The following is a 72,089-nucleotide window of genomic DNA, read 5'->3' as shown; positions in this document are numbered from 1 at the left end:
CACATTGTAGTAAAAATCACTCTGTATTGGAGCGGCACAGCAAAACTGTGCAGGTATCTCCTCAACTCTCAACACATTGTTGTAAAAATCACTCTGTATTGGAGCGGCACAGCAAAACTGTGCAGGTATCTCCTCAACTCTCAACACATTGTTGTAAAAATCACTCTGTATTGGAGCGGCACAGCAAAACTGTGCAGGTATCCCCTCAACTCTCAACACATTGTAGTAAAAATCACTCTGTAATGGAGCGGCACAGCAAAACTGTGCAGGTATCCCCTCAACTCTCAACACATTGTAGTAAAAATCACTCTGTATTGGAGCGGCACAGCAAAACTGTGCAGGTATCCCCTCAACTCTCAACACATTGTAGTAAAAATCACTCTGTAATGGAGCGGCACAGCAAAACTGTGCAGGTATCCCCTCAACTCTCAACACATTGTAGTAAAAATCACTCTGTATTGGAGCGGCACAGCAAAACTGTGCAGGTATCCCCTCAACTCTCAACACATTGTAGTAAAAATCACTCTGTAATGGAGCGGCACAGCAAAACTGTGCAGGTATCCCCTCAACTCTCAACACATTGTAGTAAAAATCACTCTGTAATGGAGCGGCACAGCAAAACTGTGCAGGTATCCCCTCAACTCTCAACACATTGTAGTAAAAATCACTCTGTATTGGAGCGGCACAGCAAAACTGTGCAGGTATCCCCTCAACTCTCAACACATTGTAGTAAAAATCACTCTGTATTGGAGCGGCACAGCAAAACTGTGCAGGTATCCCCTCAACTCTCAACACATTGTAGTAAAAATCACTCTGTAATGGAGCGGCACAGCAAAACTGTGCAGGTATCCCCTCAACTCTCAACACATTGTAGTAAAAATCACTCTGTATTGGAGCGCACAGCAAAACTGTGCAGGTATCCCCTCAACTCTCAACACATTGTAGTAAAAATCACTCTGTATTGGAGCGGCACAGCAAAACTGTGCAGGTATCCCCTCAACTCTCAACACATTGTAGTAAAAATCACTCTGTATTGGAGCGGCACAGCAAAACTGTGCAGGTATCCCCTCAACTCTCAACACATTGTAGTAAAAATCACTCTGTATTGGAGCGGCACAGCAAAACTGTGCAGGTATCTCCTCAACTCTCAACACATTGTAGTAAAAATCACTCTGTATTGGAGCGGCACAGCAAAACTGTGCAGGTATCCCCTCAACTCTCAACACATTGTAGTAAAAATCACTCTGTATTGGAGCGGCACAGCAAAACTGTGCAGGTATCCCCTCAACTCTCAACACATTGTAGTAAAAATCACTCTGTATTGGAGCGGCACAGCAAAACTGTGCAGGTATCCCCTCAACTCTCAACACATTGTAGTAAAAATCACTCTGTATTGGAGCGGCACAGCAAAGCTGTGCAGGTATCCCCTCAACTCTCAACACATTGTAGTAAAAATCACTCTGTATTGGAGCGGCACAGCAAAACTGTGCAGGTATCTCCTCAACTCTCAACACATTGTAGTAAAAATCACTCTGTATTGGAGCGGCACAGCAAAACTGTGCAGGTATCCCCTCAACTCTCAACACATTGTAGTAAAAATCACTCTGTATTGGAGCGGCACAGCAAAACTGTGCAGGTATCCCCTCAACTCTCAACACATTGTAGTAAAAATCACTCTGTATTGGAGCGGCACAGCAAAACTGTGCAGGTATCTCCTCAACTCTCAACACATTGTAGTAAAAATCACTCTGTATTGGAGAGGCACAGCAAAACTGTGCAGGTATCCCCTCAACTCTCAACACATTGTAGTAAAAATCACTCTGTATTGGAGCGGCACAGCAAAACTGTGCAGGTATCTCCTCAACTCTCAACACATTGTAGTAAAAATCACTCTGTATTGGAGCGGCACAGCAAAACTGTGCAGGTATCTCCTCAACTCTCAACACATTGTAGTAAAAATCACTCTGTATTGGAGCGGCACAGCAAAACTGTGCAGGTATCCCCTCAACTCTCAACACATTGTAGTAAAAATCACTCTGTATTGGAGCGGCACAGCAAAACTGTGCAGGTATCCCCTCAACTCTCAACACATTGTAGTAAAAATCACTCTGTATTGGAGCGGCACAGCAAAACTGTGCAGGTATCTCCTCAACTCTCAACACATTGTAGTAAAAATCACTCTGTATTGGAGCGGCACAGCAAAACTGTGCAGGTATCCCCTCAACTCTCAACACATTGTAGTAAAAATCACTCTGTAATGGAGCGGCACAGCAAAACTGTGCAGGTATCCCCTCAACTCTCAACACATTGTAGTAAAAATCACTCTGTATTGGAGCGGCACAGCAAAACTGTGCAGGTATCCCCTCAACTCTCAACACATTGTAGTAAAAATCACTCTGTATTGGAGCGGCACAGCAAAACTGTGCAGGTATCCCCTCAACTCTCAACACATTGTAGTAAAAATCACTCTGTAATGGAGCGGCACAGCAAAACTGTGCAGGTATCCCCTCAACTCTCAACACATTGTAGTAAAAATCACTCTGTATTGGAGCGGCACAGCAAAACTGTGCAGGTATCCCCTCAACTCTCAACACATTGTAGTAAAAATCACTCTGTAATGGAGCGGCACAGCAAAACTGTGCAGGTATCCCCTCAACTCTCAACACATTGTAGTAAAAATCACTCTGTATTGGAGCGGCACAGCAAAACTGTGCAGGTATCCCCTCAACTCTCAACACATTGTAGTAAAAATCACTCTGTATTGGAGCGGCACAGCAAAACTGTGCAGGTATCCCCTCAACTCTCAACACATTGTAGTAAAAATCACTCTGTAATGGAGCGGCACAGCAAAACTGTGCAGGTATCCCCTCAACTCTCAACACATTGTAGTAAAAATCACTCTGTATTGGAGCGGCACAGCAATACTGTGCAGGTATCCCCTCAACTCTCAACACATTGTAGTAAAAATCACTCTGTAATGGAGCGGCACAGCAAAACTGTGCAGGTATCCCCTCAACTCTCAACACATTGTAGTAAAAATCACTCTGTATTGGAGCGGCACAGCAATACTGTGCAGGTATCCCCTCAACTCTCAACACATTGTAGTAAAAATCACTCTGTAATGGAGCGGCACAGCAATACTGTGCAGGTATCCCCTCAACTCTCAACACATTGTAATAAAAATCCCTCTGTAATGGAGCGGCACAGCAAAACTGTGCAGGTATCCCCTCAACTCTCAACACATTGTAGTAAAAATCACTCTGTATTGGAGCGGCACAGCAATACTGTGCAGGTATCCCCTCAACTCTCAACACATTGTAGTAAAAATCACTCTGTATTGGAGCGGCACAGCAAAACTGTGCAGGTATCCCCTCAACTCTCAACACATTGTAGTAAAAATCACTCTGTATTGGAGCGGCACAGCAATACTGTGCAGGTATCCCCTCAACTCTCAACACATTGTAGTAAAAATCACTCTGTAATGGAGCGGCACAGCAATACTGTGCAGGTATCCCCTCAACTCTCAACACATTGTAGTAAAAATCACTCTGTATTGGAGCGGCACAGCAAAACTGTGCAGGTATCCCCTCAACTCTCAACACATTGTAGTAAAAATCACTCTGTATTGGAGCGGCACAGCAAAACTGTGCAGGTATCCCCTCAACTCTCAACACATTGTAGTAAAAATCACTCTGTATTGGAGCGGCACAGCAAAACTGTGCAGGTATCCCCTCAACTCTCAACACATTGTAGTAAAAATCACTCTGTATTGGAGCGGCACAGCAAAACTGTGCAGGTATCCCCTCAACTCTCAACACATTGTAGTAAAAATCACTCTGTATTGGAGCGGCACAGCAATACTGTGCAGGTATCCCCTCAACTCTCAACACATTGTAGTAAAAATCACTCTGTAATGGAGCGGCACAGCAATACTGTGCAGGTATCCCCTCAACTCTCAACACATTGTAGTAAAAATCACTCTGTATTGGAGCGGCACAGCAAAACTGTGCAGGTATCCCCTCAACTCTCAACACATTGTAGTAAAAATCACTCTGTATTGGAGCGGCACAGCAAAACTGTGCAGGTATCCCCTCAACTCTCAACACATTGTAGTAAAAATCACTCTGTATTGGAGCGGCACAGCAAAACTGTGCAGGTATCCCCTCAACTCTCAACACATTGTAGTAAAAATCACTCTGTATTGGAGCGGCACAGCAAAACTGTGCAGGTATCCCCTCAACTCTCAACACATTGTTGCCCATTTTACATTCAAATCAAATCAAATTGTATTTGTCACATGCTTCGTAAAACAACAGATTACTTATGGGTCCTTTTCCAACAAATATTTGTTTATCTTTACATTATCTTTACATTAACTGTACATTAACTGTACATTAACTGTACATTATCTTTACGTTTTTGTAAGTCATTTGACACTTTGTTGCAACTCCAGATAGCGTTACGTATTACAGTTATGTACAGTTATGTAATACCATTCAGCTTCATCATATAGAATCTTATTGTTGAACAAGACAAAGACTTTGGGGGTGTCAGTATCCCAGGGTGCCTGGGCATGCTACTGTGGGCTGGTGCTTCTGGGAAAAGTGTTCATCCTCTCACCACATGTAGCTCACTGGCTCTTTGTCTCCTCTGATGTGAGCCTGCCGAGCCCACTGTTTGACGTTTCCATGCCGTTCTTACAACCCCCAGGTTGTCATGGAAATACACTGGGTGGCAGTTGCCACAAAGTTAGAGTGGAGGAAAGGGGAGAGACAAGATGGTGAAAGGGGGGGTCAATTATTCCTGGGCTCTTTTGTGTACTTCTGCGACATCATATTCAAATGTTGATTAAAAGAAGCTGTTGACTGCTTTACTATGGATATTTGTTGACACCAAGCTAAAGAAGGTGTGTCCAGAATATTCAGTGCAGTTCAGAAGTCTAAATGTTTTACTTTATTAGTTTTACAGTACATGGATGTCTTAATGACTGTAAATGTTTAATGTGATTCAGTCGCATTGATAAAATATGTTTGATTTAAGTGTAGTCATGGACTTTGTAAAACAGAGAAACTTGAATGGCCTCACAGTCTCTCTATCCCTGTCCTAGTCTCTCCATCTAAGTAGAGCAGTGTTGACTTTGAAACAAGGCTGCTCTGAGGAAAAACCCACAGTGGCCAGAGAAGGCGACTGAACACGTAGGCGTTTACATAGGGAGCTCAACACAACCAGCTTACAAAGCCTTCAAAAACACAGCATTCGGTACAGTGTAGACCAACAAGCAACATAACATCTATTGTCTGTGTTGGTGTTATGTTTGTACTTGACGTATGTATGAGTGGGTAGATGTGCTTGGGATGTACTGTATTTTCCCACTCCGGACCACAAGACAGACAGATATTTTTCCACCATTTCTAGTGTAATTTAGAACTGTAATAATTATGTCCTTCAGTTTGCGACATCCCAATAACAACATCACTGTTTTCAGACCTTCTCAGGTTCCTAACCTTGTCTGATGTATTGTACAGTATCTGACTAAAATCGATTGGGAAGTTACTGAAATACTGTCAGCAAATCAGTGACACTCTCGTCCCCATATCTACAATGACAGTTATGATCTGACATAGCTAATCAACTACAGTTTGTGTGGATAGGATCAGAATCAGGGTACACAATGTCACGTAAAATGCATCGGAGCCTCCCCCAAAGTCCTAGGCTCTTTCTTTACCATGAACATGCAGCTGTTAGAGAAGCGCTTTTTCAACCACACTTTTCCCTCCTTGCTCCTGATGCGGTTAGTCTGTTGCTCTGGGATCCCCCGGACAATGCTGTGGTGCCTCTTCCACATGATGTGTTCTCCAGCACTGCTTTTATCACTCTGTGAATCATTGCATTGTAGTTGACATACCAGCGTACCAAGGTAGTCATGCCTCCACTGCATCCCACAACTCCTACCTCAGGCCTACTCTGTTAACAAGGCTGTCTCCTACACACCACATTCTCCTCACACTCTCAACATGGTTGTCACGCTGTCACCCTATAGTGCATCTCATCTCAGTACCTTTTCAACAAGCCCTGCAGTTAACCCAAATTATATTAAGAACAATATGGATTGAAGTTGAATAAAGATTGATAAGTGTTGCTCATTCGTTGGTATCAATAAACCATCAATCAATATGTTTTTGAATGGTATATAAAATGTCTTATGCGTACAGAGACATTTCCTTAATTCAGTCAACCAGGGTAGAGATGGTTATCACACCCCTATTTCACCAACACACAAGACAAATCCCTTCTCTACCTCTCACAAACATAGCAATGGGGTTGATTCATAAAATGTAACCACCATGTTAAACTTACTACTTGTTTTGTAAAGCCAAATGACATAATCAATACTCCTCTAAAGATCATGAGTTTCAAGTATTTGCTTGCGTGTCCTTTTCTGACACAGTGAGTTGGAGGAAACATCACAGCTATACCCATTATTTCTGTCAACTCAGTGTATAGAGCGAACAGGTGGTAGTTAAGTTTTATACATCAACCCCTAATGTGTTTTACTGCAGTGAGCCAGCAACACAGGGCTTAGCATTATGCTCTAACTATACTGTTTACACAGACACACACTTAGAACCACATTAAATTGTTCCAAACGCAAACTTGCAAAAGATGCTTACATGTTCTAACCAATGTGTATGGTGTGGGTGAAGGGAGAGGCCGCAGGCTGCTGTTCAGACAGCAGATTAAGGCGAGTGATGCCCAGTTTCGTGCAGCAGCAGCAGGCTTTGTTAATCTGGGTCTGTGGTGTGGCTTTCAGTCTGTGTGTTGGTTGGTGCTCAGGGGAATACTAATGCAGCTCTTTGTCTTCCAGGGCATTAGTGATTAGTGGCTTTTGTGTGGGGTCTTACACTCAAGCACACGTGTGTGTGCTTGGGGGCACACGGGAGGATCCCTCTACTAAAACCAAAAACCGAGAGTGGTCCATACTATTTATTTCATTTCATATACAGTAAATGAATGTGTTCTGGTTGTAAATGTCTATGTATGTTGTTCACTTATGTGCATCTAACAAGAAAGTATGTGTTACATGCAGTATGTTAAACACTGAGTGAACATTAAGAACACCTGCTCTTTCCATGACATAGACTGACCAGGTGAATCCAGTTGAAAGCTACGATCCCTTATTGATGTCACTTGTTAAGACTTTTTTGAGACTTGAGACAATTGAGACATGGATTGAATAGAGCGCATCTCTTATTCAGAGGGGTTGGGTTAAATGCGGAATACACATTTCAGTTGAATGCATTCAGTTGTACGACTGACTAGGTATCCCCATTCAGACCCTTCACTTTTTCCACATTTTGTTACGTTACAGCCTTCTTCTAAAAATGATTAAATTAACATGTTTCCTCATCAATCTACACACAATACCCCATAATGACAAAGCGAAAACAAGTTTTTGGACATTTTTGCACATTTATTCAAAATAAAAAACAGAAATACCTTATTTACATAAGTATTCAGACCCTTTGCTATGAGACTAGAAATGTAGCTCATGTGCATCCTTTTTCCATTGAACAACCTTGAGATGTTTCTACAACTTGATTGGAGTCCGCCTGTGGTAAATTAAATTCATTGTGCATGATTTGGAAAGGCACACACCTGTCTATATAAGGTCCCACAGTTGACAGTGCATGTCAGGGCAAAAACCAAGCCATGAGGTCGAAGGAACTGTCCGTAGAGCTCAGAGACAAGATTGTGTCGAGGCACAGATCTGGGGAAGCGTACCAAAAAAAGTCTGCAGCATTGAAGGTCCCCAAGAACACAGTGGCCTCCATCACTCTTAAATGGAAGAAGTTTGAAGCCATCAAGACTCTTCCTAAAGCTGGCCTTCCGGCTAAACTGACCAATCGGGGGAGAAGGGCCTTAGTCAGGGAGTTGACCAAGAACCCGATGATCAATCTGACAGAGCTCCAGAGTTCCTCTGTGGAGATGGGTGAACTTTCCAGAAGGACAACCATCTCTGCAGCACTCCACCAATCAGGCCTTTGTGGTAGAGTGGCCAGACAGAAGCAACTCCTCAGTAAAAGGCACGTGACCACCTGCTTGGAGTTTGCCAAAAGGCAACTTAAAGACTCTCAGACCATGAGAAACAAGATTCTCTGGTCTGATGAAACCAAGATTGAACTCTTTGGCCTGAATGCCAAGTGTCACATCTGGAGGAAACCAGGCACCATCCATATGGTGAAGCATGGTAGTGGCAGAATCATTCAGTGGGGATGTTTTTCAGCGGCAGGGACTGGGATACTAGTCAGGATCGAGGCAAAGATGAACGGAGCAAAGTACAAAGAGATCCTTGATGAAAACCTGATCCAAAGCACTCAACCTAACCTACGAATGAATGTTTACAAAGTGGGTGCACAGAGGTCAAGAGAGAAATTTGATGTGACAGACAGTGACACATGGTCCGACAGTGACATTCAATACTGCCTTGCACACTCTTGCCTGCATCTAGCTGATAATGGGTGTAATCATTAGTCGAACAGTTGCAAACAAGAGTTTCTATTGGACAAATTCAGGTATGTTTATCCCCGTTTTGTTTCGTTTGCTCCTGTTTAAGAAACGTTTTTCAACAGAATCGGCAGAATGAATACACCCCTGATCACCCTTAAACACAGTTCACAGTAGCCACGTTGTATTCCTTCTCGCGTTTACGTTATGCGTTTCACCTATTCCGTTCTCTTCCCTTCAATGCACAACACAACACATGTTGTGACCAGGCAAAAAAACTTTCCAAGACACACAGCCTACAAACCTTAACCTGGACGACACTGGGCCAATTGTGCACCACCCTATGGGACTCTCAATCACTGCCAGTTGTGATACAGCCTGGAATCCAACCAGGGTCTGTAGTGATGCCTCTAGCGCTGAGATGCAGTGCCTTAGACCGCTGCACCACTCGGGAGCATCTCTGGAGAGACCTGAAAATTGCTGTGCAGCGACGCTCCCCATCCAACCTGACAGAGCTTGAGAGGATATGCGGAGAAGAATTGGAGAAACTCCCCAAAAACAGGTGTGCCAAGCTTGTAGCGTCATACCCAAGAAGACTCGATGCTGTAATCGCTGCCAAAGGTGCTTCAACAAAGTACTGAGTAAAGGGTCTGAATACTTATGTAAATGTATTATTTACGTTTTTTCTAGTTTATAAATTTGCAAACATTTCCAAAAAACTGTTTTTGATTTGTCTTTATGGGGTATTTCTTGGAGATTGATGAGAAAAAACAAACATTTAATACATTTTAGAATAAGGCTGTAGCGTCACAAAGTGTGGAAAAAGTCAAGGGGTCTAAATCCTTCCCGAATGCACTGTATATGTGCCATTCAGAGGGTGAATGGGCAAGACAAAAGATTTAAGTGCCTTTGAACTGGTAGTAGTATGGTACTAGGTGCAAGGTGCGCTCAACAGTTTCCAGTTTTATTGTGTATCAATATTGGTCCATCACACAAAGAACATACAGCCAACTTGACACAACTGTGGGAAGCATTGGAGTCAACATGGGCCAGCATACTTGTGGAACGCTTCGACATATTGTAGAGGCCATTCTCCAGCGAATTGAGGCTGTTCTGAGGGCAAAAGGCAGGGTGCAACTCAAATTTACATTTACATTTACATTTAAGTCATTTAGCAGACGCTCTTATCCAGAGCGACTTACAAATTGGTGCATTCACCTTATGATATCCAGTGGAACAACCACTTTACAATAGTGCATCAAATTTAGGAATGTGTTCTCATTGTTTGGTAAACTCAGTGTATATATACAGAGTAACCTAAATAAAATAGATGATGCTCTATGGTTTACCGTAGAATTGGAAGTCATTCATTATCATCATAGTATTTTTACAAATGTTTAAAAAAAATGTATTTAACCTTATTTATTGTGTTAGTATTTATTTAATTTTTTACTATACTTTATTTTGAAAATATTTTCTCAACTCTATTTCTTGAACTGCATTGTTGGTTAAGGGCTTGTAAGTAAGCATTTCACGGTAAGGTCTACACCTGTTGTATTTGGCGCATGTGACAAATAACTTTGATTCGATTTTTGACCCAATCTAACTTTATTTTCTACCTTTATTTAACTAGGCAAGTCAGTTAAGAACAAATTCTTATTTACAATGACAGCCTAACCCAGCCAAACCCTAACCCGGATGACGCTGGGTCAATTGTGCACCGCCCAATGGGTAGTAAATGACATCTCATTGACTATGTAATGTACTGATATGTACAAAAGTATGTGGACACCCCTTCATATTGGTGGATTCGGCTATTTCAGCCATACCCGTTACTGGCAGGTGCATAAAATCGAGCACACAGCCATGCAATCGCCATAGAAAAATATTGGCAGTACAATGACCTTACTGAAGAACTCAGTGACTTTCAATATGGCACCGTCATAGGATGCCACCTTTTCAACAAGTAATTTTTTCACATTTTTGCCCTGCTCTAACTGCCCCAGTCAACTGTAAGTGCTGTTATTGTGAAGTGGAAACGTTTAGGAGCAACAAGGTGAAGTGGTAAGCCACATAAGCTCACAGAATGGGGCCGCAGAGTGCTGAAGTACGTAGCATGTAAAAATCGTTTGTCCTTGGTTGGAACACTTACTACCGCGTTCCAAACTGCCTCTTGAAGCAACTTCAACACAAGAACTGTTAGTCGGGAGCTTAATGAAATAGGTTTCAACGGCCAAGCAGCCGCACACAAGCCTAAGATCACCATGCGCAATGCCAAGCGTCGGCTGGAGTGGTGTGAAGCTCACCGCCATTGGACTCGAGCATTCTCTGGAGTGATGAATCACGCTTCAGGCAGTCCGACGGACAAAATGAGGTTTGGTGGATGCCAGGAGAACGCTACCTGCCCCAATGCATAGAGCCAACTGTAAAGTTTGGTGGAGGAAGAATAATGATCTGAGGAAGCATTTCATGGTTCAGGCTAGGCTCCTTAGTTCAAGTGAAGGGAAATCTTAACGCTACAGCATACAATGACATTCTAGACAATTCTGTGCTTCCAACTTTGTGGCAACAGTTTGGGAAAGGCCCTTTCTTTTCAGCATGACTATGCCCCCGTGCACAAAGCAAGGTCCATACAGAAATGGTTTGTCGAGATCGGTGTGGAAGAACTTGACTGGCCTGCACAGAGCCCTGACCTCAACCCCATCGAACACCTTTGGGATGAATTGGAAGGCTGACTGCGAGCCAGGCCTAATCGCCCAACATCAGTGCTCCACCTCACTAATGCTCTTGTGGATGGATGGAAGCGAGTCCCCGCAGCAATGTTCCAACATCTAGTGGAAAGTCTTCCCAGAAGAGTGGAGGCTGTTATAGCAGCAAAGCGGGGATCAACTCCATATTAATGCCCATGATTTTGGAATGAGATGTTCGACGAGCAGGAGTCCACATACTCTTGGTCATGTAGCGTACCTTGATGTATACAGTAAATAGCAGAAGCAGTAGCAGGCAATAAGAGTGGTGCAGAAATGCTTGCCACCCTGCTGGTCTTGATGAACTCTCCGTACCAAACACTTGGCACTGCTTGTGTAAGTAGGGTTCTTAAAAAAAATGGCCCGATTTGCATGACAAAGCATGCTACTGATTCAAGGGTGCTGAAGAGTGTGGTGGTGGTGTTGGTGCTAGGGAGGGGGGGCTGGCTGAAGGCAGAGGTTGACTGTTGGACAGAAAGGCAACGGACAGATGCTCCTCACAATGCACAGCAGAGAATTCTCCATAGAGACCAGTCAGGCAGGAGATACTGGAGGCAAAAGCGGCTGAACAGTGGATGAACTGACTAGACTGGACAATGGTCAGAGCACACGCAGGAAATCAGAGTAGTGATCCTCAGTATTTAAGGAGAGTTACAGCAGCCTTAGAGTAGCACTAGGCAGTAAAAGCTGGAGTCGGAGCAGTCTGTTCACTACGAGTCTACAGTAAGCCCAGTTACACAAATAAGGGGACATCACCTGTTGCAGTGTGGGTCTGGGGTAACTTTGATGTGTGTTGTACGGTAAGATAAGTAGCCTATCGCTATTTTATTTGAAGTGGTTCTCTTTCAAATATACACAAAATATAGTATAATATCTATAATACTTCAAATATTGTTTATACAGTATGTTTTTGCACTGTGTTAGTCATTGTATTGTTGAACAGAGGTGTATTGGTCTTTGATATGAATAGAGGCTACAGTATGATCCATTGAAGAAACCTAAGTGTCTCCTGAGAGGCAGAGACCAGTTAGCATTGTGTTTTGTTTCAGCTGTGGAACACTGAGACATAGAGATGACTGGAGCCCTCCTGTCTGGGCTTCTGCTCTGTTGCATAGTGGTAATGTCTATTCCTTTCTTATATATAAAATGAAATTATGTGGAATATGAATCCATTCATTGTTTTCAGCGTTTTACCGTAGAAATTAATGATTTTATTGGTAGGTCTGATACGTTTCATAGGCTAAACACAACTATTCATTTGACTCCATGGTTCTGCTTGTTTCTATACTGAGTTCATTGAATAAGTACATATCAAGGATATTATATGTCTATGCCCTAGCCAACAGAATAAAGCAGAGTAAATGTTTCCTCTATTGTAGGTGCTGTGTGAATGTGAGCCAACACAGCCGGGGCCAGACAAAGGAGAGATGGACTCAGGCGGTGAGTTCTGGAACTGTCAATCACTTTCAATACCATGGCAGCAACTCTTACAACCTGATGTATGATGCTAGAATGTCTTTAGGATATCATGTCATTTCCCTGTTGTTTCCATAGAGATTTGCTTAAAGAGATGATAGAGGTGTTCCTGTAAAGTGTGATCCATGCCTATTTGTGGTTTTGTGGTCATAATGACAGAGGGCAGTCTGGTCCATCAAACATCAGACTGGGTGTTCCAGCTGGTCAACGTATCCCTGGACCTCTCCCAGGCAGAGAGCTTCTGCAGCGGCCAGTTCAGCTCCCTCACCACCCTGGGCCAGCCTGAAGACGAGGAGGGAACCCTGGAGCTCCAGAGGCGGGCAGGCCTGCATGGACCCATGTGGGTCAGGGACCCCAACAGACCAACAAGCAGGCCTCTGGCACTAGCCAAACAGTGTGAGTTTAGCAACTACAGCAGCTATGTCTTGATGCCATATTGCATTTATCTCTTCCACTCTATCAAGTTGTCTATAAATGATGATCGAAACCTTGGCGTTGTGTTGTGATCAAGGCCAGCATAGAGAGTGATGATCTTCTTCTGTCTCTACCTGTTAGACATGCTCTTCCAAGCCCTGAACTTTCCCAGGGATTCTCAGGAGGGCTATGGCCGTGTCAACATGATGTTTCCGGCCCTACCAGCGGTGAGCGTGTGTGTCCGCGTGCAGTGGGACCCCCAGTGGGACCAGGTGTCCACCATGTACTCCTACGCCGCACCTGTCTTCACCAATGAGTTCCAGCTGCGCGGGCAGGTGGACAGAACAGGACGCATACTACTGGCGCTCATTGTCCACGGGCAGCACCTCCCCTACAAGGCCTCCTTCCTCAACGATGGGGCCTGGCACCACCTCTGTGTTACCTGGCGCAAGGCTGACGGCCACTGGGCCATCTATGTGGACGGGGAGAAAGGGGCCATGGGCTCCAGGACTGACACCCCCAGGGACATACATGGAGAGGGCATACTTATCCTGGGGCAGGACCAGGACTCATTTGGAGGGAACTTCACTGAACCCTTCGTAGGGAATATCACAGATCTGAATGTCTGGGACACATCCTTGGAGCAGAGGCAGTTCCGTGCCCTGGACGGCTGCTCGCCTTTGACCCAGCAAGCTATCTTTACCTGGAGTATTGATAATATGACCCGTCATCCAGTGGTAAGAGAGGTGTCAGCCAGTCTGTTCTGTCCAGGTGAGACTGCACCAACACTCACACAACAATGAGAGATCCCTACATAAAATATAGCCATAATCTGATCTTTATTGGATGTGCTTTTTATCAGTGCTTTTGATTCCAGGTTGATATATTTTTTGTTTGGTTTAATTGTCATCTTAGCAGTTGAATCTTGGCCATTTAAATGTACTGTCAGCCATTTTGTTTCACATGCCCTTTGCGGTCTCTTGGTCCTAGTTAGGTAGCCTACTTTCCATTGAAGAAGGATTTGTTCACACACAAAATTCACAATGCATTATTTGGGTGGCCTCCTGCAGATTTAAAATCAGAATGTAGGTATTTTGTTTCTTTCACATAGCTTTTTAATTCTGATATGGTACCTTTATAGAGCTTTCTATTGCAACCCAATTGTCCTTCTTCCAGATCAATCCGTAGCTATTACTAATCCAATACTGAGGCAGTGGTGATTGTTCCCAGTCCCCTGTCAGTTGGTTGTTGAATCGTTCTGGGTGATCTACCTCAAAAGAAGCCAGTTAAACCAGTGGCTGTCTGCCTGAACACATCCAGTATGTCTGTCTGAGAGAGAGTCATGGGGGAGAGGAAACTGGTTAGCGTGGTTCACTGGCTAAAGGCCATGTGGAGGGCAGAGGAGGGGGATTCACGCAAGTATGAGGTCTGTGCTTTACGAAGAGAATGGAGCTCTACTCAATAGTGAAAAGCAACAAAACGTTTAACCGCCAGGAAAAAGAAGGAATTCCATTTCTGTGAGTAACAAGTTGACTGGCTTTTTGTTGGCAGCCATTCTCAGTAAAAATGGCAAACATGGTTAAAATAATTGCAAGGAATTGTCCGTGTTTTTCAAAGGTTGTTGAATATGAACATGAAAATATGATAGTATTTTACTTATACATGTAAATTGCTTTAGATTGAAAACATGTTATGCTACAGCATGCTAAATTAAACCAAGTACTTAGAGGACCATGGAGTAAACAAAGGTGTCACAAAATCAAGAGCTCACTTGACGCAAATAAGTCATTTAAATGTATTTCCATGAACTTTAGTAGAACAATAAACTGATTATGTAGTTACTGGAGCTGTCTCATGCTGTGTGTCTGTGTGTTGTGTTGCAGGGGTCCACAGGCAGAGGGAGATGCAGGGCTGCAGGGCTCTAGAGGGCTGGTCTAGCCAACAGCTACCCTTGTACAGCTCTGCAGACTGCTCCACCACACTCCCCTTCATCTGCAGGACCAGCAGGGGTGAGTCAACCACTACCTAAACCGCCACTACATAGGCCTAGACCATTACTTACATACTGTAACAAACATGGCTATCACAGTACTTACTACATGACTCTTTACTGTACAACAATAACATGTATATATCTGAAATGAATTTAGCGTCACATTAGGGGAAATGACTGAACATGAATCGTTGTGACTCTGTACAAGGTTTGTAACTAAATACCCTAACAAAACATCAGAGAGGAACCATGGACTGTTTGTGACACATGGCTCTCTGTTACAGAGCGCTATGTTAAGATGAAGGGGTTGAGTGAGTTTCAGAGCTCCCATCCCAGTCCCTTCATGAACCACCTCATGCAGCTCTCCAATGGAACACAGGTAAAGACTGATTACTATAAATCACTGGTTGCCTGTCAGGATTAGGACATTTATGATTGATCTCTAACTTATTTAACTTGACACAGCAATTTATCTTTGTTCTGTCAGAAAATGATGTCCAATTTTCTTTGAACTACAGTTTTTGATTTCCTTTACATCCTCTGCTCTTTGTGTGTATTTGCGTGTGTGTGTGTGTGTGTGCATGTGTGTGTGTTCATCAGGGTGTGGAGGGTGTGATTGGGGAGCAGTCAGGGGGCCAGATGAGCTGGGGTCAGGTGTCCAGTCTGCTCAACATGTCCAGGCAGGCCCTGGAAGACACCAAGGAGGGGCTACAGCCTGGAGACATGCTGTCCCTGGTCCAACTGCTGGTGCGGGCTGCAGACGTGCCCACAGACATGGCCACAGAGGGGAACCACAGCCAGGCCACCAACAGCGCTGGGGAGCTCAGCCACACCTTCATCACTGTGGCTGACAGCATCATCAGCCAGGACAACGTCCCCAAGTGGCAGGCCATCAAACAGGTATCAATCAATTATTTAAAGTGATTTACGAAGCCCTGTTTACATCAGGTACCAGAGTGGCAAGCTACAACAATGACTGGGAACAGGAGGCAGAGACAAGGTGTTAAGAACGTAGACATGACTACTGGAGTATGATTTTATCATATCTCCACTAGAGGGCAGTAAGATGTATACTGTGAATGTATACAAATGAATGGTTACGCTTGGCTTAATTAGTTAGTGTACATGTACAGAACACATAAGGCTGAATCTTGATAAAGCTTAATTGCACATACACTAAATGTAATCTTCTCTAAATCCATTAATATCTAGTGTAACAATAAACAGGTCTAATTTATATATTGCTGCAGCACATTTTCACAGACTATTATGATCTCTGAACAATTTTTATTTAATATCCAACAAAGACAATATTGAATGTTCTTTAAAGGAAGCACTGTGTGCTATTATGGTTAACAGACCCACCCAAAACAATTACGTAGAACATGTATACTATATGTCTATGTATCCTAGTGGTAGCCATATGATGTGTTCATATTGATGCAGCGCTCGCCTCCCCCGCTTCACCCACCTCCCCTCTCCCAGGCCTTTCTACCTGTCAAGGTTACAGCAGCACAGCCAGACTGAATGTATTAGAGCAGCTAGAGGACTGAAACACTGTTGCTTTCCTCACCCACGTAACACTGCTTCACTCCATGTGTCTGCTCTTCTCCAATAACTACAGCCAGGAGTCTCGTAACCAGCTGACCAAACTCTGTGTCCTAGTTATAGGCTTAATATCCTGGTCAGGTCACGTGGTCAGGGCCCTACCAATGACCAGTATATTGCTATGATGAACCCCATACCCTTATCCCTGCCCTGTGCCCCAGGTGGTGAGTGGACCGATGACTGTGGTCAAGAGTATTGACCGCATGGTGACCAGTCTGAGCACTCGGCTGATGGCAGAAACTGACCATCTGCTCATTCACAGCTCCAGCATCAGTAAGTCACTTAGTACAGTACATTCTCTAGACTGTTACAGTGTGTTCTGTGTGCTTTTGAAAGGCTGAGAGAGTGGACAGACATACTACACAAAGCAATATTGAACCGATAACATCTTCCAGTGGCTAATTCAGAATTAGTCACTTAATATTTTTATTGGTTCGATATTGCTTTGTGTACCCACATAAAAAATATTAAAGTATACTATAGAATATTACAGTACCTAGTATAGAATTATGTAGTAAACTGTAGTATACTGTGGAATACTATACTAATTAGCACATACTGTACCCTGCCCATTCCCCACCCCATATCCCAATTTGTGCCACCCATAAGTGAGAAACCTACATGCCAAGTATAGACCATATATTGTATTACGTACAGGTTATAGAAAGGAGCAGACGCTTCAACTATCTGCTCAGACCCCAGTCCTGCCTACCTACAGTACCAAACTACCTACAGGTTCTGGACATGTTGCTCTTTTAGTATTACTCCAGTAGGTTTCCTGAAGGACAGAGCCTGTACTTCTATGTCAAAGATAATAAAACAAAAACACTATAGTAAATACTACAGTCATGTCAGCAGAAACACAACAGTAAATAATACACTATAGTACAATCTGCAAAAACACCACATTAATTACTACATACTATAGTTTTCCTTTACTACATTATTTATACTATAGTAAAGAGTAAATACTACAGTATGCTACAGTAAATACTTTTTGCTGACTTTAGTTTGCAAAAACACTACAGTGAATACTACAGTAAAGTCCACAAAAGCACTACAGTGAATACTGTAGTAGTTATAGTATACTTAAGCAAAAAAGCACGAGGGGGTGTGGTATATGGCCAATTTATCACAGCTAAGGTCTGTTCTTATGTACGAGGCAACGCGGAGTGCCTGGATACAGCCCTTAGCAGTGGTATATTGGCCATATACCACAAACCCCCGAGGTGCCTTATTGCTATTATAAACTGGTTACCAATATAATTCGAATAGCCAAAATAGATGTTTTGTCATACCCGTGGTATACGGCAGTCAGCCAATCAGCATTCAGGGTTGGAACCACCCTGTTAATGTCACGGTTGACATAAAGAGAAGAGGACCAAAGTGCAGCGTGTGTGTCGTTCCACATTTTATTTAATCTGTGAAATGATGCAATACATGAATAAACTGAATAAACAAAACAACAAACCGTGATGCAGAGGTGAAACAAACACTACTCAAAAATAATCACCCACAAAACCCAGGTAGAAAAAAACCTAACTTAAGTATGATCTCCAATTAGAGACAACGAGGACCAGCTGCCTCTAATTGGAGATCATCAAAAAAAACATCATAGAATTACAAAAACTAGAACCTAACAACATAGAAATAGAACACATAGACTAAACCCCCCTGTCACGCCCTGACCAACTCTACCATAGAAAATAACAGATTACCATGGTTAGGACGTGACAGTTTATAATATCGTATTTTTTCATGTGGGTCATGCATCTACTGCTATTCAGAGAAAACCTGGACCTTATTTGGACCCCGCGACATGAGCTTCATACTCGTTCTTTCCTTTGTTCTTCTAGACCTACCATTGCCTAACACAGGCATCTTGCTACAATATAACGGAATTTACCAACCGCTATGGAGCACTTAGCTGTTCCTCTTACTATAATACAAAAATGACAGCTAGGCCTGCCCACTACACTATGTATGCTCCTTATACCACCTTTAATGTCAACCTTCCTATCCACAGTGGACCTGTCTTCATCAGGTCACAGGTGGTAGCATGTAGGAGCATACAGTGTACAGACCTTTCTGTCCTTTGCATGTTTACTCATTAGCACTTTTTGTTGGATGTGCTGCTGTGACTACAACCATTCCTCTTCCTATAGTTAATTCCACTGAGAATAGTTATTTATGTCATTCAGAGCTGGAGGTCCAGCAGCAGAGTCTGGAAGAGGAATCTAGCGGGTCTAAGTTCTGTGGTCCAGTGGTGGACAGCGACACCAACATAGACTGCATCTCAGTCCCCACACAGAACATGCAGGATCTCCATGACAACGGTGAGAGACATCCCTGAGAGCGCTGTACTGTCTGTAACTGTGCTGTCTGTAGCTGTACTGTGTCTAGATGAGAATATGCACTCCTTCAATCATAGCCAGCCGACTACTTTACAGTCTCAACCATGCATTCCTCTAACAGTAAAAACACCTACAGTAGTGAAGCAGGATTTTAAAATACATACCAAGAATTTATCAAGCACTGTTTGAACACTGAGTATACAAAACATGAAGAACACATTCCTAATATTGAGTTGCAAGTTGCACCCCCCCATGTTTGCCCTCAGAACAGCCTCATTTCGTCAGGGCATGGACACTACAAGGTGTTGAAAGCGTTCCACAGGGATGCTGGCCCATGTTGACTCCAATGCTTCCCACAGTTGTGTCAAGTTGGCTGGATGTCCTTTGGGTAGGTGGACCATTCTTGATACACACAAGAAACTGTTGAGCGTGAAAAACCCAGCAGTGTTGCAGTTCTTGACACAAACCAGTGAGCCTGGCACCTACTACAATACCCCGTTCAATGGCACTTAAATCTTTTGTCTTGCCCATTCACCCTCTGAATGAACGAACGGCACACATACACAATCCATGTCTTAGTTGTCTCAAGGCTTAAAAATCCTTCTTTAACCTGTCTCCTTACCTTCATCTACACTGATTGAAGTGGATTTAACAAGTGACATCAATAAGGGATCATAGTTTCACTTGGATTCACCTGGTCAGTCTATGTCATGGAAAGAGCAGCTGTTCTTAGTGTATGTACTGGTACACACGTGTCAATGCATGGTACAGACAGTATGTTTTCATCCATTTGTAGTACCACTTGACTTCATACAACTATTCACAATCTATATTAGCTGGCTATTGTGAAACATAACATTGCTCTGTGTTTCCACTTTGTGCTGCATTTTTAAACTGTCTAGTGTTCTTAGAAGTGTTGTTTATGTGGATGTTGATGTTATTGTTTATGTGGATGTTGATGTTATTGTTTATGTGGATGTTGATGTTGTTGTCTATGTGGATGTGGATGTTGATGTTGTTTATGTGGATGTTGATGTTGTTGTCTATGTGGATGTGAATGTTGATGTTGTTGTTTATGTGGATGTTGTTGTTCATGTGAATGTTGATGTTGTTGATGTTGTTGTTTATGTGGATGTTGATGTTGTTGTTGTTTATGTGGATGTTGTTGTTTATGTGGATGTTGTTGTTTATGTGGATGTTGATGTTTATGTGGTTGTTGTTTATGTTTATGTGGATGTTGTTGTTTATGTGGATGTTGATGTGGTTGTTGTTTGTTTATGTGGATGTTGTTGTTTATGTGGATGTTGATGTTTATGTGGTTGTTGTTTATGTTTATGTGGATGTTGTTGTTTATGTGGATGTTGATGTGGTTGTTGTTTAAGTTTATGTGGATGTTGATGTTTATGTGGATGTTGATGTTGTTGTTTATGTAGATGTTGTTGTTTATGTGGATGTTGATGTTTATGTGGATGTTGTTGTTTATGTGGATGTTGATGTTGTTGTTTATGTGGATGTTGATGTTTATGTGGATGTTGATGTTTATGTGGATGTTGTTGTTTATGTGGATGTTGATGTTTATGTGGATGTTGTTGTTTATGTGGATGTTGATGTTGTTGTTTATGTGGATGTTATATGAGCAGGCTTCCAGATGGTGACTGTGGTCAACACGTGGTACAGTTCCCTGCGGCCTCTCTTCAACTCAGAGGAGAACATCACCATGTTTCCCATCGTCACCGATGGCATCCAAAGGTAGGGAAGACGAGAACTCTGAACTGTTTTAGACCAGGGTGACACTGAGTAGGCACGAAATGAGAAGAAATAACTTGAAAGAGGACAAGTCTTTTTTTTGAATTACTGTAGATATGAATCAGTCCATTAAGAACATTAATTTTCATTTTCCATTAAGACTTTTTTCCATTAGTGCCTACTGAGCATAAGCCAGTGTTGATATCCAGCCTTATGTGTGACTGTCCCCATATGGCCTGTGCTGTGCTTTGTGTGTCAGGTACCTGGGCACCATCCTGGGCTCTTCTGTCATCTCTACTACAGTCCTGGGTGACGGACAGCCTGTCAGCATGGCTGTACGCTTCCAGCTCCAACACAGAGCTCAGGTTAGTCTCACACTCACATGGAATATATTCCTCTATACACTATATACCTATGCCTCGCTCACAGAGAATATGATATATGCCCCTTGTTCTCCTCCATAAGTCTGTCCTTTACTGTAAGTGTGAAAGGATGTCCTGTACCATTGATTCCTTTAGAGTCCTGTAGGTACCGTGTATGACCCAGTCTGTGCATTCTGGGACTTTGATCTGATGTGAGTATAATGACAGCACATGTTCTGCCATTACATCAATAGAAATCAGTGTTTGATTCATTAGTGTAAAGGTTACCATAAAATGCGATGAAAGTGTAAACTGTTGTCCTCCTCTAGGCCAGAGGCAGGGGGGTGGTGGTCTACTAGAGGATGTGAGGTCATCTCTAAACAATACGACTCCACTGTCTGCTTCTGCAACCACACCACCAACTTTGCCCTGCTGATGCAAGTCTATGAAGTCCAGGTAAAGGTCCATTATATCCTCCACAAGTCCTCACATTCCACATTGTGAAATAGTGCACTCAATAGAGAATAGTCAACAGACACTTATAGTCAGTATAGTTTCTGATAAATACCTGTGTGTGTGTGTGTGTCAGAGGAGTCCAGAGAATGAAAAAGCCCTCCAGGTGATGACGTTCATTGGCTGTGGAGTGTCTCTGTGTGGCCTACTCTTCACCTTCATCCTCTTCATTGCTGTGGGGTGAGTGGTGCTCTGCTTCAGGGAATAATCTACTAGCATGTGGAGGGTACAAGACATGTGTTTGTTTGAATGATTAGCTCTGTCTGTACAATATGTCTTCTTTACCATGTTGAGCAGACCCATTGCTGCTGTGTTTAGTATTTATGTATGATTACTGACTCACAGACTAGCTGTATGGTGGTCTAACCTTGATCATCTCTCTGTGTCTGTCTCCCCTCTCCCCTCTCCCCTCTCCCCTCTCCCCTCTCCCGTCTCCCCTCTCCCCTCTCCCCTCTCCCTCTCCCCTCTCCCCTCTCCCCTCCCTCTCCCGTCTCCCGTCTCCCGTCTCCCCTCTCCCCTCTCCCCTCTCCCGTCTCCCGTCTCCCCTCTCCCCTCTCCCCTCTCCCCTCTCCCGTCTCCCCTCTCCCCTCTCCCCTCTCCCCTCTCCCCTCTCCCCTCTCCCCTCTCCCCTCTCCCGTCTGGCCTGGTGTGGTGTGGGTTCAGAGTTCCTAAGTCTGACCGCACCACTGTCCATAAGAACCTGATCGTGGCTCTGGGAATAGCTGAGCTGCTGCTGATGTGCAGCGACTGGGCCTCTGCTAACGAGGTGGGACTCTTTACGTACAGTAGCTCTGTCTCTCTTCAAACATCTCATTCTCTGTATGGTTATGGGTAATATGAACTAGAGGAGGGCATAGGGTCAGAGATCCATGTGCCTGTGGGCTTTTATCTGCTTCGGTTGTTGAATGTATGATAGGACATTCTCTTCTCTAGACCACGGCACTATATGTGTGTTACTTAAATGGCGGACAAGTGTGTCAATGCTTTGTCCCTCCTGTCCACTAGGGGGCGTGTCTGGTGGTGACGGCCCTGCTGCACTTTTTCTTCATGGCCTCCTTCTCCTGGATGCTGGTGGAGGGGCTGCTGCTGTGGAGTAAGGTGGTGTCTGTCAACATCAGCGAGGACCGCAGGATGAAGATGTACTATTCCATCGGCTGGGGTAAAACACACTACAGCTATAACACAATGTGATACACTCCACACAGGACTCATCCAGTCACACAAGACACTGGCCTATATCCTACAAGCCCAGTTTGTGCACAGTGCTGTCTGGAAGACAACTCATCTAGACCAAAGGCTGTGTTCCTACTGACCACATTGGGAGAGTGTATTTATTGAAATAGCTAAACACACTCATGATGATGTGTTATAAGATGCTCATCTATTGGCCAGCTGTTTGAGGTGTTCACTTTTTTCAGAGGAAACAGAATGGCTGGTGAATGATGTCTACTGCAGTGCCTGTAACACAGCAATGTCAACTCTCTTTATTCAAGACATTCCTGTGTTATATTCCTTTAAAAAAAACATATTGTTGCTTTCTTTTTGCAGGTCTACCTGTTGTGATTGTTGGTGTAACCTTGACGATATCCTTGGACAAGTACAAAGCAGACAATCACTGCTGGCTCAATGTGGAGACTGATATGATTTGGGCTTTTGTGGGACCCGTTCTGTTTATCTTGGTCGTATGTAGCTTTGCTTTACTTGTGTTACTTCACTTGACTGTGTGTTTGTGCATTTGTGTGTGTGTGTGTGCATTTGCATGTGTGTGTGTGCATTTGTGTGTGTGTGTGTGTGTGCTCGCCTGTGATGATTATTCATGTGTCATACATGTGTCATGCAGCAACAATATGGCATGTCCATCAGTTGTTCTAAGACTTTGTGTACTCCTAGGTCAATGCAGTGGTGCTTTGCCGGGTAGTCATAGTGACAGTGTCCAGCGCTCGTCGTCGCGCAAAGATGCTCACTCCCAGTTCAGCATCTAAACTCCATACCTTCGACCTGACCTGGTGAGTCACCACACTATAGCTTACATTTACATTTTAGTCATTTAGCAGACGCTCTTATCCAGAGCGACTTACAGTAGTGAATGCATACATTTCATACATTTTTTTCTGTGCTGTAGCTCTCTCTTTCTCTCTCTCTCTCAACCACTCTCTCTCTCTCATTCGCTCTCATTCAGTCTCTCGTCCTCTTTCCCCGACTCTCCTGCTCTCTCACGCACATGCACACCTAGGACACATACATTGTGTTTTGATTCTGCGACCCAACATCCAACACTTGGTGACTTTTCATGGTATGTTTTATATGTGCGATACAACGAGACAGAGAGTTGTCAGAGAAATTTCCTTTGAAGCACAATCTGTGGAATAGGTGATTTTCAAAGCCACAAGTGACCGATCCACACAGCCAAACTTAACTGAACTCAACAGAGAGACTGTAAGTGTATGAGAATGAGGTAGTTTGAGTCTGAAGTAGTGGGAGTTGTTATAGGTCTTATCAGCCTAACACCTGGTCCTAGCGAGACAGAGAGACGGAGAGGCAGACTGTGTGGGTGTGTGTTGGTCTGTGTGCTTTTCACTGAACTCATTGTCTGGTCAATGTGGACTCTAAACAGGGACCAGGGCATAGGGTTCAGTCCTGTCCCAATATAGACAGGGTCTAAACATGCTATGCTCATATATAGCTGCCTACATGCAGAGACAAGACAAATAAAACAATGATATTGTGCACACTGCACATCTATGAACACCAAGACAGTATTTCATTGAGATATTTATTTTCAATCATCACCTCTTCATTTCCTTGTAAAGCGAGTGAAGGAGTAAGCAAGCCATCTCTACCCCTCCACAGTCTATCTGTTCCCAGTAAGAATGTGATGAGATGTCACAAGTTTGGAAAGAAGACTAAATTGAAAAGAAAAGCAAAGGAAGAAGAGGAATTGCTCACTTTGTCCTTGTAGACAAAGTTCAACGTGAACTCAATTTCCTGGCCCAGGTGCAGCAGGACGACAACAAATCAGAGACACAGAGCATACATGATGATAATAATGTAATAATGTGATTATTATTATTATTTTTACTAATTTAAATTGAATACACTCGCATCAAGTATAGCTGTGGTTGTCAAATAACTACATTTTGTGCAGTTATGCAGTGTGTGTGTGTGTGTGTGTGTGTGTGTGTGTGTGTGTGTGTGTGTGTGTGTGTGTGTGTGTGTGTGTGTGTGTGTGTGTGTGTGTGTGTGTGTGTGTGTGTGTGTGACAATAGCTAGATGCCATAATGGACTTCTATTCAGCATCAGCTGAGTCCTGCCAGGAGAGTGTGTGTGTGGGGGGCGGTGCGTGAGTGGGTGTGTGTACTGTACTGACTTCTGTCTGACTTCTGCAGGGCTGTGACGCGACCAGTCCTTATTCTACTGCCAGTGCTGGGCCTTACCTGGCTGTGTGGAGTCCTGGTGCACCTATCCATGATGGTGGCCTATGTCTTCATCGCTCTCAATGCTTTCCAGGTAAGCAAAGCCATCCTTTCAAGGATCTTTGTCTGTAAAAGTTTGTAGAGAGCGAGCGAGAGAGAGAGAGAGAGAGAGAGAGAGAGAGATGGGCTAGATAAGCGGGTTGGTGGGCCGCAGGAGCAGTGTAGTGTGTGGGAAAGGGTGGCTCAGTCTGGACCTTTGAAGGACAGGTCATGGCAGGGCTCAAGGCTGGCCCCTTGCCAGATTCACCTCCACCTCTCTTCCCATCACACTCCTGATAAGACTTGTAAATCAGATGGAGGTACTCTGCACTTCCCCTCTAATTTTCTCTTTCTACCTCTACCTCTCTCTTTCGCTATCTCTCTCTCTCTCTCTCTCTCTCTCTCTCTGTGTTACTCTGTGCGCTCTCCCTCTCTCTCTCTCTCTCTTTCTTGCTCTCTCTCTCATATAAGCTTCCTGCATGGTTGTTAATTCATGTGAATGAGCTGGCCATGGCCCCGGAGTAACCCTCAGAGAGCTGCTAGTTAATTTAGATTTATTGTGAGGCTTCATCCGGAGAGAGGGGAGGTAAACCTCATCATCCTCAAACTATACTTAGGCTGTTGAAGGGTCCATAGAAATAACTCACTATATTGTACATTGTCTTCTGTCTTTTCCTTCCTGTAGGGCCTGTACATATTCCTGGTGTATGCGGTTTACAATAGTGAGGTATGTTTTCTAAGAACTCTGTTTCAGCGGGGCTTCTTTCTCTCAGAATGCAGTTGTCTATCTGTGGCATGCCAAAGCCAAACACGTCAGTGGCAGTACAAGCTACTGAGGGTATTGTCTGCTTTTCTTAAAGGTGAGGAATGCCATAAAGAGGATCAAAGAGAAGAGGAAAGCCTTGTCTTTCACGGTGAGCCAAAAAGCATACAGCGACATCCGTACTAACATTTTGATTATTCTCAACCTGGAGAAAAACATTATGCTAACTCAAGATGAACATGCATTGAATACACAGTCAGACAGCCTCATGTAAACTTCTCAATGCAATCTCATTGGTTGTAGAACTGTTCCCAGCCAATCAGCTTTCTGCCGTCCCAGAGGAGTCCAGCCCAGACGTGGACCCACAGTCTGCCACCTCCCTCCAGCCCAGAGACCAGCGACATCTCAGGGCCCGGCAGCACCACCTCCACCTCACTGGTCATCAAGAGTGGTAGGAGAGGCTGGCCAGAGTGGGGTGGGTGGCCCTGGGGTTGGAGTGAGGATTGGGGCTGTGGAGGGTTGGGGTGGGTCAGGTTGGGGGAAGGTTTTGGGTAGGCTGGGTTGGGTTGGGTTAGGGTTGGTTAGTGGTGGGTTGTGGTGCAAGGGGTCATGCAGTCTGGATATTACACTTAGGTGTTCAACAAACCTGACATGAATGCCATTAAAGGCAAAGTTTACCCCAAACTCCCAAATGATTCAATACATTGAAACTATTTTACTGGAGTTTGCCCTCACCCCCTCTCTCTCCCTGTAGTACTGAAACAGCTGCAAAAATGGGTCACGTGACTTGTGACTTGTGCTGGATGCAGGCCTCGCTCTACTCCGTTGCCAGTGAATTCATTATTCAGAAATGTGTTATTTTATTGAAAATGTACTGCCGAATTAGCTATTTTTGTCAAAGTACTATCGGGTTTGAGTCAGGAAAGTTGTATATTTCAACCTAAAATATACTGCTCAAAAAAATAAAGGGAACACTTAAACAACACATCCTAGATCTGAATGAAAGAAATAATCTTATTAAATACTTTTTTCTTTCCATAGTTGAATGTGCTGACAACAAAATCACACAAAAATAATCAATGGAAATCCAATTTATCAACCCATGGAGGTCTGGATTTGGAGTCACACTCAAAATTAAAGTGGAAAACCACACTACAGGCTGATCCAACTTTGATGTAATGTCCTTAAAACAAGTCAAAATGAGGCTCAGTAGTGTGTGTGGCCTCCACGTGCCTGTATGACCTCCCTACAACGCCTGGGCATGGTCCTGATGAGGTGGCGGATGGTCTCCTGAGGGATCTCCTCCCAGACCTGGACTAAAGCATCCGCCAACTCCTGGACAGTTTGTGGTGCAACGTGGCGTTGGTGGATGGAGACATGATGTCCCAGATGTGCTCAATTGGATTCAGGTCTGGGGAACGGGCGGGCCAGTCCATAGCATCAATGCCTTCCTCTTGCAGGAACTGCTGACACACTCCAGCCACATGAGGTCTAGCATTGTCTTGCATTAGGAGGAACCCAGGCCAACCGCACCAGCATATGGTCTCACAAGGGGTCTGAGGATCTCATCTCGGTACCTAATGGCAGTCAGGCTACCTCTGGCGAGCACATGGAGGGCTGTGCGGCCCCCCTAAGAAATGCCACCCTACACCATGACTGACCCACCGCCAAACTGGTCATGCTGGAGGATGTTGCAGGCAGCAGAACGTTCTCCACGGCGTCTCCAGACTCTGTCACGTCTGTCACGTGCTCAGTGTGAACCTGCTTTCATCTGTGTAGAGCACAGGGCGCCAGTGGCGAATTTGCCAATCTTGGTGTTTTCTGGCAAATGCCAAACGTCCTGCACGGTGTTGGGCTGTAAGCACAACCCCCACCTGTGGACATCGGGCCCTCATACCACCCTCATGGAGTCTGTTTCTGACCGTTTGAGCAGACACATGCACATTTGTGGCCTGCTGGAGGTCATTTTGCAGGGCTCTGGCAGTGCTTCTCCTGCTCCTCCTTGCACAAAGGCGGAGGTAGCGGTCCTGCTGCTGGGTTGTTGCCCTCCTACGGCCTCCTCCACGTCTCCTGACGTACTGGCCTGTTTCCTGGTAGTGCCTCCATGCTCTGGACACTACGCTGACAGACACAGCAAACCTTCTTGCCACAGCTCGCATTGATGTGCCATCCTGGATGAGCTGCACTACCTGAGCCACTTGTGTGGGTTGTAGACTCCGTCTCATGCTACCACTAGAGTGAAAGCACCGCCAGCATTCAAAAGTGACCAAAACATCAACCAGGAAGCATAGGAACTGAGAAGTGGCCTGTGGTCCCCACCTGCAGAACCACTCCTTTATTGGGGGTGTCTTGCTAACTGCCTATAATTTCCACCTGTTGTCTATTCCATTTGCACAACAGCATGTGAAATTTATTGTCAATCAGTGTTGCTTCCTAAGTGGACAGTTTGATTTCACAGAAGTGTGATTGACTTGTAGTTATATTGTGTTGTTTAAGTGTTCCCTTTATTTTTTTGAGCAGTGTATTTGTGATTATTTTATATTATTTTTTTTTCTAGCCGACTGCCACAGCAGTGGCGATGGGTAACAACTGCGCATGTACTCCCTCATGGGGTAGACCCTGCTATGTAGAAACGTCACAATATGCCCTTATATGGAGCTTGATGTCACAAATTCAATTCTTTAAGGGGTGAGAAAGAACCTGGTGCGAAAGTTAATGGTTAGACAAATCACAGGTAAAGTTAGTTATGCAAAGTGGAAAAAGAGATGGCAGCAAGAGCAAGCTGATGTCCAGTCCCTGACTGCACTTTACACAGTAAATCAAGGGAAGAAGCCACCAAATGTCACGGTTTTCCTATAAAAGATATTGCTGCATGTGGGTAGCAAGCACTTCAGTGGGGAAGTATATGAATAAGATATGCAATCTGAAATTATGGGGCCATGAAACTGAAGGATACTAAAAGATACAACTGTTGCTACTATATTTCCATGGACTGGATATGGCGCAGCGCCAAAATACAAAGGCACATTTGAGAAGAGAAAGCGACAACATAAGCTTTTGGAGGTAGGTAGACTAGCCTGATGTATTATGTCTGAGCTGTTGTTATTGTGTTATTACCATTGCATCATATCATGTAGACATATAGACCTGGGTTCTCTACAGGTTAGAATATGTATTTATGACAGGGCAGGTTGAGAAACAATAGACATAAAAAAATAAATGTATCACCTTACATTGCAGAATAGAATATCCAAAAAACATTGTGATAAATAAACATATGATATATAGTGTTTTGGGCTAATGTAAAACCCACTAACGGTCTTGCTCATAGAGGTTTAGTATAAGCGGTCATGCAATAATGTAAAGTTTAGCTACTTACTCGTTAGATAACTCTCCATTTGGCACAGCTGAAACAGATGTGCGCTCCAGTTCGTTTTTTGAATACAGATCATTTTTTTCAGGACACCAGAGTTTATGAGGGCAGCAAAATCCCTCTGGTCACAAAAGCAAACCAACTGCTTCTCATCATCATTATGTTCCTCCATTTCTGTAAGAATTGGAGTCATTTATTCGAATTCTCTCTGCAGCACAAACGTTCTTTATTTGCAGCATTGGAGCGCAATTGCCACAACTGCACCACCGTCTGTGTTGATCCTGGAGATGGGTTGGGGCTGTGATCCAGCTACTGCTGCAATTTGCCTCAATTCTCTGGCCGAATACTCAGGCGACGACACCATCAGCACCCCTCCAGTAGCTTTTTTTTGGTCGTCAGACATTTCTGGAGGTTGTCGTTTACTTTGTATAACTAATGTGTAACGTAGTCTTCACTTCACTGTCTTCACAAAACCGTGTATCTGTGATTAAGGCACAGTTGTTAAAACAGCAGATAGAACCTGCTGTGTCAGACGGCTACATCAAATTATGATAGAAAATAATCGCTAATGTTTTGGGTCGAAAAGTACACATTTCCTGACTCAAAACCGATAATACTTTTGACAAAAATAGCTAATTTCGCAGTACGCTTCAATAAAACAATGAATTTGTCCACAATTTGCAGATTTGTGTATCATGAATTCACTGGCAACAGCGCAAAGCGAGGCCTGCATCCAGCAACGTCACCAGTCAGATGAACTGCTTTTGCCGCTGTTTCAGTACTACATGGAGAGAGAGGGGGAGAGGGCAAACTCCACTGAACTAGTTTCAATGTATGGAATCACTTGGTTTCTAGATTTTGGGTAAACTTCTCCTTTAGTACCAGGTGAATAAATGCATCTCTGTGAGATTTTGCCTTTTTGTCTTTCAGAGAGTTTTGGAAAAGAAAGTCGTTTCTCCTTGAAACCAGCATCAGGAAACCAGGTATGTTTGGTATTATGCATCTAAAGAGACTCTATCCTCTTATTTGGCCTACTATCACTCCTAAATGGTTCATTGTGTATTTGAGAATTCTGCTCCATCTCCCAGACATCAACATGTCTGTTTTACTTTACCAGGTGGTTCAACTGACTGCTTTCAAGCCTTCAGGTATTTTCACCATTTCCTAGGCAGCTGAATCTGACTTTCATTTAATCTTGCTTTATTAAAAAGAATGTGGCTGGCACACATACAATAAGGAACCAGGTTACATTGTCTACTGACTATTTCGTCATCATTTAATCCCCTTATGTTAGTATCTATATTTTCTTCAGATTTCAATTATTTTTCATTGGACAGTTATTTTGACTACATGTAATAACATCAGGTGTGTGTTTTGTAAACATTTTGGCAGCGCTTTTTTGGTTTTTGGAGTGGGCCAGGTCACTTCACCATGTCGAGAGCCTGGAACTATAACGTTCTATCTGCAAAAAAGAGGATTCTGAGATAATTGGCTTTAAAGTTCTGAATCCTAATCAGTTTGAATGGTGTCAGCACTTTTTATTGTGTATTCTTTTGAACAGAGCAACATGAATTGGGTATCTAGAGTACTATATAAGTTGAGAACACTGAACAGAACAAGGCTATATCAATAACTACATTTTGTCCAAAAAATGCAGATAGAACCTTATAGTCTCAGTCTAATCATCAGAAAGGAGAGAGGGGAAAGTTTGTCCTTTGATTTGCTGAATGTTTTCTCTTTTATGGCAAACACCTGATCAGTGTGGTGTGTGAGTGGCACTTGGGGTCCGATGTTGACTGTCAGAACAATAGGAAACATCATTTTCCTCAGTAGTTAGACAATCAGGCTACCGCCGATCATCCTCTCAAACACCTGCTCCCACAGCTTGACTGTGTCACACGCATGTATGCACACACACATACGCATTCACGCATGCGCACACACACACAGACAAACAGACAGACACACACACCCACGCAGGCACGCACCCACACACACTCAATCCACCCAATATGTTCTGTTGGGGCAATAATGGAGGTTTTACGAGGTCTAGTCTGTAGTTTTCATTTTTGCAAAGAAAGAATAATCTATTATATTGGACATAATATGTTGATAGAATAATACATTTTGTGTTACTTTTCTGTTACAACAGGCTGCTGATGGAATGTTTGGAATTGGACACAAAGGCACATTTATCATATAACCTGGTGGGAAGAAAGCGGAATTGCACAGTGAATAGCACAAACAGATACACACAATAGATGCATCCACTCTCATACAAATATTGTAGATGATGTAAATAGACACACACTCAAATACTGCACATATAGGATACACACACACACACACACACACACACACACACACACACACACACACACACACACACACACACACACACACACACACACATACAGAATGAAAGACTCAAAGATGTGCACACACACACACACACACACAGAGCGTGTGAAGCAGGAAGCGTTTTTTTAGGGCGACAGCTCCTCCTCCACCACAGTGTCCCATTCCCAGGGTCAGGAACTATCTGCTGTTTAGGAAATGGCTGTTCCAGAGAGGCAACACAACATTTGTCGTGTGCATACAGACTTCAGTTTCATTCTCTTTTGGAGAGTGGCTTATCACACCTTCAGTCTTTTTTTACAGTTATCTTTTTGTGCATGTGTACTTTTTGTTTTTACAGACATAACTAGACAGTAGACGTTACTGTTTTTACAGACATAACTAGACAGTAGACGTTACTGTTTTTACAGACATAACTAGACAGTAGACGTTACATGTTTTACAGACATAACTAGACAGTAGACGTTACTGTTTTTACAGACATAACTAGACAGTAGACGTTACTGTTTTTATAGACATAACTAGACAGTAGACGTTACTGTTTTTACAGACATAACTAGACAGTAGACGTTACATGTTTTACAGACATAACTAGACAATAGACGTTACTGTTTTTACAGACATAACTAGACAGTAGACGTTACTGTTTTTACAGACATAACTAAACAGTAGACTACTGTTTTTACAGACATAACTAGACAGTAGACGTTACTGTTTTTACAGACATAACTAGACAGTAGACGTTACTGTTTTTACAGACATAACTAAACAGTAGACTACTGTTTTTACAGATATAACTAGACAGTAGACGTTACTGTTTTTACAGACATAACTAGACAGCAGACGTTACTGTTTTTACAGACATAACTAGACAGTAGACGTTACTGTTTTTACAGACATAACTAGACAGTAGACGTTACTGTTTTTACAGACATAACTAAACAGTAGACTACTGTTTTTACAGACATAACTAGACAATAGACGTTACTGTTTTTACAGACATAAATAGACAGTAGACGTTACTGTTTTTACAGACATAACTAGACAGTAGACGTTACTGTTTTTATAGACATAACTAGACAGTAGACGTTACTGTTTTTACAGACATAACTAGACAGTAGACGTTACATGTTTTACAGACATAACTAGACAATAGACGTTACTGTTTTTACAGACATAACTAGACAGTAGACGTTACTGTTTTTACAGACATAACTAGACAGTAGACGTTACTGTTTTTACAGACATAACTAAACAGTAGACTACTGTTTTTACAGACATAACTAGACAGTAGACGTTACTGTTTTTACAGACATAACTAGAAAGTAGACGTTACTGTTTTTACAGACATAACTAAACAGTAGACTACTGTTTTTACAGACATAACTAGACAGTAGACGTTACTGTTTTTACAGACATAACTAGACAGTAGACGTTACTGTTTTTACAGACATAACTAGACAGTAGACGTTACTGTTTTTACAGACATAACTAAACAGTAGACTACTGTTTTTACAGACATAACTAGACAATAGACGTTACTGTTTTTACAGACATAAATAGACAGTAGACGTTACTGTTTTTACAGACATAACTAGACAGTAGACTACTGTTTTTACAGACATAACTAGACAGTAGACATGACTGTTTTTACAGACATAACTAAACAGTAGACATCACTGTAAGCACTGGAAACTTTGAATCTAGGATTAAAGGCTTATACTACTGTAAGATATTATATGACCAGACAACAAGATTGTGTTGTCAGTGTGAAAACGTGGATAGTAGGATGACAGATCCTCTCATAGATCAACAGCATTATATAGTAGAGATATGATGCTAACTTACTGTGCACTGTCTGGGCAGCTCGTAAAGAAACTTTATGAAGCCTAGCACCTGTTGTCCACCTACAGTACTGTATCACCAACCACTATGTGTATTGGAGGCTGTGCTAGCTGCAGCTTGGCTTTCTCCCCAAGCCTTTCCTCCCTCCCCTGCACTGGCCTATCCTGCCTTACAACAAGCAGCAGCAATCCTGGCCTCTCCCTATCTCCACTGCAGGAAGGTGCACTCTGAACCGAGACACATTATTCACTACAGCTCAAATGATCGTATGAAACTGTTTATTGTCCCAATAGAAGAATATGCTGGGGCAAATAAAATGTACGTTATTGTTTGATATAATTGTATTTCTATACATATATTGTTATGAGATGGGGAAAGGTTATTGTTAGGACATAGACAAACACACTTCCACACCTCATCCCCAGGGGGCAGCAGCAACCTGGTTCAAATGCTCAGCCAGGAAGTCTTGTGGAGCTTTATTAAGTGTTGATTGGGCACAGGTGCAAGGAAACGAGATTGAGACAGCTATTAGAACCGTTAGGCTGATGTTTTTTCTTGGTAACCGTGTGAGCCCTTGGTTTTGTTTAAAATCTTTTGCTTGGGCATGTTTTTCGTTTTTTGTATGTATTTATTTTTGTCACCTCTGAACAATCAAAAATCTGCTTGGACTGGCTAACCAAGAGGTCATGAAGGAGCTGGCCCTAGACCTAAAGTAAGGTTGCTGTCTCCTGGGTACATGTACATACAACACAGTCCTCATACGCTGATTTCTCACATAGATGCACATCTTAAATCAGGTTATAGACCATGTAACTAGGACTAAGACCCCTAGACCCCTAGCGAGAGTGCAACAATATTTGAGGCTAGTTAATCGATTTCGTAACAATACATTGTAAGATTTGTATGAAAATGATAGCTTTTCCAAAGCCCTTATACTTTGTTCCTTAAATGTATTGTTTAATTACTGTTAATGGCCTCCAATATTTGCGCTCTTTGTAGCCATTGGCTGAAATGTACATTTACATATGTATTTGTGAAGTAGCACTGACTTGTCAGCCCAAAACCACAGAGTTTCACATTAATATGAATTGCATTGTCATGACTCATAAATTGCTACCACTATCCTGGATAGCCTCCAGAGTATTTGAAAATAATGTATTATGTATATATGACCCCCATGGTCATTGAACAACAGCGAGATGGTTCAAAAGAAATGGACAGAACATAAGTAGCGCATTACTTAATTACATTTATTGGTTTGATGCTATTACAATAAAATATATTTAAAGAAAAGTATGTTTTGATTGTTTCTGTTTGAAAAGCATTCATATTTCTGACAGAGGTAACCAAGTGGACCATCACAGACAGTTTGAGAATGCGATCTTAAACAGACCTCATTACTTCACCAAAACATCCAAGACTGGGACTGCACAGACTAAGGTGAAACTCAACAGAAGCAAAAGCAACATATAGAGAACCAATTACACAATAAGTATCTTCAACCTTAAGAAATAGAAAGGTTTGTGTGGTGAAACATCTGAGCTTGGTATAGCTCACTGTGGCATTTCTTTTCCAGTTTCACAATATAAATGTACTGTACAAAGAGGTACAGATGACCGTCATTTCAGTTACAAAATGGTCAATATATTTAGACAGACAGGCCAGGGTTATCTTAAGGCAGGTGTTCTGATTGTCTCCAAGAAGTTAAAACAGCCAACCCTGCCATGTCTGTATGAGAGACAATTCAAACATGTTGCTTCACTATGTGCTGAAATTACGCAAACGGATATGTGGGTGTTACATGTTATTGTTGATGTTGATTTCATTCCTTGCCGTCTTGATACTCGATGTTTTGTGCTTCATCTGACAATTTTCCTGCCATTTCTCAAGTACGATAAGTCTATTTTCTCCTTACACTTGAATCCAACTGGATTTCCCTAGATCTCTTTCAAGTTTAGCTTGAAAAGCAAACATTCCATACATTGCCAATTGCATGTTTTCCTTCATTCTGCGAGTACAAAATGTCTGGAGCACATCCACAGTGCACGACCCCCTATCCTTGACCTGGCTCTGTAGTCCAGGTGGACAGAAGAGGCTAGAGGACTTATATCGTAAAGCTTACCAAGAACATTCATTTTTAACACGTCTACTTAATAAGAGATTGCTTTCTTTGTTGTTCATTTTTCTGTCCGCACACGTGGTTGTCTCTTTCTGGGGCCGTCCTCCATTAATCTGTTAATAAGAGACGACTGCAGCCAAATATGGCTTCATACTCTCCCACACATCAGCGCCACATTCAGGGCTCTCTCTCTCCCTCTCTCTTACGCCATCTCTTCCCCCTCCCCCTCTCTCCTCTGTATCGCTCTCTCTTTCTATCACTTTAAGTCGATCTCTCATTGGAGTAACAGACAGTCATTAAACGTAATATGAGTATGCAGATGTCATTCTTGAAACATATGTGTAGTTCATATATTAGAATATCAATATCTAATAGAAAAAAACTATATTGAACATAACATATTTTTCACATACCACATTTTTTGGTAAAGTTGGTGACAATTTACAAAGGAACAAGTGCTCAAATAAATGTAGTGCTTCCACTATATTTGAAAGGGTAAGACATGTCTTAATGACAGGTGTTAGATGAAAGAGGCCTATAACTCTGATATAACTCTGATACAAGACCTCACTCTGCTGAATTCAACAAAATGTTACATTTACTTCATACAGTATCATAGCATAGCTTTCTTTGTACATTGTATAACTATGTACATTTAAAGGACTGCCAAAACAATGAGTCCATATTCTGTTTACACACACCTTGGACAGAGGGGATACTCACGCATGCACGGACACACGCACACAAACACACAACTCATCTTCTCCTAGCTGTAATCATAAATCCCCTCTTTGCTTCCACACCATCGGTCCCACAGACAGTCTGCTGGTGTATAGTGATGGTAGCGTGGTGCTCATATACAGGCCTTCTTGGCATGCAGCATCTCAATGAGCAGGTTGTTGCAGGGCACCTCCCCACTCAGGTGTTTGTAGCACAGGTAGTCCTCTGCCTGATTGCTGAGGGCACGCAGCTCTGGCAGACGCAGCACCAGCTGGCTGAACTTGTCCAGGTACTGGGGGTAGGTGCACACAGTGTACTCCAGCAGAGCCCCATTCACCTGCTCCTGAACACTTTCCACAAACACCTGGTTCTCCAACAGCTTCACATCTGGACAGGGACATAGGAAAGAGATTTAGAAGGGATTCAATTACTCTGTAGATGATCACATAAATGGGAGAATATTGATATATTTATGTGAAACTGTTCCTCAAATCCCTGTGTTAAGGCTCAGCATCAGTAACTTGTTGAGATCAAGTGTAGGCCTAAACTTTAGCATTGAAATTGCATCAGTTTATTACTAATATTCAATTTCTGGTACATTGGATTTGTACAGCGTGGGTTGGTTGTGGGTTGGTTGTGTGTGTCTGTGTGTGTGTGTGTATATATGTGACAATAGCTAGACCCTATAATGGACTTCTATTCAGCATCAGCTGAGTCCTGCCAGAAGAGCCATTCACACAGTAATTAAATATTTTGAATAATCTTTTCAAACCACTTAAGGGCAACTAAATTGCCCTGATAAACCGGACTCATTGATTGAAAGATGAGGGAGAGAGAGCAAGAGAATGAAACAGACAGTGGAGATGGGAAATATTTTCTGCCTGTGACGAGTGCTCTCATTATTCTAAAGCCTTTTATTCCCAGCTCGCTGGCGCTAAATAGCAGTCGCTTAAGGGAATCTGGGCAACTGTCGTCTATACACACTCCATATACAGAAGCCACAGCATGAATGTCAGTCAGATTATTGAATGATAGACCCATCCATTAAGGTTCCATTGAATGCTATTAAAGAATAATGGGTGAGGTTGTCTTCTTTGTTAATGTTGCCTTTTGACAAGGTCCTACATTGAATTATGTGAGTATACCTGAAATAAAGGACTGGTTCAGATAACAGTTGGAACCTTCTGGATAAAAAAACATATATCAATGGCTGTGACCTTTCCATTTAAAATGCCACCTCTGACTTTCAAAATAAATGGGACAGCGAGACTTGTCAACTAAAACCTACTGTCACGTCCTGACCAGTAAAGGGGTTATTTGTTATTGTAGTTTGGTCAGGACGTGGCAGGGGGTGTTTGTTTTATGTGGTTCGGGGTTTTGTTGGGTTATGTATTTATGTAAGAGGGGTGTTTGTTTTATGTGTTCCGGGGTTTTGTTGGGTTATGTATTTATGTAAGAGGGGCGTTTGTTTTATGTGTTCCGGGGTTTTTGGGGATTGTTCTATGTTTTGTATTTCTATGGGTTTTCTATGTTGTGTATTTCTTTGTTGGCCTGGTATGGCTCTCAATCAGGAACAGCTGTACATCGTTGTTGCTGATTGGGAGTCATACTTAGGTAGCCCTGTTTTCACCTGTCTTTTGTGGGAAGTTGTTTTTGCATTGCTGTGTGTAGCCTGCATTACTGTGCGTTCGTGCGTTTTCTTGTTTTGTGTTTTCAGTGTTCTAATTAAAAGTAAAAATGAGCACTCAACCCGCTGCGCCTTGGTCCATTTCATACGACAACCGTTACAGAACTTCCCACCACCAACGGACCAAGCAGCGGGCCCAGGAGGAGCAAGGATAATGGGCCAGGGAGAGAAGGGAGTGGAGGACATCTTGGACATGGGAGGAGGTAATGGCAGGGGACAAGACCCTGCCATGGAAACAGGTGGAGACAGCGAGGGAGGAACGGCGAAAGTGGAGCGTAGACCAGGCCCAACGAAGGAAGCACGAGAGGCACCCCCAATAATTTTTTTTGGGGGGGGGACACGGGTAGTTTGGCTGGGCCAAGGGTGAGCCCTAAGCCAACTCCCTTGCTTATTATGGGGAGTGTATGGAGTGGAGAGCGCCGGAGTATGCGGAAGTGCGCACGATCTCGCCCATGTGCACGCACAGTCCAGTGCGAGCGATCCCAGCCCCTCGCAAGTGCCGTGCTAGAGTGGGCATCCAGCCTGGAAGGAGGATGCCTGCGCAGCGCATCTGGCCACCGGTGCGCCTCCTAGGTCCAGGCTACCCTACGCCTGCTCTACGCACGGCAACCATCAGGCCTCTGCACAGCCCAATTCGCCCTGTGCCAGCACTCCGCTTGTGCAGGGCTGCTATTACCATCCAGACAGGATGGGTTATGCAGAAGGTATGCTCCAGACCTCCAGTGCCTACTCATGGCCCGGTGTATCCAGTTCCCACTCCTCGCACTAGCCCTGAGGTGCGTGTCTCCAGTCTGGCATGTCCAAAGCCAGCACCACGCACCAGGCCTCCAGTGCGTCAGCTCAGTCTAGTACGTCCTGTTCCCGCTCCTCGCACTAGCCTTGGGGTGCGTGTCTCCAGTCTGGTACCTCCACTGCCAGCCCCACACACCAGACCTACAGTGCGTCAGCGCAGTCCAGCTCGTCCTGCTCCTGCTCCTCGCACTAGCCCTGTGGTGCGTGTCCTTAGTCTGGCGCATCCTAAGCCAGCCCCACGCATCAGTGCACAGTCCCTGTCCAGAGCTTCCGACGATAGTGCCTCGTCCAAAGCTTCCGGCAACAGTGCCTCGTCCAGAGCTTCTGGCAACAGTGCCCCGTAGAGAGACTGCCCACAGTCAGGAACTGAGAGAGACGGCCCACAGTCAGGAACCGAGAGAGATGGCCCACAGTCAGGAACCGAGAGAGATGGCCCACAGTCAGGAACCGAGAGAGACGGCCCACAATCAGGAACCAAGAGAGACGGCCCACAGTCAGGAACTGAGAGAGACGGCCCACAGTCAGGAACCGAGAGAGATGGCCCACAGTCAGGAACCGAGAGAGATGGCCCACAGTCAGGAACCGAGAGAGACGGCCCACAATCAGGAACCGAGAGAGACGGCCCACAATCAGGAACCGAGAGAGACGGCCCACAGTCAGGAACCGAGAGAGACGGCCCACAGTCAGGAACCGAGAGAGCGGCCCACAGTCAGGAGCCGAGAGAGATGGCCCACAGTCAGGAGCCGAGAGAGACGGCCCACAGTCAGGAGCCGAGAGAGACGCCCAACAGTCTGGAGTCGGCGCAGCGAGAGTCGCCCTACAGTCTGGAATCGGCGCAGCGAGAATCGCCCTACAGTCCACAATCGGCGCAGCCAGAGTTGCCCTACAGCCCGAGGTCTCCAGCGACCCGCATCAGCCTGAGGTCTCCAGCAATGCACATCAGCCCGAGGTCTTCAGTGATGCGCCATAGCCCAGAGACTTCGGGAAGGGTAACATTCAATAATTATTTAGCGAGGGTGGACAGGTTAGGTGGGGGAGTAAGGCCGGAGCCTGAGCCACCTCCATAGTAGGTGGGTTGGGGAGGGGGGGTGTAGCACAAGAACTGTCGGTGACGGTGGCCACCCTCCCTTCCCTCCCTTTAGTTTGGGATTATTTTTAGTTTTGGGGTTATTTTTGTGTTTTTGTGTAAGGTGCATCCGGGGTCTGCACCTTTGGGGGGGGGGTACTGTCACGTCCTGACCAGTAAAGGGGTTATTTGTTATTGTACTTTGGTCAGGACGTGGCAGGGGGTGTTTGTTTTATGTGGTTCTGGGTTTTGTTGGATTATGTATTTATGTAAGAGGGGCGTTTGTTTTATGTGTTCCGGGGTTTTTGGGGATTGTTCTATGTTTTGTATTTCTATGGGTTTTCTATGTTGTGTATTTCTTTGTTGGCCTGGTATGGCTCTCAATCAGGAACAGCTGTACATCATTGTTGCTGATTGGGAGTCATACTTAGGTAGCCCTGTTTTCACCTGTCTTTTGTGGGAAGTTGTTTTTGCATTGCTGTGTGTAGCCTGCATTACTGTGCGTTCGTACGTTTTCTTGTTTTGTGTTTTCAGTGTTCTAATTAAAAGTAAAAATGAGCACTCAACCCGCTGCGCCTTGGTCCATTTCATACGACGACCGTTACACCTACTTCCAACAAAAAGTTTGAAAAAGTTATTTGCTCATTCTTAAGTACTACACATCACTGGGTTATACAAACCACAGCTACGATACAAACAAGTATGAAGTACCTCAAACCTAATCAAATTCAAATCTTTGAAAGACCATAGTAATTTTCAAAGATGATTATTCCATTCTTGAGATAGCTGTAATGAGCTATACATGAGCTGTATGTATGCACGCATGACTGTAAGTCGCTTTGGATAAAAGTGTGTTATATTATATACATATTATAAGACTAATAATTACCATCTAATGTGGTACAGCGTATAGCGTGTAAACTGTATGTCCATGTGGTCTACTCACTGGGATTGAAGAGGAGGAGGAACTTGAGGCAGGCAACCTCTCTCCTGTCCACCTGGAGGGCAAGTAGCCTCCCAGCCAGCTCCTGTCCTCTCTGGACCAGGCCTGACAGACTCAACCCCGCCTGTGACCCCATGGATGACAGATCCATCTGCAACACAACACAAAAGGACAACATTAAGTATTATTGTATATACAGGTTTTAAAGGGCAATTCCAGCATTTTTCAACCTCATATACATTTTCTCCAGCACCGAACTAGTGTCTACATATGTAAAAAATAGTGCATTTCTACGATCTATGGTTAAGAAGATAAGAAGAAAGGTCCCAAAAAATGCTTCTCTGTGACAGGTAGCCTAGCAGTTAACTTGTTATGGATAGGGGGCAGTATTTTCACGGCCGGATAAAAAACGTACCCGATTTAATCTGATTATTACTCCTGCCCAGAAACTAGAATATGCATATAATTATTAGCTTTGGATAGAAAACACTCCAAAGTTTCTAAAACTGTTTGAATGGTGTCTGTGAGTATAATAGAACTCATTTGGCAGGCCAAAACCTGAGAAGATTCCAAACAGGAAGCGCCCTCTCTGACTATTTATTGGCCTTCTTGATCATCTCTATCCAAAACAGGGGATCTCTGCTGTAACGTGACATTTTCTAACGCTCCCATAGGCTCTCAGAAGGCGCCAGAACGTTGAATGATGACTTTGCAGGCCATGGCTGAAAAACAGTAGCGCATTTGGATAGTGGTCGATCTGAGAACAATGAGACTGGGGGCGCGTGCACGAGACAACTCCATGTTTTTTTTTTGCGTCTTTGAACGAAAACAGGGTTTCCCGGTCGGAATATTATCGCTTTTTTATGAGAAAAATCGCATAAAATTGATTTTAAACAGCGTTTGACATGCTTCGAAGTACGGTAATGGAATATTTTGAATTTTTTTGTCACGAAACGCGCCGGGCGCGTCACCCTTCTTTACCCTTCGGATAGTGTCTTGAACGCACTAACAAAACGCCGCTATTTGGATATAACTATGGATTATTTGGAACCAAACCAACATTTGTTATTGAAGTAGAAGTCCTGGGAGTGCATTCTGACGAAGAACAGCAAAGGTAATCCAATTTTTCTTATAGTAAATCTGAGTTTGGTGAGTACCAAACTTGGTGGGTGTCAAAATAGCTAGCCATGATGGCCAGGCTATCTACTCAGAATATTGCAAAATGTGCTTTCCCCGAAAAGCTATTTTAAAATCGGACATAGCGATTGCATAAAGGAGTTCTGTATCTATAATTCTTAAATTAATTGTTATGTTTTTTGTGAACGTTTATCGTGAGTAATTTAGTAAATTCACCGGAAGTGTTCGGTGGGAATGCTAGTTCTGAACGTCACATGCTAATGTAAAAAGCTGTTTTTTGATATAAATATGAACTTGATTGAACAAAACATGCATGTATTGTATAACATAATGTCCTAGGAGTGTCATCTGATGAAGATCATCAAAGGTTAGTGCTGCATTTAGCTGTGGTTTTGTTTTTGTGACATTATATGCTAGCTTGAAAAATGGGTGTCTGATTATTTCTGGCTGGGTACTCTGCTGACATAATCTAATGTTTTGCTTTCGCTGTAAAGCCTTTTTGAAATCGGACAGTGTGGTTAGATAAAGGAGAGTCTTGTCTTTAAAATGGTGTAAAATAGTCATATGTTTGAAAAATTGAAGTTTTATGATTTTTGAGGAATTTGTAATTCGCGCCACGCCTATCATTGGATATTGGAGCAGGTGTTCCGCTAGCGGAACGTCTAGATGTAAGAGGTTGAGTGGCGGGCCAATAACCAAAAGGTTGCTGGTTCAAAACCCCGAGCCAACTAAATGAAAAATCTGTCTATGTGCCCTTGAGCAAGGTACTTAACCCTAATTGGTCTGGATAAGAAACTCTGCTAAATGACTAAAATGTAAATGTACAAAGGGTAGGATTAAAAGTAAGTAAAACTGTGATTTTCAAAACAGAGGGAGGGTATTTTCTTACTCCCCAGATCACCGCGACTCTCATAGTGTTTGAAAATCACTGTTTTTGATGTCATGGTGTAGAACCTTCTAACTTTATATTTTTTTTATACAAAACTTAGAAATGTGCTGTTTTCACATATGTAGACACTGTTATTGTGCTGGAGATAATGAAAATGCGGTTGAAAAGTGGTGGTGTTGCAACTTGAATTACAGTACAGTACAGCTTCAGTACAGGTTCATAGATGCCATACATTGAGTCTGCAGTAACTTCTCACCACCTTCTAAATTAATGCGATTGGCATTTTATGTAACATATTGGACGTTAAATCCTCAAATTCCCACAGTAGCTTCTAGAATGATACAGTGTAACTTTTAAGCCCCTCTTCCTCCTGTTCTCACAAACCTTGTACAGTATGCAGATAAAAATGGCCTGTTTTCCATTGCAGTCTTTATAAGAAAAAAATAACTTCATTTAAACACGAGGCAAATAAATACCAGTGGCAATCTTTCCCCTCTCCTCCCTAAACCCAGGAGTCAGTTACAAGCTGCAGAGACAAGCTGATGGTTGTTTTTTCCTTTTCTGTTCTGCATCTTCCAAACACAAGAACAAGAGCAGGCAGCAGAAAGTGTTCTCACTCCTTGAATTTTTTCACCTTTTGTTGTATTACAAATTGGGATTAAAATGGATTTCATTGTCTTTTTTTCTCAACAATCTATAAAAAACAGCTTTGCACACCTGGATTTTACAATATCTGCCCATTATTCTTTTTAAACTCTTCAAGCTCTGTCAAGTTGGTTGTTGATCATTGCTAGACATCCATTTTCAAGCCGATTTAAATCAAAACTGTAACTATGCCACTCAGGAACATTCAATGTCATCTTGATAAGCAAATCTGATGCATATTTGGCCTTGAGTTTGAGGCTATTGTCCTGCTGAAAGGTGAATTTGTCTCTCAGTGTCTGTTGGAAAGCAGACTGAACCAGGCTTTCCTAGGATTTTGCCTGTGAATATAGCTGTATTCCATTTATTTTCATCCTAAAAAAATCCCTAGTCCTTGCTGATGACAAACTGATCCAAACCATGATGCAGCCACCACCATGCTTGAAAATATGAACGGTGGTACTCAGTGACATGTTGTGTTGGATTTGTCCGCCAAAGATTGCAAACAGGTTTTTGAATATTTGCATTCCATACAGACTTACTTCTTTTAACTCTGTCACTTAGGTTAGTATTGTTTAGTAACTGCAATGTTGTTGATCCGTTTGAAGTTTTCTCCTATCACAGCCATTAAAGTCTGTAACTGTTTTAAAGTCACCTCATGGTGAAATCCCTGAGCGGTTTCCTTCCTTTCCGTCAACTGAATAAGGAAAGACCCCTGTATCTTTGTAGTGACTGGGTGTATTGATACACCATCCAAAGTATAATTGATAACTTCACCATGCTCAAAGTGATATTCAGTGTCTGCTTTTTTGTTTGTACCAATCTACCAATAGGTGCCATTCTTTGCAAGACATTGGAAAACCTCCCTGGTCTTTGTAGTTGAATCTGTGCTTGAAATCCACTACTTGACTGAGGGACCTTACAGATAATTGTATTTGTGGGGTACAGAGACGGGTAATGATTCAAAAATCATGTTAACCACTATTATTGCACACAGATCATGTGACTTGTTACGCACATGTTTATTCCTGAACGTATTTAGGCTTCCCATACATAACAAAGGGGTTGAATACTTATTGACTCAAGACATTTCAGCTTTAAATGTTTTATCAATTTGTAAACATTTCAAAAACAACAAAAAAATACACTTTGACATTGTAGGGTATTGTGTGTAAATCAATGGCACAAAATCTCAATCCATCATAAATTCAGGCTGTAACACATCCGAATGTGGAAAAAGTCAAGGGGTGTGGAAAAAAAGGCACTGTACATATCTATTTGTGGGTATACACTGACCATACAAACATTAGGAACACCTTCCTAATATTGAGTTGCACCCCCCTTTGCCCTCAGAACACTCTCAATTCGTCGGGGCATCAAATCAAATCAAATTGTATTTCTCACATGCGCTGAATACAACAGGTGTAGACCTTACAGTGAAATGCTTACTTACAGGCCCTTAACCAACAATGAAGTTTCAAGAAAATACCAACAAAAAGAGTAAGAGATAAGAATAACAAATATTTAAAGAGCAGCAGTAAATAACAATAGCCGGGCTATATACATGGGGTACCGGTACAGAGTCAACGTGCGGGTTCACTGGTGTAGAGATAATTGAGGTAATATGTACATGTAGGTATAGTTATTAAAGTGACTATGCATAGATAAAAACAGAGAGTAGCAGCAGCATAGAAGATGGGGTGGGAGCAATGCAAATAGTCTGGGTAGCCATTTGATTAGCTGTTCAGGAGTCTTATGGCTTGGGGGTAGAAGCTGTTTAGAAGCCTCTTGGACCTAGACTTGGCACTCCGATACCGCTTGCTGTGCGGTAGCAGAGAGAACAGTCTATGACTAGGGTGGCTGGAGTCCTTGACAATTTTTAGGGCCTTCCTCTGACACCGCCTGGTATAGAGGACCTGGAAGGCAGGTAGCTTGGCCCCAGTGATGTACTGGGCCGTACACACTACCCTTTGCAGTGCCTTGCGGTCGGAGGACGAGCAGTTGCCATAGCAGGCAGTGATGCAACCCATCAGGATGCTCTCGATGGTGCAGCTGTAAAACATTTTGAGGATCTGAGGACCCATGCCAAATCTTTTCAGTCTCCTGAGGGGGAATAGGTTTTGTAGTGCCCTCTTCAAGACTGTCTTGGTGTGCTTGGACCATGTTAGTTTTGGTGATGTGGACGCCAAGGAACTTGAAGCTCTCAACCTGCTCCACTGCAGCCCCGTCGATGAGAATGGGTGCATACTCGGTCCTCCTTTTCCTGTAGTCCACAATCATCTCCTTTGTCTTGATCATGTTGAGGGAGATGTTGTTGTCCTGACACCACATGGTCAGGTCTCTGACCTCCTCCCTACAGGCTGTCTCTTCATTGTCGGTGATCAGGCCTACCATTGTTGTGTCATCAGAAAACTTAATGATGGTGTTGGAGTCGTGCCTGGCCGTGCAGTCATGAGTGAACAGGGAGTACAGGAGGGGACTGAGCACGCACCCCTGAAGGGCCCCCGTGTTGAGGATCAGCGTGGCGGATGTGTTGTTACCTGCCCTTACCACCTGGGGGCTGCCCGTCAGGAAGTTCAGGATCCAGTTGGAGAGGGAGGTGTTTAGTCCCAGGGTCCTTAGCTTAGTGATGAGCTTTGAGGGCACTATGGTGTTGAATGCTGAGCTGTAGTCAATGAATAGCATTCTCACATAGGTGTTCCATTAGTCCAGGTGTGAAATGGCAGTGTGGAGTGTAATAGAGATTGCATCATCTGTGGATCTGTTGGTTCGGTATGCAAATTGGAGTGGGTCTAGGGTTTCTGGGATAATGGTGTTGATGTGAGCCATGACCAGCCTGTCAAAGCATTTCATGGCTACAGATGTGAGTGCTACGGGTTGGTAGTCATTTAAGCAGGTTACCTTAGTGTTCTTGGGCACAGGGACTATGGTGGTCTGCTTGAAACATGTTGGTATTTCAAACTCAGACCGGGAGAGGTTGAAAATGTCAATGAAGACACTTGCCAGTTGGTCAGCGCATGCTCGGAGTACACGTCCTGGTAATCCATCTGGCCCTGTGGTGAATATTGACCTGTTTAAAGGTCTTACTCACATCGGCTGCAGAGAGCGTGATCACACAGTCATCCGGAACAGCTGATTCTCTCGTGCATGTTTCAGTGTTACTTGCCTCGAAGCGAGCATAGAAGTTATTTAGCTCATCTGGTAGGCTCGTGTCACTGGGCAACTCTCGGCTGTGCTTCCCTTTGTAGTCTGTACTAGCTTGCAAGCCCTGCCACATCCGACGAGTGTCAGAGCCGGTGTAGTACGATTCGATCTTAGTCCTGTATTGACACTTTGCTTGTTTGATGGTTCGTCGGAGGGCATAGGGGGATTTCTTATAAGCTTCCAGGTTAGAGTCCCGCTCCTTGAAAGCGGCAGCTCTAGCCTTTAGCTCAGTGTGAATGTTACCTGTAATCCATGGCTTCTGGTTGGGGTATGTACGTACAGTTACTGTGGGGACAACGTCCTCGATGCACTTATTGATAAAACCAGTGACTGACGTGGTGTACTCCTCAATGCCATCGGAAAAATCCCGGGAACATATTCCAGTCTGTGCTAGCAAAACAGTCCTGTAGTTTAGCATCTGCTTCATCTAACCACTTTTTTTCTAGAGTGAGTCACTGGTGCTTCCTGCTTTAATTTTTGCTTGTAAGCAGGAATCAGGAAGATAGAATTATGGTCAGATTTGCCAAATGGAGGGGAGAGCTTTGTACGCATCTCTGTGTGTGGAGTAAAGGTGGTCTAGAATTTTTTCCCCTCTGGTTGCGGCGCCTCTGGGTGAGCGTTTCCTGTTTGCTTATGGTGGTATACAGCTCATTGAGTGCGGTTTTAGTGCCAGCATCGGTCTGTGGTGGTATGTAGACAGCTACGAAAAATACAGATGAAAAGTCTCTAGGTAGATAGTGTGGTCTACAGCTTATCATGGGATACTCTACCTCAGGCGAGCAAAACCTTGAGACTTCCTTAGATATCGTGCACCAGCTGTTGTTTACATATATGCATAGGCCCCCGCCCCGTGTCGTACCAGAGGCTGCTGTTCTATCCTGCCGATAGAGTGTATGACCCGCCAGCTGTATGTTCTTAATGTCGTCGTTCAGCCACGACTCGGTGAAACATAAGATATTGCAGTTTTTAATGTTCTGTTGGTAGGATATACATGCTTTCAGTTCGTCCCATTTATTTTCCAGCGATTGAACGTTAGCTAGCAGGACAGAAGGCAAAGGCAGATTAGCCACTCATCACCTGATCCTCACAAGGCACCCTGATCTTGTTCCGCAAAATCTCTGTTTCCTTCTCCGGCGAATGACAGGGATCTGAGCATGGTCGGGTGTCTGTAGTATATCCCTCTCTTCCGACTCATTGAAGAAAAACTGTTCGTTAATCTGAGGTGAGTAACCGCAGTTCTGATGTCCAGAAGCTCTTTTCAGTCATAATAGACAGTAGCAGCAACATTATATACAATACAAGTTACGAACAAAGTGAAAAAACAAACAAAATAGCATGGTTGGTTAAAAGCCGATAAGACGGCAGCCATCCCCTCTGGCACCATTTTCAGATGAACTCTACAAGGTGTTGAAAACGTTCCACAGGGATGCTGGCCCATGTTAACTCCAATACTTCCCACAGTTGTGTCAAGTTGGCTGGATGTCCTTTGGGGGTGGACCATCCTTGATACAAACGGAAAACTATTGAGTGTGAAAAACCCAGCAGCGTTGCAGTCCTTGACACACTAAAACCGGTGCACCTGACACCTACAACCCATATCCCATATCTCTTGCACCCTCTGAATAGCACACCTACACAATTCATGTCTCTTTTGTTTCAAGGCTTAAAAATCCTTATTCAACCTGTCTCCTCCCCTTCATGTACACCAATTGAACTGGATTTAGCAAGTGACATCTATAAGGGATCATACAGTAGCTTTTGCCTGGATTCAACTGGTCAGTTTTTGTCATGGAAAGAGCAGGTGTTCTTAATGTTTTGTACACTCAGTGTAGTCCCATTTTATATTGTGTCACTAAAATAATGTGTGGTAATTACACTGGTACAGTGTAATAACAGTAATTACTGTATAGATACACATTACTGCAAGAACAAAGAAAAAAACGTATTGCTATCCGTAGAGGTTGTGTATCTGTAACTACGCGCATGCGTGCGTGCGTGTGTGTGTGAATGTGAATGTATGTATGTCTGGTATTCATGAATGTATGATTGTATTAATTTTATGTTGGAACTGCAAGGCTGCTTACCTCCTGGCCAGTAACCAGCAGCAGGCTGCTCTCCTTCCCATGTTGCACTTGTCTGAAGACATGGTCCAGGACCAGCAGCTCAGACCAGCAGTTGTGAAGAAGCTTCATCTGGTCACCTACCTTAAAGTAGAATCAGAAAACAACAGGTCACATCAAAGCTCAAACTCATTCCACACAGCTGGCCAAGCATAGGAATAGTGGAGAACCAATCTAATGTCAAACCCAATGTCAAATAAAACAGCCTACACTGATATTACAATCTCAAGCAGGCATCAATCTAACATCAACCCCCTTAAAAGCTAGCATCCACATGTGATAGTGTGGTCCCACCTGAAACACACATAGCTACATGGACAGATAAATGGGGTGACTATAAAACCCAGAGAGGAAGATGAGGGTCCTTGTGCCATATTTCCAGCATCTGGGGCTGGTGTCAGTGTCTCGCGCATCCTCACGTTGTATTTACGAGCCACAGAGATGACCTCTCCCACCTCCTCACCGCTCCCTGTCCTCCGTCACCTCCCTTGATCCCGCCCATTAAGGGGGGGGGGGGGTGATTGGATGCTCCTCATTGCTAGCACATATACTCTGGGTGTCGAAGGACGACACTGTCAGTAATCTGCAGCTGGTGACACAGAGTGTTCCTGAAACCCCCAAATAGCACCAGGACACACATTCATCTGGCATGGGATGACAGAATTACTACCCCTTCAATGGAACTATATATCTGTCCAGAGGAGGAGTCCAATCTTGCTCCCAGTCAGAGCTACAGGACCAACACACAACAGCTTGATTCATCATACACCTCTTCTCAAGGAGGATTCGGCACACAGACACAACATTTCACACACACACACACACTCACATACACACAGTGAACGTTCAGTCAAGGGACATTCAGTCTTGTCCCCCCTGGCTGGCAGAAACAGGGAAGCATAAACCTGCCTCACTCAGTGCCATTCCATAACTGTCATAATTTGGCTTTGAGACCAATACAGATGCTTTGGAGATCAGACGGACAGGTCTAAAACCATCTGTTACGGATACAGGTGTCCTGTGTGTATTTGTTTTCTCTCCTTCTGCCCTAGTCACAGGTGGCAGTAATCAGTCGCCAATCAGTCGCCAATCTGAAGACACACCTGCTCCTTTTCCCTTACCCAATCACATCCCCTTTCCCTTAAAAGAAACCCAATAATTTGTCTCTGGAGCTATCTCTTTTGTTTTAGCGCCTACATCTCATATTGTCCGTTATCATGTGAGTATGTAATGCTGTGGTGTATGGCTGTTTGTTAGTTGGTGGGAAAAAGGGAACAATAAAAAATATATATCTTTCTTTTAATCAACATTTAGTAAAGGGCTGCTACAATGCACCAACCCTGCATGCACGTAATGATGTCTGATCATATGCTACAGGTATGTTAATGTCAGATACTGTATGTAAAAACTCAAGTAACGGGCAGCTTCTGACACAAACATACTGGCAATGCCCAAGGTAAATTTAGCAGATGATAGCTCAATTTTTCCTCTGCAAATATGAACAATGAGAGATAAAATACTGGGCCGTGGAGAGAGAGCTGACATTCCCCTGTTATCGTCTGGATGGAATGTAATTACTCAGAGAGATAGCTCTTTCTGCAGGAGGCTCTCTCTCCTGGCAAACATCCAGCGCTTTGTGCTCGCCTCACACTGTTCACGTCTACAACCTCACAATTGGTTGCAATTTAGCCAGGATAGATCACAGGTACGTAACATGACTGAAATCCCTGCAGTTCAAATGTTACACTTGGCTTTGCACTATCAACACACCGGAGGCAACACTAAACTGGCTCTCCAATTTTCCATAATCATAATCCCATAGCTAGATTAGATTACACACGATTACATCAAATCAAATATGCTGGCCATTTTCTCATATTGTATTTAAAACAAAACCCCATCACTGTCATTTATGCTATTTTTCAGACTGTTGTTTATCCAGGGGCAGAATCCTCCTCCCCAGTCAGGTCTAACTCCATAATACTGATGATGCTGCCGTAACTACTACTGGCCACTGATCACTGCATCAGAACATGGGTCCTCAGAGGCATATAGGCTTACCGACTATAAAATAAGCCAGTTAAAAGAGTAAAGTAAAGTGAAGAATGGGACCACTGTGTGTGTCCCCATGACACAGTCTTTACATAGATACTATGTTCCTATCTCACCACACAATGGACTCACTGTCTCACAGATAAGGCTAACAGACAAATAACAATAATGTGACAAAAAGTTGCTTCTAAATACACGTCAATTCAGATGGGTGCTAAATATTTTTCGAATAATACATGGCAAAGAGCAAACAATTTATTAGTAAGTTCCCGTCGCAAGCTATTCTCTGGCCGATGACAGCATCAATAAAATGAATAGCACAGTGAGCATTGAGCAATATCACTGGTCAGCCTTCATCAACACCAGCATGCATTGTTTCCTTTAGGCCACCTATCTGTCAACGTACCCAGAGGCCTATACTACGAATCAGGTTGGAGGAGTTATCGAGGTAACTTTGGTCAACCCTGGTACCGAGATAACTGGTACCACGAAAGTGGCTAACCTTTTAACCAGGTACATTTATATGGCAACGAATCCTGAGAACTAACCTGCAGGTTAACTCAGAGCTTACTCCATTTATCCTGAATGAAGTGGCTGAGCCGCGAGTGGAGGACCAATGAAATCAGATTCCCTCCCTTTCGCAAAGATTGCGTCATCATCTCCTTCATATTTTTTGTTTTTTGTTTTACAATGTGAATTTTAAAATACCTATCACATTACACATTTAGTACTGACAGAACGCATTTGAAACATCACGCACGGTAAAACTTTTGAAGTTATTACTTAATACAATTATTTTATAGATGGGAGTGGGGAAAATGTTGCTTGTGCACACCAAAGCCGGTATTAATGATAAGTAATAAAATAAAGACGGCACTTCTAAAAGCCTATTTCACACCGTAGCCTGCTGAATTTGCTACATAAATTGTGTTTCATTTTGATTTCTACACAAATTAAAATGTGGCACTGACTCGCCAATGGATTGATGCTACAGCATCGTCTCCATGAAGAGTTCGGCATTCGACTAGCCACGTGGCGGATGAGCAATATCCACCATCGTAGTGTACAGATGAAGCCTTAGATGGAATGTGAAGCTAACTGAAGCTGGCTAGCTTTAGAAAACCCTGAGTAGATCTAGCTTCCTTCGTAGTATACCCCTCTGGTCAGTCACCACAGTGTCAAACAACATTATTGATTTCACTCTCCTGTTGGGACCGGGAGTAACATTTGACTGGAGACATAACTCATGCTGTACAGTATGGCGCAACTCAATTACACCCTTCAGTTGACAAAGAGACTCAAAGTATAAGGCCTATCTGACATGGACAGTGATGCATCCCAAATCATTACCCAGAGGGAGGTACAGTGGGTTATGATGTCACCTCTTTAACTGCTGCTCTATTTGAGTGCCTCCACCAGAAACAAGGAGGGACAGAAACAATGATAACTATCTGTCATAGTAAATCTAACATTTTTACACAGGCCTTTGTTCTTTACTGCCATAATGTGTGTGTGGGTGCAGGGCTTCAGAAAGAGGATCAAGAAAAATGTTTATCTTCAATATTCTTGATCACTTATGAATGAAGTGGAATAATAAGATCATTACAATGATAAGATATGATACTGTGATCATTATTCTAAGAATTATTTCTAAATGTGCATGTCTCTCCTATCATTTCTCTGTGGACAGGGTCTGGGAAGCTTACCTTGAGCTCCTTGAAGAAGATGCAGCTCCTGGCCCACTCCACTATAGAGAACAGAGTCTGGTCAGCCATGCGACACATGAGGCTGAAGGTGCTGAGCCTGTCCTGCCGGCCCCGGCCACTCTGCTCCTGCTGCAGGAAGGCCATGATCTTACTCTGTACCTGCATCTCGTCTGGGTCGCAACGCAGCAGCTCTAGCACCAGGGGGGAGAGGGTGGGAGGCTGTGGGGAGCCTCCGGAGGGGTACACATCCGGAAAGAGGTACCCCACCAGAGACTCTGGGGAGCTTGTGTGGTGGTCAGAGTACTCAGACTTGATGGCCCTGCTGGGGAATGCTGTGCACTGGTACTGGGTAGTCAGGGGTCCATGGGGCTGCATGGCCACCCCCAGGGAGGAGGGTCCGTAGAGGCTGGTCTCATAGTCTGTGGGGGTGATGGAGGCTGGGATGGAGGGCATGAGGCCTTTGGGGAGGGATGGGAGGCTGTGCAGGGTGCCAGTGAAGCCATAGTTAGTCTGTACAGGGGAGAGCTGTGGAGGAGCAGACTCCAGCTTGAAGCCCGTGGAACGTATCAAAGCCTTCTTCTGCTGTTTCATGGCTCTGTCCCGCTTGTACATGGGGCCAAACTTATTCCTGCCCCCACGCATGCGGTCTGCACGCACAGCTGTCACAGAAAGAGACAAGGAGTGGGGAAACAGAACTATGTCAACAACAGTGGGTCTTTATATGGAAATTGTTACTATGCTACTATAGCCGGAAGGATATCATGGTAAAATGCTCCTCATGAAAAATAATTATTTGCGATATCCTTATAAAGAGGATAGCGCAAATATTCAAATATATATCATTGCAAATACAGCCATAACAAGTGCACAGGAAAATAGCCTAATTTAGTCAGGAATATGTGTTTTGCAGTTTCCTGAATCAATTTTCGGAAAAATCTACGTAAAACAACCACACGGGTATCATACTACTTTATTCTATTACACAATTCTCTTTTTGACAATTTACCATACACAACATACGCTAATGCCGTTGCAGTTACACAATGGTACCGTGTTGATGTAAATATTAATATCTCCGTTTAAAACCACAGCGAGAAGCCCAGAGTTTTACTAGCAAATCAAGAATGTGTCATTTCTCCGCGGAAACAGGTGCTACATTTTCGCATCACAGCCTGGGTGGGAATAACTGGTGTGCTCCGCGCTCCGGCCACGTCATGTTTTTGCGCCCCATAAAATCACCGACGCTAAACTTCTCAACTCTGTATATTGTCTGTCCCTAATTCAAAACAAAGATACCACTACAACTTTTGCGAAAATGTTAAACAATTCAGAAGCAACTGATACTAAGGCATTAGGCTATAGCATCTGTTGAGGCCTACAGGCCATATGTTGGACATATTTCGGGCATATAGCAAATTATAACAAATTCATATATATACAATCATATTCAAATGAAAAATATGCCAAAACATTAAGGGCTTATTTTTTTCTGGACAGTACGGTTGAAATCGACTCAATGATAATGTCAAATGAAGGGGTGAGATGAAGAGAACCATACCTTCTAATCTCATGCCAACATCGAGGCATTTCTGGAATCGGCAGCAGGGACATCTCTTCCGCTGTGTTTTGTCTATTTTACACTCCTGGTTTTCTGCACAAGTATACCTCTTCTTGTTCTGGACTGTCCTCTTGAAGAAGCCCTGGAGAAAAGATCTATCCTACATTAGGTTGATGAGCCACAAAACCCACAAACACAAGAAAAAAAGGAAATTGAAAAAAGGAATAATTACAAATGAAAATACCTTACAACTTTCACATGTAAGGAGTCCATAGTGGTATCCTGAGACCTTATCTCCACAAATAGGACACAATTCTTCCAAATCTTCATCATAGGTGTAGTCCATTACGCCTACCATCAATGGAACGCCTGGTTCGCAAATAAAAGCAAGGGTCAAGAAAAACGGATGAAGCAGGGATGTAACGAATAAATGAATTAAAATAATGTACAGTTTCTTAATCAAATGAATTTACGGCCCTTGACAAATTTGAAAATGCAGGACGAAATTGTAGGATTATGTGCAGCTGTGAAATAATATCTGCTTTAATTCAAACTTCCAAAAGGCTTAAAACCTAAAAATATATATAGTTTCGCTAATAATAATCATAATGTGGGTTAATATATATATATTGCGAAAAATGCAAAAGTACATTTATTTCCACAATAAATATGATAGATTGATGCTGCGGTGATATTAGCGTATTTCAGACAGCTGATTGACAATAGTTTCAGACTATTTCACAAAAATAAGACCGACGATTCCATAATGCATGGAAGCAAACATAAAAACATTGATATTCACGATTTATTAAAATCCAATGTAAAAACTAAAAAAATAAACATTTTATGATAAGACAGGCAAATGTTTAAACGGATTCGACCAAATATAACGTGTATGGTTGATTACCTTTATCGCCCCCTTCTTCCAGGTGGTTATTCCTATTAATCAAGAAATGCCTCAGACTAGGATAGAATAACGCGTTTTATAATCCACACCTACAACACGGTCCAACGCGCGCTTCGACACGAGCACATGTCCTTTACTCAGGGCTCTCTCACCTTCTACTGGGAGGTTGGCCAATGAGCGGTGGATGCGACCACCTATCTTGAGAAAACAACCTATGTGTGGTACAGTGTACCCTTTCTTGCAACATAATAAACGGATATGTCCCATTTTAAGGAGAATGCCTTTAACCAAAACAGTGTCAAATAGGAACGGAGGATGATCGAAAGTGATAATAGCCTATCTATTATTATGATTATTAATACTGTTATGATTATTATTTTTATTTTTATTGTCGTTGTCGTTATTATTATTATTACTGCTATTATAGCATAGTTAGGCTATAACGATTGTTATTACATTTTTGTTATTATTCATGTTGTTTGTTGTTATCGATATTATTATTATCATAATCATCAGTCGTTTTGTTTTCGTAATTAAGATCCAGAGTTAGTTTTAATTCTGTGACTAAGTTATGACTTTAGGCCATATGAAGGTGAACAGCAATAATTTAAACAAGAAATTAGTAGACCTATAGCTTACGCATCAACGGTCCTTTGGCGTATTATTTCACATTTCAGTCCTTACTCTTTTTTATAATAATGTTTCATGAATCAATAGACTCGATCTATAATAGGAAACGCAGACCCAACGCCTGAGTTAATTATATTCCAAGGCCGTTTAAACAATAGCTTACATTTCGACAAGGGGTGTTAGGCTAACTAGCTTTTATCATTATTTTGGACAAAATAGGAAGATAATATCCAATAGGTAGGCTTAATTATTTTGTTTTTCTACAGGCTATTTTGTATAATTCATTTCGATTCACTGATTCACATTGGACTATATTTGCTGTTTTGGCAATTACTTTAGATGCAAACGGCTTAAAAAATCTATCTACATCTATTAGCCTAGGCTACTCTGTACCTCGACGTCAGACATCAAGGGAAAGCATTTCATTTTGTACCATTTTCATTTCAAACGCAGAATAAAACTGTATTGTTTTCCTTATTATTTCCTTTTTTCTTATTATTTCCTTTATTCCCCCCAAAGAAGTTTGCAAGGAGAAATACTTTGGAACCTATTGAATAGCTGTTCCTTGAATAGACTGCTGAATATGCCAGGTTAATATAATATTTGTCTTGCAATACGGTTAAAGGCTTCGACATAAACAAATGAAGTGCAGACTGAATATCTTTATTTAGATGTTGGTCTATCTGCTTACTAAATTATTTTAAATTGGCTATTCGATATGAACGTGCAACAACAAAATAGAGGCATATTACAAAATAAAAGATTTCATAAGCCTACAGTGTCTGTGGGTTTACAAATAGCAAATAACTCAAAGTTAATGTAGGCATATCCGAAGCTTCAGGCAATTCTACACATTCCGCTAGCGGATTTGTTCACTTACCTTGTGCCTTTTCTCCCAACATTGTATTACCTATGAGGCAGGCTAGACGTCGATGACAATAAAACCTATTAAAGAAGATGCTGCAAAACTTTGACCACTTTGTATGTCATATACAATCCGAGTCTGCAAAACAAATTCGTAGCCTAATAAACAAATAATTTAGGATAATGGTGATCTCTACGAATAACTGCAGTCATTTCCAGCGTTCTCTTTGCTTTTCTTTCTTTATCAAATAGCAAAAAAGTTACTAAAGTTCTTATTGGTCAACGTCATGTGACGACCACGGAAACGATGATGCGCCCTTTTCCCATCCAAGCATGCAGATAATAACTGAGATGCACATATACATGAGTAGCCCGACACACAGTGTATCGTATGGGTCTGTTATGCCAAATGTATTTTAAATAATGTAGCAGATTTCAAACATTTATATTATTCATGACCAATAGGCCTGTTATGCTTTCAGTACTCATATTGTAAGACACAATGCATTTGGAAGAAATGTATGTAAAACAATCAGAAAACATTTACATGTCATATATATTTCATGCATGGCATTTCAGACATTGTTCTGAGAGATTATTCCAGTATCAGTACCTGAGAGGTTGTACCTGCATGGTCCCTGCTGGAATGAGCTCTATGAGAAAAATGTCAACTTCTGCTGTCACAAGGACTCTCTATCCATATTATATGTCTGTCCTTAAGCACTGTGTATGCCAGTTCAATAAACTAATGTAATTATTAATGAAAACTGGCATACTGTGGCTATGAGACGAGAGAAGTCTTCAGTTGTATAAAATGTGTATTCAATATGCAGCACCAGTGAAACGTTTGGACACACCTACTCATTCAAGGGTTTTTCTTTATTCTTACTATTTTCTACATTGTAGAATAATAGTGAAGACATCAAAACTATGAAATAACACATATGGAAACATGTAGTAATCAAAGAAGTGTTAAACAAATTAAAATATATTTTATATTTGAGATTCTTCAAAGTAGCCACCCTTTGCCTTGATGACAGCTTTGCACACTGTTGGCATTCTCTCAACCAGCTTCATGAAGTAGTCACCTGGAATGCATTTCATTTATCAGGTGTGCCTTGTTAAAAGTTCATTTGTGGAATTTCTTTCCTTAATGTGTTTGAGCCAATCAGTTGTGTTGTGACAAGGTAGGTTGGTATACAGAAGATAGCACTATTTGGTAAAGGACCAAGTCCATATTATGGCAAGAACAGCTCAAATAAGCAAAGAGAAACGACAGTCCATCATTACTTTAAGACATAAAGGTCAATCAATCCGGAAAAGTTTCTTCAAGTGCAGTCGCAAAAACCATCAAGCACTGATGAAACTTGTTCTCATGAGGACCGCCACAGGAAAAGAAGACCCAGAGTTACCTCTGCTGCAGAGGATAATAAGGGCACAGGGTGAGACCCAGATGCAGACACGGGAGGCAGATGGTTCGAGTCTCTGATATTTATTAGTATCCAAGGGGCAGGCAAGAGAGTGGTCGTGGACAGGCAAAAGATCATAACAAGGTCAGAGTCCAGGAGGTACAGAGTGGCAGGCAGGCTCGAGGTCAGGGCAGGCAGTATGATCAGGCAGGTGGGTTCAGAGTCAAGGCAGGCAAGGGTCAAAACCGGGAGGACTAGCAAAAAAACTGAGAAAAAGCAGGAGCACGGAGTAAGACGCTGGTTGACCTGATAAAACAAGACGAACTGGCACAGACAGACAGAAAACACAGGTATAAATACCCAGGGGATAATGGGGAAGATGGGTGACACCTGGAGGGGGTGGAGACAAGCACAAGGACAGGTGAAACAGATCAGGGTGTGACAGATAAGTTCATTAGAATTACCAGCCTCAGAAATTGCAGCCCAAATAAATGCTTCACAGAATTCAAGTAACAGACACATCGCAACATCAACTGTTCAGAGGAGACTGCGTGAAAATAGGGCCTTCATGGTCGAATTGCTGCAAAGAAACCACTACTAAAGGACACCAATAAGAAGAAGAATCTTGCTTGGGCCAAGAAACACGAGCATTGGATATTAGACAGGTGGAAATCTGCCCTTTGGTCTGATGAGTCCAAATTAGAGATTTTTGGTTCCTACCGCTATGTCTTTTTGAGATGCAGAGTAGGTGAACAGATGATCTCCAATTGTGTGGTTCCCACCGTGAAGCATGGAGAAGGAGGTGTGATGGTTTGGGGTGTGGTTTGGTCAGTGATTTATTTAGAATTCAAGGCACACTTAACCACCATGGCTACCACAGAATACTGCAGCGATACGCCATCCCATCTGATTTGCGCTTAGTGGGACTATCATTTGTTTTTCAACAGGACAATGACCCAACACACCTCCAGGGCTATTTGACCAACAAGGAGTGTGATGGAGTGCTGCATCAGATGACCTGGCCTCCACAATCACCCAACCTGGTTTGGGATGAGTTGGACCGCAGAGTGAAGGAAAAGCAGAACTCCTTCAAGACTGTTGGAAAAACATTCCTCAGGAAGCTGGTTGAGAGAATGCCAAGAGTGTGCAAAGCTGTCATCAAGGAAAAGGGTGGCTACTTTGAAGAATCTCAAATCTTAAATATATTTTCATTTGTTTAACACTTCTTTGGTTACTACATGATTCCATATGCATTATTTCATAGTTTTGATGTCTTCACTATTATTCTACAATGTAGAAAATAGTAAAAATGAAGAAAAACCCTTGAATGAGTAGGTGTGTCCAAACTTTTGACTGGCACTGTACTTCAGAAATCTAATGGCCATAGGTCAATGCAATGTGCAACAGAGGTGTGAATTCGAGTCCCATGACTTGGACTCAAGTCAGACACAAATATGATGACTTGCAACTCGACTTTGACTTAAACACCAATGACTCGTGACTTAACTTGGACTTGAGTCTTTTGACTCGAACTGACTTGATACCCTCCCAATCCCAAATATAAAAAATTATACTATTAAAAAAAGTTTTGTGTGTGTGTCTGTGTGTCTGTGTGTGTGTGTGACTATTTGGAAAGTAATAAATATATATATTTTTAAAAGCATTCATGATTTTCGTAAATGTAATATACTGTTACTCCTGTTAAAAATATGAAATGGTATTACATTTGGTGAAGAGCACATTATGACTTGTTTAGGACTTGAAACTCAAAGTTTAGGACTTGAGACTTGACTTGAGACTTGTTGGTCTTGACTTGAGACTTGACTCGGACTTGCCTGTCTTGACTTGGGACTTGACTTGGGACTTAAGTGCTAAGACTTGAGACTTACTTGTGACTTGTAAAACAATGACTTGGTCCCACCTCTGATGTGCAATGCAAGCCCCTCAGTGACCAAAGAAGCACAAAGAATCATATGAACCACCAGCATCTATCTAGAATTCCCAAAGATAAACTCCACAGGAGAACTTGAACTTAGTGGTTAAACACAACATTGTCAATTTACAAAATCCGGAAGGATAGTTACCTGAGTCCATAATTCAACGCAATTGTTGCTACCAGCACAGCCATGTCAAATTAATAAAACTCAAACATTTTCTTAGAATCTACATTCCGAGATGCTCCTGAATTCTAATATATCTGTTGTTGTATCAGATACAAAATGTCCACTTTTGTATAAGTTCTGTGTTAATGAGACTGGTGTAAAATGTGGATTGAGAACATAGGTTCAGTGAGGAGAGATATTGTGTAGAGATGTTATATTCCAAAGATATTGGTCTTAAGTGCTTGACTATTTGAATGACACGAAGGTCAATATCAATTCAACCTCTTATTTGAATGTGTAAAGCGTGTGTGGCAAAACATTGCAAGTTACGCCAGGGCATTTGGTTATCTAGTAATTCTAGTTCTATCAATTTGCCTGCATAGTTGGAGCAATACAAAACCCACAAGGTATTTCTTTTGGAATTCCAGTTCATGATAAATATTTGCTTCATTCTGGATTCTACCCATCAGGGGCAGATTGGCCATCTGGCAATTCTGGCAAATGCCAGATTGGCTGGACCATTTTTTAGTTGGGTGGGATGGTCAAAATTGACATACACAAAGACATTTTAGGTAGCAAAGAGACCTGCTCCGACACCGTAATCAGTTAGTCAGCCAAGATCATGGAACGTAAAAAATAGAAAGGGTGCCTATAAACGTAGAAAGGGCACATGCTACATTGTCACCTCACTCAAAACATGAATTTTTTTGGGCAGCTAAAACCATGATTTGGTCAAACATTAAAGTGCATTATCCTCATGATTACTGTAAGGAAAGTGTGTGCCCTGCCTCTGTGCCTGTTGCACTGGGGCATGCTGCAGTGCTTAATGTGTAATTTCATGCAATTCTACATCATTTTACATGACTGGAGGCTTTTGCAGAATATTTTTTAAATACAGCACAAATTATCGAAATGGCAGGTTACTTTGACACTGACAAACTGAGAATCTGAAATCAATAAAAGCGCCCTTGTCTTGAATCCATCAATAGCCTAGACTCAGGAGAAGGCCCAGATGGAGACAGTTTCAAAGTAACAAAAGTTTATTACAAAAACAAGGGGGGCAGGCAAATGACAGGTCAAGGGCAGGCAGAGGTCAGTAATCCAGAGCAGAGTCCGAAAGGTACAGAGCGGCAGGTAGGCTCAGGGTCTTGGCAGGCAGTGGTCAGTAATCCAGGGTGGAGTGACTAGGTACAGAACGGCAGGCAGGCTCAGTGTCATTGCAGGTGCAGAATGATCAAAACCAGGAAAACAGGAACTAGAGAAAGACAGGTGCACAGGAAAACCGCTGGTAGGCATGACGAAACAAAGCAACCTGGCAACAGACAAACAGAGAGCACAGGTATTAATACACTAGGGATAATGGGGAAGATGGGCGACACCTGGAGTGGGGTGCAGACAAGCACAAAGACAGGTGAAACAGATTAGGGTGTGACACTAGGCCTAGGTGTGTGGAGATATTGTAGGCTACAATATGAGGAGGAAATTATTGACTTAAAAATGCTTTCCAGTTTCATTGACTCACCCATTGACATGCAGCTCACTCGCTGGTGATGGCCAATGTGCTCGTGCCAATCTCTCTCTTGTTTTACTTTGTAAAGCAATATTTGGAAGTTGATCAAATATGTTAGTAACCTACAGCATAGAGTCTTTTCTTTTCAGGAGGAGCCATTTGCTTTCCAACCTGTGTTTTCCCTCGGTTGTACTTGAAATGTTGCAAAAGGCCTGTTTTGTCTGCATGCTGTTTGATCACTGACAGATTTGCCACAAGTTCCCGACTGGAGGCTATTCCTTGTTATTGGGCTACACCCTACAATAACCTAAATTATTTGTCTTCTCATAGTAGTAGACTATTTTGAATTATTTAATTTCTTTCTAAACAGACAGCAGTAGTTCTATAACTTTGGAAAATCAATTTCAATTCATCAGGGTGCTGGAGTTCCTTCAGAACCCTTCGCGCGGCAACTATTCTACAAGAAAATAAATGATGAAGCACAATGCTGGAGAGATGAGGCTCATGTCTATCAGAGCAGAGAGGAAGAGAGATCATAGAAAGTAAATCTCATTCCTGTTAAGTGAGAGATATAAGCACGCTTCTCACATAGCCACGGCCACACATACAGTAGGTTACCATATTGCGCAAATCATAAGCCCGGGCCGGACCAACCCCAATCAACTCTTAGAAAATAGGCCCAGACTGAAAATCTACTTTTTAACATTACGTTTTTTTGTGTGGGCAGGAGAATTAATGAAGAGCCAACTTCGAATGAACTTTGATCGCTTTTATTCTAATTTTTACATTGCAAAAATGTTAAATAATTTTTCAGGCCATGAGAGTTGTATTAAAAATAATAGACAGAAATACCTTATTTATGTAACAATTCAGACCCTTTGCTATGAGACTCGAAATTGAGCTCAGATGCATACTGTTTCCATTGATCATCCTTGAGATGTTTCTACAACTTGATTGGAGTCCACCTGTAGTAAATTCAATTGATTGGACATGATTTGGAAAGGCACACACCTGTCTATATAAGGTCCCACAGTTGACAGTGCATATCAGAGTAAAAACCAAGTCATGAGGTTGAAGGAATTGTCTGTAGAGCTCCAAGACAGGATTGTGTCGAGGCACAGATCTGGGTAAGGATACCAAAACATTTCTGCAGCATTGAAGGTCCCCAAGAACACTGTGGCCTCCATTATTCATAAATGGAAGAAGTGTGGAACCACCAAGACTCTTCCTAGAGCTGTTTGCCCGGCCAAACTGAGCAATCGGGGGAGAAGGGCCTTGGTTAGGGAGGTGACCAAGAACCCGATGGTCACTCTGACAGAGCTCTAGAATTATTCTGTGGAGATGAGAAAACCTTCCAGAAAGACATCCATCTCTGCAGCACTCCACCAATCAGGCCTTTATTGTGGAGTGGCCAGACGGAAGCCACTCTTCAGTAAAAGGCACATGACAGCCCGCTTGGAGTTTGCCAAAAGCCACCTAAAGAATATCAGACCATGAGAAACAAGATTTTCTGGTCTGATGAAACCAAGATTGAACTCTTTGGCCTGAATGCCAAGTATCACGTCTGGAGGTAACCTGGCACCATCCCTTCGGTGAAGCATGGTGGTGGCAGCATCATGCTGTGGGGATGTTTTTCAGTGGCAGGGACTGGGAGACTAGGTAGGATCGAAGCAAAGATAAACGGAGTAAAGAACATTGAGATCCTTGATAAAAACCTGCTCTAGAGCACTCAGGACCTCAGACTGTGGCAAAACTTCACCTTCCAACAGGACAATGACCCTAAGCACACAGCCAAGACAACGCAGGAGTGGCTTCGGAACAAGTCTCTGAACGTCCTTGAGTGGCCCAGCCAGAGCCCGGACTTGAACCCGATCGAACATCTTTGGAGAGACCTAAAAATAGCTTTGCAGCAACGCTCCATATCCAAACTGACAAGCTTGAGAGGATCTGCAGAGAAGAATGGGAGAAACTTCCCAAATATAGATACACAAGAAGACTCGATGCTGTAATCGCTGCCAAAGGTGCTTCAGCAAAGTACTGAGTTAAATGGTCTGAATACTTATGTAAATGTGATATTTACGTTGTTTTTTTAAAAATTGTAACAATTTTCTAAACCTGTTTTTGCTTTGTCATTGTGCGGTATTGTGTGTAGATTGATGAGTGAAAAAAACTACGTAATCAATTTTAGAATAAGGCTGTAACGTAACAAATGTCAAGGTGTCTGAATACTTTCCAAAGGCACTGTAGGCCTAATAGGTCTACTTGGGTGGTACCCTACAACTGCAAAGTTTTTTTTTAGGACATTACATACGGTCACGTCCTGACCAGTATAAGGGGTTATTTGTCATTGTAGTTTGGTCAGGGCGTGGCAGGGGTGTGTTTGTTTTGTGTTGTCGGGGTTTTGTTCTATGTTTTGTATTTCTATGGTTTTTCTATGTTGTATATTTCTTTGTGTTGGCCTGGTATGGCTCTCAATCAGGAACAGCTGTACATCGTTGTTGCTGATTGGGAGCCATACTTAGGTAGCCCTTTTTCACCTGTCGTTTGTGGGAAGTTGTTTTTGCATTGCTGTGTGTAGCCTGCAAGACTGTTTGGCGTTTGTTCATTTTCTTGTTTTGTTACGTGTCTCAAATAAAAGTTAAATATGAGCACTCAACCCGCTGCGCCTTGGTCTACTCCGTACGACACCCGTTACACATACATTTACTGTTGGATGAATATATAGCTACTACCAGCAGTAGGGCCGGGATGATACCAGTATTGCAATATTTATTCCATGTCAAAAATGAATACCCAAAGCATATTAAACTTTTTGGTCTTTTAAAAGCCTGCTGTATGTAAAATAGTGTGCTATACCTTGGGAAATAAATACATGTGATTGTGGATGACAACATGATTTGTTTCCAACATTAGGGCTGTTTTTCTAATTCTCAATTATCTTTGTGTTTTGTTTCCTTGCCATGATACTAACGAATATCACGATACCTGTCACGTCCTGACCAGCAGAGGGTGTTGTTGTGTAGTTTTGGTCAGGACGTGGCAGAGTATGTCTGTGTATGCGTGTTCTGGGTGTTGTATTTCTATGTGGGTCTGTGTGGCTCCCAATCAGGGACAGCTGGTTATCGTTGTTCCTGATTGGGAGTCATATAATTAGGAGTATGTTTGTCACTTGGGGTTGTGGGTGGTTGTGCTAACACTGCTAGTCTTTGGTATGTACGTAGCCTGTTAGCCTGGTGTTAGTCATTTTTGTTTATTGTTTTTCCCGTGGATACTTTGCTCTTATATATTAAAAAGATGAGTATCTACATTTCACCTGCTGCAGTTTGGTCTCTTCAACACGGCTGTAATTATGACAATACCGGTATTGTAACGGCCCTAACCAGCAGTGGGTATTATTTAGAGTTAGCGATCGAGTTAATGTATTTTGAGTTTCCACTTCCTCAGGTGTTGAACTCCAATTAGCCGATGATATTAGTGAGTGGACATAAAGATGTAAATGTTATATGTCAGCACTGTTGCATGTGTCTAAGTAGGTTGTGTAGTGTCAGGGTGTATGTGTGAGGATGGGGTGTGTGGGGGGTGAGTTGGCGGCGCGCGCAGTGATGTGGGCTGGTGTGGATGAAATGCCAGGGCCAAATTCTTGTCCCAGTCCATCCCTGCCACCCATTGTTTATGGTCATACAGTTCGAGGACAGGATCAATGCAGGAGTTGCCACTATTACATTTCTGTTACATTATTCACATACGGTTCAAGGTTGCAAAGACGTAATGAAAATAACTCAAATTGGTCATTATTATATCAGCAGCATTTTAACAGTAACTCAGTAACTATAATAGGGAAATGAGCTCTTTGGGACTAAGGCTAAGGAGACATCTATCCATCACTCTATGTTGTATGTATCCTAAAGTGCACTGTCCCCACTGCAGTGAAGGATCTTAGTATGGAACAGTGACCCTTCAAGGTCTCTGATTAGGCACAAAAAGGTCCTTGAATAGGCTCTCTACACATCCATTTATTATATCCAAGAGGCAGAAAACAAACATTGAGCCCACTGTCAGGATGGGGTGATGAGGAGGAGGAGGGCCCGCAGTTGCAGACACCAGGCCAGGCCTCTTGTCAATGAATCACAGAAATATGGCCTATCTAATGTTTTTCTCCAGCACTCTTTTGTTTTGCAAGTGTGCTGTGGCTACAGGTCAATGGTGCCCCAGCATCAGACGTCCTCTCTCTCTGTCTCAGAGATATATTAGTGTAATAAGTAAAGAGCAGGACTGGGATATTGTTTTGACTTCATCGTTTATATTTTGCTCATTGTGCCCTCTGCAGCTATTTTCTGCCAAAACAGCAGAATCTCTGCAATAAAAAATGATAGGAAAACAGTTGCTTTATAGGTGAAAGTGCATTCATGTTAATCTGTTTTACATGTAATACATTTTAAAGAGTGAAGAGTAAATATGTCACAAAAAAGTTTAAGTATTATATTTTTAGAACATTTAATTGAATATATTTTTGATATTATTATGCTACAGGAAATATGTGCTGTCTGATGGTTCAGACATGGATGGAATTACAATAGGACAGACTGACTGGATGTATAGTGCCTTCAGAAACTATTCACACCCTTTTTCCACATTTTATTGTGTTACAGCCTGAATTTAAAATGGATTAGATTTAGATTGTTTTTGTCACTGGACTACACACAATACCCGATAATATCAAAGTGGAATTATGTTTCCTAAATGTTTACAAATTAATAAAAAATGAAAAGCTGAAATGTCTTGAGTCAATAAGTATTCAACCCCTTTGTTATGGCAAGCCTAAATAAATTCTGGAGTAAAAATGTGCTTAACAAGTCACATAATAAGTTGCATGGACTGCACACTCTGCGTGCAATAGTAGTGTATAACATGATTTTTGAATGACTACCTCATCTCTATACCCCACACATACAATTATCTGTAAAGTACCTCAGTCGAGCAGTGAATTTCAAACACAGATTCAACCACAAAGACCAAGGAGGTTTTCTAATGCTGGATAGGTAAAAATGTAAAAAGCAGACATTACATATCCCTTTGAGCATGGTGAAGTTATTAATTACACTTTGGATGGTGTATCAATACACCCAGTCACTACAAAGATACAGGGGTCCTTCCTTACTCAGTTGCCGTAGAGGAAGGTAAACGCTCAGGGATTTCACCATGAGGCCAATGGTGACTTTAAACAGTTACAGTGTGCAATGGCTGTGATTGGAGAAAACTGAGGATGAGTCAACAACATTGTAGTTACTTCACAATACTAAGCTAAATGACAGAGTGAAAAGAAGGAAGCTTGTACAGAATAAAACTATTCCAAAACGTGCATCCTGTTTGCAACAAGGCACTAAAGTATTACTGCAAAAAAAATTGGCAAAGCAATACACTTTTTGTCCTTAACTTCATCGGTGGGGGGCAGTATTTTCATGTCTGGATGAAAAGCGTGCCCAGAGTAAACTGCCTGCTACTCGGGCCCAAAAGCTAGAATATGCATATAATTAGTAGATTTGCATAGAAAACACTCTGAAGTTTCTAAAACTGTTTGAATGATGCCTGTGAGTATAACAGAACTCATATTGCAGACCTGAGAAAAAAATCCAACCAGGAAGTATGGAAATCTGAGGTTTGTAGTTTTTCAAGTGATTGTCTATACAATATACAGTGTCTATGGGGTCATATTGCACTTCCTAAGGCTTCCACTAGATGTCAACAGTCTTTAGAACGTTGTTTCAGGCTTCTACTGTGAATGGGGAGCGAATAAGAGCTGTTTGAGTCAGGTGTCTGGCAGTCTGACATTATTTTAGTTACGCGCACGGCCATGAGCACAAGCTCAGTTCTCTTTCCTTTATGAAGACAAAGGAATTGTCCGGTTGGAGTATTTTTGAAGATTTATGATAAAAACATCCGAAAGATTGATTCTACACATCGTTTGACATTTTTCTACAAAGTGTAATATAACTTTTTTGACTTTTCGTCTGGACTTTAGTGCGCGCGCCTTCTGCATTTGGAATAGTGAACCTAACGCGCGAACAAAAATGGAGGTATTTGGACATAAAGATTAACTTTATCGAACAAAACAAACATTTATTGTGGAACTGGGATTCCTGGGAGTGCATTCCGATGAAGATCATCAAAAGTAAGTGAATATTTACAATGCTATTTCTGACTTTTGTTGACTCCACAACATGGCGGGTATCTGTATGGCTTGTTTTGGTGACTGAGCGCTGTACTCAGATTATTGCAAAGTGTGCTTTCGCCGTAGAGCTTTTTGGAAATCTGACACAGCGGTTGCATTAAGGAGAAGTGTATCTTTAATTCTATGCATAACAGTTGTATATTTTATCAACGTTTATGATGAATATTTCTGTAAATTGATGTGCTCATTCACCGGAGTGTTTTGGAGGCAAAACATTTCTGAACATTACACGCCAATGTAAAATGTTTTTTTTGGATATAAATATGAACTTTATCGAGCAAAACATACATGTATTGTGTAATATGAAGTCCTATTAGTGCCATCTGATGAAGATCATCAAAGGTTATTGATTAATTTTAGCTGTATTTCTGGTTTTTGTGACACCTCTCCTTGCTTGGAAAATGGCTGTGTGGTTTTTCTTGTCTCGGTGCTGTCCTAACATAATCTAAAGCTATGCTTTCGCCGTAAAGCCTTTTTGAAATTGGACACTCTGGTTGGATTAACGAGAAGTTTATCTTTAAAATGGTGCATAATACTTGTATGCGTGAGAAATTTGAATTATGAGATTTTTGTTGTTTTGAATTTGGCGCTCTGCTATTTCACTGGCTGTTCGCGAGTGGGATGCTACCGTCCCATGTACCCCAGAGAGGTTTTAATACAATGTGTTATGTTTTGGGCAAACACAATACAACACATCATTGAGTACCACTCATATTTTCAAGCATAGCGGTGGCTGCATCATATGCGTATGCTTGTAATCGTTAAGGACTGGGGAGTTTTTCAGGATAAAAAAAAAAATGTAATGGAACTAAGCACAGGCAAAATCCTAGAGGAAAACCTGGTTCAGTCGGCTAACCACCAGACACTGGGAGATGAATTCACCTTTCAGCAGGACAATAACCTAAAACACAAGGCCAAATCTACACTGGAGCTGCTTACCAATAAGACAGTGAATGTTCCTGAGTGGCCGAGTTACAGTTTTTACATAAATCTACATGAAAATCTATGGCCAGACTTGAAAATGGTTGTCTAGAAATGATCAACAACCAATTTGACAGAGCTTGAAGATGTTTTTAAAGACAAATTGGCAAATGTTGCACAATCCAGGTGTGGAAAGCTCTTAGAGACTTAACCAGAAAGACTCACAGCTGCAATCACTGCCAAAGGTGTTTCTACAAAGTATTGGCTCAGGCATGTGAATACTCATGTAAATAAGATATATGTAAATAAGATCTTTTCACTTTGTCATTATGGGGTATTGTGTGTAGATGGGTGAAGATAGAAAAAATATTGAATTAATTTTGAATTCAGCTTGTAACACAACAAAATGTGGAATAAGTCAATGGGTATGACTACTTTCTGGAGGCACTGTAACATGTAGAACATCAGTATAACCATCTTAACCCATGGTGTAGCAACCTTTACAAGTTATTGATGGATCAATTTTGCCTCAATGAGGAACTATTGGAACATTACAGAAGAAAGTGTAAGGAGGCTGCTTTCTCAGAAGAAAGTGGAGACCGCATTCGAAGAAGAACATATATGGAGCGACTGCATTTTGTACTTGACTAAAACAAATTACAAAGCAAGCTTTAACAGTATAGGAGAACCTCAGGCTTAATACATATGTCAGTGTATTCCATCTGTCCTTGGGGTAAGGGTACTGCACAATCTTAACAAAACACTTAGAGAAGGAAAATAGATGGTTTAACTACAATAGCATCTTAAGAAAGCAAGCGTGCAAGGGGTTTCCCCAAGTGTCTTGTCACAAGGTCAAACCATACACACTTTTCTAAGAGCTATAATTACTTTGGAAGTAAAATAATTATATATCAGTATGAATTCCATTTAGAATAGGCCATGGGGTTTGTTGAAATGTGATGGATTAGATGAATATGTGTTTCTGAATTATGCCCTCTGCTGGTCTACTCTATACTTTGTATTTTGATGCATAAAGACTACCAAGGACTACAAAACTATACAATCTTTCAGTAGTGGTTGAAGCACGTACAGCAGGCCTAAGGTGAGCATACAGGATTGTATTGGTTACTTATTATTATAATAAGGTAGTAAGTAAGTAGTAATAATAATGTACGAGAAGGTAGTAGAAATAGGCTAATTGTGAGAAACCAATAAAACAATGCAGCGCTTTCAGTATTTGTAAAATGCTTAGCCTCATTTATACTCAAAGCTGGGAGATGTAGGCCTACAGCATAGATGGAGGAGCACCACGATGCATTACCACCATTCCTTGTTCTTGACTTATTTCTGAAATTTAACAGCTGTTTTCCCGTTAGTGCGCCTTTGAGAAGTCAGCTTTGTGTTCAACAACAATAGAAAAATGTTGTTAGACTCTCACAAGGTTATCTTCAATTGCAACCTTGCACACCATTAAATATAGCCCAATTTTTCGTTGCTGTATGATAATCCATTATAGCAGTCAGAGTAATTTCACGCAGTAGAAACTTGGTATGCATCAATAGGGCCTGTATATATAGTACATTGTTACATCTCTATTCAAAATGTTATTCTTCTGTCACTTCAGTCCAGAAATTCTTCGTCCTTCACATTTGAACGTGCCGCAAATCTTTTGATGTTTAAAATAACAGTTGTTTGGCAAACCATTCAGGATTAGAGAGACAGGCCCGACTCAGTTGCCCAGAACAGTGTATGGAGGTCTGTGGTGGGCCTGTCAATATGGACTCCACTCTCTGGACAGTACAGCCACTTTAGGGCGGCAGGTAGCCGAGTGGTTAAAGCGTTGGTCAGTAACCAAAACGTTGCTACTTCGAATCCCTGAGCCGACAAGGGGAAAAATCTGCCCATGTGCTCTTGAGCAAAACACTTAACCCTACATTTTCCAGTGTCGCCGTTGATAATGGTAGACCCTGGCTGTGACAAATCACCTTGCATCATTAATAACTACTCATTCCAAGGGTGTCTCAGGGCGAGTGTGATATGCAAAACATTTAATTCCAATTAATGCAGTTGTATTAGGACAAGCATAAGCGCCCACCTAATTATTATTTTATTATAATATGTACAGTAAAAATATTACTGTTACTTCCTGACAAACCTCCTGGAGCTGTCCTTGACCAAATCTCTCCTCTTACAATTTGGAGACCGATCTAAAAATCCTCATTCTCTGTTGCCTCCAAAGTATTATAGACACAACTTTAAAGAAATTCGAATTTGTTTCCCCTCAATTTCATTTCCTGGCCCTGAGAATCATGGTTACAGTGCCTTGCGAAAGTGTTCACCCCCCTTGGCATTTTTCCTATTTTGTTGCCTTACAACCTGGAATTAAAATATATTTTGGGGGGGGGTTGTATCATTTGATTTACACAACATCCCTACCACTTTGAAGATGTAAAATATGTTTTATTGTGAAACAAACAAGAAATATGACAAAAAAACTGAAAACTTGAGCGTGCATAACTAATCACCTCCCAAAGTCAATACTTTTAAGCGACAACTTTTGCAGCAATTACAGCTGCAAGTCTCTTGGAGTATGTCTCTATAAGCTTGGCACATCTAGCCACTGGGATTGTTGCCCATTCTTCAAGGCAAAACTGCTCCAGCTCCTTAAAGTTGGATGGGTTCCGCTGGTGTACAGCAATCTTTAAGTCATACCACAGATTCTCAACTGGATTGAGGTCTGGGCTTTGACTAGGCCATTCCAAGATATTTCAATGTTTCCCCTTAAACCACTCGAGTGTTGCTTTAGCAGTATGCTTAGGGTCATTGTCCTGCTGGTAGGTTAACCTCCGCCCTAGTCTCAAATCTCTGGAAGACTGAAGCAGGTTTCCCTCAAGGACTTCTCTGTTTTTAGCACCATCCATCATTCCTTCAATTCTGACCAGTTTCCCAGTCCCTGCCGATGAAAAACCCGACAGCAAGATGCTGCCACCACCATACTTCACTGTGGGGATGGTGTTCTCGGGGTGATGGAAGGTGTTGGGTTTGTGCCAGACATAGCATTTTCCTTGATGGCCAAAAAGCTCAATTTCAGTCTCATCTGACCAGAGTACCTTATTCCATATGTTTGGGGAGTCTCCCACATGCCTTTTTGTGAACACCAAATGTGTTTGCTTATTTTTTTCCTTTAAGCCATGGCTTTTTTCTGGCCACTCTTCCGTAAAGCTCCGCTCTGTGAACTGTAAGGCTTAAAGTGGTCCAATGGACAGATACTCCAATCTCCACTGTGGAGCTTTGCAGCTCCTTCAGGGATATCTTTGGTCTCTTTGTTGCCTCTCTGATTAATGCCCTCTTTGCCTGGTCTGTGAGTGTTGGT

At 42.5% G+C, this 72,089-nt stretch overlaps 2 protein-coding genes across 5 annotated transcripts; one reads left to right on the top strand and one right to left on the bottom strand.

Moving 5' to 3' along the window:
• Positions 1-11,706: 11,706 nt before the first annotated feature.
• adgrd2 (adhesion G protein-coupled receptor D2) lies at positions 11,707-32,942 on the top strand. 3 transcript variants are annotated; one of them, XM_029717450.1, is made up of 26 exons: positions 11,708-12,052; positions 12,302-12,369; positions 12,632-12,692; positions 12,888-13,124; positions 13,284-13,913; positions 15,026-15,151; positions 15,420-15,514; positions 15,736-16,035; positions 16,905-17,016; positions 18,945-19,079; positions 20,738-20,846; positions 21,103-21,208; positions 21,362-21,417; positions 21,535-21,661; positions 21,795-21,898; positions 22,382-22,484; positions 22,724-22,877; positions 23,267-23,400; positions 23,609-23,724; positions 25,105-25,225; positions 25,856-25,897; positions 26,031-26,084; positions 26,237-26,384; positions 30,237-30,289; positions 30,424-30,454; positions 31,459-32,942. In XM_029717450.1, exons 2-26 carry the CDS (start codon positions 12,325-12,327, stop codon positions 31,464-31,466), a joined length of 3,207 nt encoding a protein of 1,068 aa, XP_029573310.1. In that variant the 5' UTR covers positions 11,708-12,052; positions 12,302-12,324; the 3' UTR covers positions 31,467-32,942. The 3 variants fall into 3 exon arrangements, with proteins under 3 accessions (XP_029573309.1, XP_029573308.1, XP_029573310.1); XM_029717449.1 differs by lacking the exon at positions 30,424-30,454 and having other exon boundaries at positions 11,707-11,975; XM_029717448.1 differs by lacking the exon at positions 30,424-30,454 and having other exon boundaries at positions 11,707-12,052.
• Positions 32,943-34,582: 1,640 nt separating this feature from the next.
• On the bottom strand, positions 34,583-56,661 carry nr5a1a (nuclear receptor subfamily 5, group A, member 1a). Of its 2 annotated transcripts, none has more exons than XM_029717451.1 (7): positions 56,562-56,661; positions 54,389-54,513; positions 54,145-54,286; positions 52,587-53,245; positions 48,793-48,912; positions 40,840-40,987; positions 34,583-36,735 (listed from the first exon to the last, which is right to left on the bottom strand). In XM_029717451.1, exons 1-7 carry the CDS (start codon positions 56,581-56,583, stop codon positions 36,482-36,484), a joined length of 1,470 nt encoding a protein of 489 aa, XP_029573311.1. In that variant the 5' UTR covers positions 56,584-56,661; the 3' UTR covers positions 34,583-36,481. The 2 variants fall into 2 exon arrangements, with proteins under 2 accessions (XP_029573311.1, XP_029573312.1); XM_029717452.1 differs by lacking the exon at positions 56,562-56,661 and adding an exon at positions 55,052-55,140.
• Positions 56,662-72,089: the final 15,428 nt, after the last annotated feature.

Source organism: Salmo trutta, chromosome 27, assembly GCF_901001165.1.
Source record: "Salmo trutta chromosome 27, fSalTru1.1, whole genome shotgun sequence".
In the NCBI taxonomy this organism is placed as follows: domain Eukaryota; kingdom Metazoa; phylum Chordata; class Actinopteri; order Salmoniformes; family Salmonidae; genus Salmo; species Salmo trutta.
The sequence above is the reverse complement of the archived record's forward strand: the minus strand, read 5'-3'. Positions and strand labels throughout refer to the sequence as shown.

Coding starts and splice junctions, on each gene's coding strand:
- adgrd2 (XM_029717449.1), top strand. CDS start 12,325: ATGACTGGAGCCCTCCTGTCTGGGCTTCTGCTCTGTTGCATAGTG. Junction 12,693..12,887: donor AGGAGAGATGGACTCAGGCG/GTGAGTTCTGGA, acceptor TCATAATGACAG/AGGGCAGTCTGGTCCATCAA. Junction 16,036..16,904: donor AGTGGCAGGCCATCAAACAG/GTATCAATCAAT, acceptor CCTGTGCCCCAG/GTGGTGAGTGGACCGATGAC.
- nr5a1a (XM_029717451.1), bottom strand. CDS start 56,583: ATGTTGGGAGAAAAGGCACAAG. Junction 54,287..54,388: donor TTACATGTGAAAGTTGTAAG/GTATTTTCATTT, acceptor TCTTTTCTCCAG/GGCTTCTTCAAGAGGACAGT. Junction 40,988..48,792: donor TGCTGGTTACTGGCCAGGAG/GTAAGCAGCCTT, acceptor GTTGTGTTGCAG/ATGGATCTGTCATCCATGGG.